The sequence below is a fragment of the Solea solea genome, chromosome 15, assembly GCF_958295425.1.
Source record: "Solea solea chromosome 15, fSolSol10.1, whole genome shotgun sequence".
Lineage (NCBI taxonomy): Eukaryota > Metazoa > Chordata > Actinopteri > Pleuronectiformes > Soleidae > Solea > Solea solea.
In genome coordinates, this window is record NC_081148.1 from 14,488,929 (window position 1) to 14,561,017 (window position 72,089).

The 72,089-nt window shown below is 44.6% G+C and overlaps 1 protein-coding gene and 1 long non-coding RNA gene across 3 annotated transcripts; both read left to right on the forward strand.

Annotated features, from left to right (window-relative positions):
• Nucleotides 1-12,917: 12,917 nt before the first annotated feature.
• On the forward strand, nucleotides 12,918-15,435 carry irf2bp2a (interferon regulatory factor 2 binding protein 2a). Its single transcript, XM_058652076.1, has 2 exons — nucleotides 12,918-14,004; nucleotides 14,313-15,435. The coding sequence occupies exons 1-2, from the start codon at nucleotides 13,188-13,190 to the stop codon at nucleotides 15,029-15,031; spliced, it is 1,536 nt and encodes a 511-aa protein (XP_058508059.1). The 5' UTR covers nucleotides 12,918-13,187; the 3' UTR covers nucleotides 15,032-15,435.
• Nucleotides 15,436-22,312: 6,877 nt separating this feature from the next.
• LOC131473510 (uncharacterized) lies at nucleotides 22,313-36,673 on the forward strand. 2 transcript variants are annotated; one of them, XR_009242181.1, is made up of 7 exons: nucleotides 29,224-29,456; nucleotides 29,635-29,710; nucleotides 30,094-30,175; nucleotides 32,654-32,733; nucleotides 33,861-34,040; nucleotides 35,973-36,076; nucleotides 36,497-36,673. It is a non-coding gene; the product is annotated as an uncharacterized LOC131473510 (long non-coding RNA). The 2 variants fall into 2 exon arrangements; XR_009242180.1 differs by lacking the exon at nucleotides 29,224-29,456 and adding an exon at nucleotides 22,313-23,082 and having other exon boundaries at nucleotides 35,973-36,673.
• Nucleotides 36,674-72,089: the final 35,416 nt, after the last annotated feature.

A 72,089-nucleotide genomic window follows, 5' to 3' on the forward strand; every position in this document is an offset into this window, starting at 1 on the left:
AGACAGCTGTTGCTAAGCTTTGAACTGCAGCTGTTTGCCTGTCGTTGGCATTGTGTGTGTGTACATGTGGTAACTGGTTGTGTTTAAACATGGGGCTGCCATAAAGTATTACAGGAAGATTAGTGTGTATTCAAATGTGGGAGGGTGGAACAAGGTCACGGGTGTTCTAAAGAGAAACACGAGTAGGTGGCGAGTATTTCCAATACTCCTGATTTAGACACCCTCGAGCAAGAAGCAGAGATGAGGAGGGGCGGCAGAGCGGCTGCACGGCTCAGTCTGGAGTGGGCCGTAATGGTTTGGGGTTGAGGGTTAGAGAGGGGGAGGGAGGTGGAGAACAAAGCTGCGAAGGACATCTCACTCTCTAGAAATCTGCATCTGATTGAGGCTTGAGAGGCAAATCTGCAAATGAAATTCGATTGGCTTCCTCGGCCAGATCGTGACTGAAATGGCCGCCGTGTCCCCGTCACACCTGACAAGGTCCTTGGAGTGTGTCATTATCAGTGTCATCTGTGGATCACTGGAGAACATCTCATCCTCATCTCAGCTACTTTTTGATCGTCCTGCAGACAATGCGCCGTCGGCCCGAGCCGATCTCACCGAAACACAATTACTCAAGGGGAGATTCATTAGCATATCAGAAAAGCACAGACGTGACTCTGCAAATAAAGGCACACATTAGAAACCTCCCTCTCCTCACAGTGTGTTTCAGGTATTCATGTAATGTCAGAGGGACCCGTCACACCTGGATTTTCATTCAGCTGAGGAAATTAACAATTTTGAGCCGTGACGTTTGGCATTTTCAGAAGTTTTAATCGCGCCGGTTCTCGTGCACACAGACGACTGAGTAGCCTGACAACATGCCTCAGCATCATTATGCTGTAGATGTCACTTTTAACGCTACACCATTTTGTCACAGTAGTTAAGTGTGCCTCCCCGGGTGCCGAGTCAGTGCCTGCTCAACTGCACAAGGCAGGGCTCCTCAATTATTCATAAGAGGGAAACGCACACATGTGCTCTCACTTTGCATGTGTTCACTGCTCTGTCTGGAAATGGATGATATTGTCCCAGAAATCAGGCCACAATTGAAGCAATGCCATGAAGAGAGTGATCCCAATAAATGAATGCGCCTCAGCCAGTTGGATCAGAGGAACCAGCACTATAGTAGTTTGGAATGTGGATAGCGGAGAGAAAGCCTGAATATGAGTTTTTGTAAATGTTTTGTGGAGGTTAGACGATGAGGAGTAAACTTCAGCTGGACCATGCAGAGACGGGGTTTCCCTGAGCCTCGTGATCCAAACCTCTGTCTTACTACTTCCTTTTTTTTTTTTTTTTGCATGCATGCATGAGTAAATTCCTTTGCATGCTCGTCTGTGCAGAGGCCTGCAGTAGTGAAAGGCTGTGCATTGCTCCTGTACGTGAGGAATGTGTGACGATGTGTTTGTCGGCGTGTGTGTGCGTCAGCCGCTGACTTTGTGTTCACTCCACACTTCATTGATCTGCTCACTAGACTGGATGGAAAAGGGCCCGGGGCAAAGAAGTGCACACTGCATCAGTGGATGGGAGAGCCCACTGTGTTGCCATCACACAGCATTCCTCACTCACTGGGCATGCTCGGTGGGCCACACCCCACACAGCCACCTCCCCTTCCTCCCAGGGCCTGTTTGAACCAGTCAGTCGGAGGTGGCGGTGCACTGATCTCTCTTGTTTTCTCCTCTGACCTTCAAAGCCAGGCATGGGGATAGTAGGTTGACATGAAGGGAAGGGAGGAGTGGTGGTGTTTCCTTTCTTTTTTGGTGTTGCAAGGCTGATTCATCACTCATTTTTTTCCAGTCTGTACATTCACTCAGTGGTGACCTCCATGTGAAGCACGCAACGACGTGTCTCCCACGCGGCGCTGACAGACACGTTGTTGCGTTATTTTACTCGGTGTGTTTATTATCCAAGCTGTGCATCCCATTAAAAAATAAAAATGTAAATTTGTGTAAATCAGGTCGTGGACAGTGCTCGAATAAGAGAGAGATAAAGGATGTAGTCGTCCTCTGGCACTGAGTAACACTGTTTTTTATTAATAATGACCAAATATGCAGTTTGGAAGGGGTGTGGAACATTTGTGTAAAGGTATTATATGTAACATATAATATTTCTAATACTCTCTATATCCAAAGTTACACTTTTTAATCCCAACATCTATTATCTCTACCATTTCTGTACCAGCAATGATTTCTTATTCTCTATTTTGGAAGATCATCATCTTACTTTATATTTATCAAATCTGTTGAGGGACTCCATGTGTTTATTGACCACAGGATTTGTGTTGTTTTATTCACATCTTGTCAGATTGTCTCATTAAACACAGACTGTGGTGCAGCCCTGGTTTCTACAATAAATCGTACCACACCGGTTTAAACGTCACAACAGCAGCAGTCTAATATTATTCTCACTGATCACAGTTTAATAACCTGGATTTTAAAAAAAGAAAGAAAAAAAAGAAAGGTCAACATGTGAAGATAAACAGCAAAACCACTACTACTGACATTAAATGGATATTATGATATGGTTAAAGGTTAGTGACATCATTTTGTGGTCTCCTGCCCCACTGAACACACCACAGTTTATGCTATTATCGTTGCACTCTGCCTGCTGACAATGCAGAGAACTGAATCACAAGCCGAATGCCTCCATGAGTCACATGACGCACTAAAAACAGAGGCACCATTTTTTTTTTCCCTCTCAAATCTAAATCCCTCGGGCTCTTACACGTTCTCTCTTTGTCTTGCCACCACATTCTGCTTGTCTCCAGTCCTTCCGCCTTTGTTCGCTCCCCTCTCTGACTGGCTTCCTGTTTATGTCAGGCGAGCATCAAGCCAATCAGCTGTGAAGGCTGTGATCCTCCTCGCAGCTATTTACTACCCTGTGGTCTGTTTAAAAAAAGACTGAAAACGAGCTAAGCTTGGTGCAGGCTGCTGAGTAAGCAGAAGCTCTCGTCGGTCCACAACTGACCTACATAGTGTGCACCTCTGCCTGTTCTGCATATGAAAGAGTTTGTTTTTACTTTAACTTTGTGCCGCCGCTTGCAGAGTGAAGCGCTCATTTATTTCTCTGCTTATCGCGTTTCTCACAGCGCAGCAGGATCCGCACACTGACATGTTTTTGTGTGGCTGCCGAGGCCTGGAATGTGCTGCTTTTGCAAATTTTGAAGATAACAAAGCAGCATGATGTGGCGGCGTGTAAACTTTGGATGAGGTCACTGTCCGCCAACGCAGCACGCTGTGACATGAGAGGGGATTTTGTTCTGAATTCTCCCTTGGTGGTGTCATACCTTCTCTCTGTTTTCGTGTCGCCTTGTTTGCACTTTGCACATTGCAGATTACAATTGCAGGTTATCAAACCCGCCTTAGCACACATCATTATTACAGGGTTGAACCGGAGTAGAGAGCAAATGGCGTTTTGAAAACAACAGGAAAGGGCCATGTGGAGCATGCAGAGGCCTGTTCATGAGTCCAACCAGTGCCAGCTTCCTCTGGGTTCTCAGAGCAAATCTGTGAGCTGAGGGGGAAAATATAATCATGGCTTGGCTGGGGCATTTGAGTTCACTGCAGGCATTACATGAGTATTAATGCCTGATTCAGCCCTGGCTCTGACAAACATGCCTGACATTCAGTGTTTACACCCCTCAGTGAAAGCTGCTAGTCAGACAGTCTGATAGCTTGGCCAGGAATTACATTCAGGAAGTCATGAGATTTCCAGGTGGCTTGGCTTTCTTAGAATTGTTAAGCGGCGACTTCTGTTGCCAACACACATTAAACTGAACACACTGAAGAACTACATGTTCATGGCAACTGCTATTGTACATCCTATAAACACACGCTGAACAGAGTCAATAAAAAAAAATTACAGCTGAGCGAAAAATAGCTGAAAACACTTTTCATCTTTTGGAACACAGAAGTGCATTAATAATGAATGTGTGCTGAACTCCCGCTGAACCCTCTGCACCAGATACAGAGCCAGCGAGCGGCACCACACGGCATCCGACGCACACACTCGTACCCGGCGACCTCTGCAGTGCTCCAAACATGTGAGGCAATCTGCTGCAAACTATTGTGTCCGCTGTGTGAATCATTGCACTGTCGCGCACCTGGCTGCAGTCAGACAGAGGGCTGTTTCTCTGATAAACTGCTGGGAGGTGGTAGAGGTTGCAGTCGGCCAAAGTGGAAAGATAAATAGAAACTGGTGACCAACTGGTGTAGGGGAGCTGAGGTGTGTGCGTCTGTGTGTGTCTGTGTGTGTGTGCGGTTGGTTCAGTGTTTAACCCTTGTGTCAACAGCTTGCATGTGTCACAACAGCATTCCTGCGAGGCACTTGTCTTATGACAGAGCAGTTTCATAATGGGAGCATTGCTTACATGCATCGTTCAGTGGCAGGAGCTTTGTGCTTTTGTGGGATGACTTGTCGCCCGGCCAGTTTCGTGTTCCTGCATGTTGTGCGTTAATGAGCGGAGAGGTGACATGCTGAATAGCAGGGTTAACTACTTTAAACAGCAAACACAGCACCCTGTTTACTCAGAAATAAGCTGCTCTACTCTTCCTGCCCGCTGTAAATGGTTAACCTAAAAAAGAAATCATGTGAGAGTGGGAGGGAGGCCTTTTTTTTTTTTTTTTTTTTTGCAGGAGGTGAACTTTGTCCCCACTGCCCCCCTGTTGTTAGGCAACAATGTTTTTGATCAGAGCGTCTTTATCATGTGAGCAGAGAGTGCAGAGCGTGTCCCATGGAGCAGGAAGAGAGGACAGAATCACAACTCGGTTCTTTGGCAAAGTAGCTCACGTAGATTTGAAAATAAAAGTGTGGAAATAGGAAATGGGGCAGGGCGGAGTGTACAGGGGGGTAACCCTGTGTCAGTCAGAGTGAAACCATTTCCCCTGTAACACTGTCTGGCTCCTCCCTCCCATTGTGTGGCGACATAGTGTAGGTGAACTTTATCCTGCTTTGATGAGAGGGAGAGCGTTCAAATGTGCACCGGGGAAGGTCAAGTTACACATCTGTGTGGCTGCTGAACAATGTGGGCCCCCGTCACACAGCGGCGGGAGGAGGAGGAGGAGGAGGAAGAGGAGAAGTAATCACACCTTTCAGATGTTAAAACGACGTGAAAACAGCCTCTGCCCAAAGCTGTGTGTGTTGACTGGGTAAAACAATAGCAATATACACCCAGTGTTGAATTACCATCACAAGCTGAGATCAGAGACAGCAGGTAGCGCTCACCACACCTCGCTCAAAGTCGCCCTTTGGTCAAACAGGTTTTTTGCAAACAAGTGACGGCTTTCTATCAGCAGCCTCCCTGTAGTCGTCACAAATGTGCACAATACAAACACAGGTTCATATCACTCTGAGCTTATCGGGCGTCTTCAAGGGCGCTGAACTTTCCCACATCACTCCCTCTGTTGTGTCCTTAACAGTCCCTTTGGGATTTTACCGCCACGTCAAGGCTCCCTGTTAATCTGCCGCACTTTGAGTTACTGTGCGAGCTGTTGTGGTGACTGTGACTAAATGATCCACTACATATGTGCCTGTTAGGCATAATGACTACATGTATAACGGGTTTTTCTTTTCTTTGTTGCCAGACTACCACGAGGAAACATTACGCTCCGTGTCGACTGTCGCCACTTTCATTTCTGTAGCAGAATAAGGCTTATGTTGAGTTTAATGTCTTAGAGGATGATTCAAGATTATTAGCTGTAGTTTCACAGTAATTAAAAAAAACTACATTGTCCATGTTAAACTGTCATTTATTTAAATGTGTTCATCAAGCGTTGTTATTTCAGCTTGCTAGTTTCTACAAAACGACTCAGAAATGCATTTTAATGTTAGTGTTTGTCCGTTTCCTTTGTTTGTCCATGTGCACCTAAAGACACAAACCATTTCTTTATGAAATAATTCGAGCTAAAGCTCACTGGAGCAGATTCCGTTTCCCCCAACGTTTGCCCACAGTCTGTGTAGAGCTTAGTGGGCTAAGTAGTGGTGCAGAATCCAAATGGCTTCCTCTTGGTAACTTCTCAGATGTTTTCATTCAGCACTACTCACTGGTTTTCTCCTGTTACAATAGTAGTCGAACTTCCTAATGAGTCAACGGGGAATGTGACGGGTCGGATGCTCTGTGCTATTTACAAATGTGTGGGCGCAGGTTAGCGTGGGATAGAATATATACACTCCGAATTCTTAGAGACAGTATGTGTGGCATTCAAGTGAGGAGAATTTTAAATGTCAGCATATTCATTCGAGAACAAATCCCACTGAAACCCTGGCTAATGAGAACATTTATTTAGTTCATCTATTCGTACAAATCACACAAGAACCCCTTATAAAATAATACTCATTTAAAGAAAAAGAGCACCTAATTATTGCTTAAATGTTTGCACTCTACACCAGGACATTTCCATTTGTTTTCAACCAGACTGCTCTGCTTTCTTCCATGTTCCACATGTCATGAATTACTATTTTAAGCACACGTTTGTAAGTAATTATTAAAACAGGCAGAAGTAACAAACAACGCAATGAAAACTGGATAAAAGAGTTCACTTATTTCATCTCTCTCTTTTTTTTTTTTTTTTTTCTATTTCAGTCCTATCCCATCGAGCTGTTTTCTGACAGAGGCCTTTGAAGTGGATGTGGGAGGTGAGGCGTCATATGTCCAGATGCCCAGACACTGTGGTTAAAGGGACTTTATCACAGCACAAAAATCTGCCTTCCCAACTTTCAACGTGGCGGGAGGCTGAATGTGACAACCAATGCGCCCCAGCTGCTCAGCGGCCATGTCTGCGAAACCACAGGCAGATAATGAATGCCACACTGCCGTGACAACTTGCACTTTTATGGAAAGAGGAGGAAGGACATCTCTGGCACAGATGCTCACAGTGTACGATGAAACATCCTCCATAAACCAGACAATCAAAGCGAGGTCAGTGAAGCATCTGTGGAATCTCTGACAGGAACACTGACACATTAACCAGCACCATATAACAAAAAATAAAAAAAGGGATGTTTCCAAGCAAATGTTTGAGAGCTAAATTTGCGGGAAAGCTGCAGAAATATCACTTTCCAAATGTGACCACGACATCAGTAAACGATGCTTTACAGTTGTTTCATCTCTGATCCTTCGTCCTTTTCTGATCTTTAAGAAGCCGCATGCTAACGCTGAACAGTTCTCCCCCAAATTAAGTTTTCTAATTAGGTCACTGTTTGGTATTCTGGGTCGTCCTTTCTCTCACAGGCATGTTATTTTGCATTCTATACATCACAGGAAATGCTCTGTGTATCCTTTTTGCTTTCAAGGCACATGTTACTCGAGAAGCCGGGGCTTTGATCTCCTTCCAACAGCCAGCCTGAAATATCTTCTAAATAAAGCAGCAATATATATGCATGTTCACACACAATTTGATGTATTATTTACCAGGGTTTTATGCAACTGTTTGGCTGAAATCCATAATATATGCAAAGGGGGGGAAATACAAATGACTCGGTTGCTGCAACTAATGACAGAAAAGGACGGTGGCAAAGTGAAAATGACGCCCAAACTTCGACGTATGACATGCTCTGCAACTGCAAACTGATCCTGAAGACTGAGCCGAGTGCTGCAACCGGGGGATGTCACAGTCAGTTTTCTAGCAAGGCAGCTCAAAAATAAACAGGAGCTCTGGTAATAAATATGCCAACTTTGGGCAGGTTCTATTTTGGCTCAGAGGAAGATGTTACATAACACATGACTCTTTTTTTTATTATTATTATGTTTTTTTTTTTTTTTTAGCGAGAGAAAAGCATGAAATGTAACCTTTGTTGACTGGACAGGCCGGAGGAAAAATGTCCACACATTCATGAGAGACAAAGGGAACACACGCTAGTACAGTGTGGACAATGCTGTCCATCAGGGGGACATTGCCTGAGGCCAAGCGTTATAAATATGTATGCGAAGGAATGCAGCAGAATGACATTTAGAAAGTTTGATGCGAGTCTGTCACAAGCAGGAATGACTGCACAGTTAATTTCAGCAACAACTGTGAGTCAGGCGTGAAATGCTCTTTTATGGGCAATAAAATCGATGCCATTTATATGCAGGTAACGTTACTCAGTCTAATAATGGCTTATGAACTGGACCGCCCAACACCACACAGACAAATGCTAAAGGTGCATTCAGGGTCAGGTTGCTTAAATGACTTGCGTGGTGACTGATTTTCCTACAGAAAGTTTGTTTAAACATCAATCAGTTAATGCTTCACCCTAATGCTAACCCAAAAACAATTCACATCCTAATCCTAATATTAACCAGAGCACAAAATGAGGTTTGACCCCATTAGAACCAGACTTTGGTCTAATGGTCGTGAAAAAGTCAGTGGTTATACAAGAACAAAAATGATTACACACACACACACACACACACACACACACACACACACATTTATATATATATAGATGGGGGTTTCCACTGGACAGGAAATGATGTCATCAGCTTAGATCACTTAAGCACACGATTATAGAGACATGTTTCAGGTCTTTCTGTTTCTGGTTGCCAAACTTGAACCTGCACTGAAAGTCACTGAAACTACCTCCTGTTTAAAAATAGATGTGAAAACATTTACAATCATTTACATTTTTCTACAGGGAGTTTTTCTCTCTCTCTCTCTCCCCCCATCATCCCTCTGATATTTACGTAAGTCATAAACATGTTACCATTTTGTTTTTTTTCTAAATGGATACACATGTGGCACATCTGGGTCCAAGCCTGACTCATTACTCACTTTTTTATGTTCCATTCTCTGCAGCCATGACAACGGCTGCATGTTTGGCAGAAAGCTTTTGAAGGCAATGGAAAAAGAGAGTGAGAGGGAGAGAGAGAGAGAGAGAGAGAGAGGGGAGGGGACATAAAGCAAGAGCAAGGGAGAGAGGGAGGGAGAGCAAGCTCTCAGTAGTTGGCCTACATCCAGTGTAATCATGCCATGGAGCTGAAATGAGGCCTTTGGCAGCACACCAGGTTTCTGAGAACAAAGATGTGAGCCTCTAATGTTGGCGGTGGGGCCTGCTTGGCATCCTTTGCCATTTCCCAGCAGCCCTTGCCTTGGCCGGCCGCCAACCCCCATCCCACCACCCCCACTGGGACTGCAAAGAGGATCAGAATAAAGAGAGAGACTTGTTTTTCACTCGCCTCTTGCTCGGGCCCAATGACATCACCTCTGCAGCCTCCAGCCCCCGGATTCCAGCCGCCCAGCACATTTTTCCCTTTCACTGCCGACCCTCCATTTTATTTGAATTCCTCCATTTTATACCTTACATCAAAGTTGACTCCTCGCTAACGCTCAGTGAAGTGTTTCTCGTTCGTTTGTGTTTGTGTTTGTGTTTGTGTTGTTGTTGTTGTGTGCGCGTGCTGCACAGAGTCTCTGGTGCACGTACGCATGCAATGAGGAAAACAGAGTGAATCCATTCAGAAAATCAATAAATCACATTTAAGAACTAACATTTCACATTTCACTTTTTGTTTTTTGTTTTTTTTTTTTATAAGTGACTGATGTGACAGATGGACGTGTTGCTCTGCAAATTTAATCCGTGTGTTAAACCTTGCAGTGCAAATCTGTGGCTACAAATAGTATCGCAAACAGGATATGTGTATATATATATATATATCCATATATACACATATCCTGTTTACATGTATCTACAGGGACTGAATGAAGCATGCACATTGATTCTACTCCCCTCTTCAGCTGTTAATCTCCAAAGTAGGTCACTACACTAGATGCTTAACTTCCCTTACAGTGCATGTCCTGTTATCACCTCAACTTATGTTGACACAACATATTGCAGTTTAGTTTGGTGCTTATCTCAGCAGTTGTTATATATATACACATATATATGTGTATATGTGACATACCATAAATGCTGTCGGGTAGAAACAGTAAAAAAAAACATCCACTGCTTAAGCATAAAATGTCCCTCAGATTTTGTAAAAGGTTTTTAACATACATGATGAATAAACTATATCCGATGTAATATTTAGGGTCCGGTAAGCAACAGAACAAAAATAACGTCATCTCATTGGGGCCCGTGAAGCTGTCACATGCTGGGTATTCCCCTGACCGTCACCTTCCTCTCACACTTTATTTAGCTTCTTCGTGTCTCGTTTTACGCGCTGCATGAAAAAAAAAAAAAAAAGAAAGAAAGAAAAAGGAGCTTCAGAGCAGCTTTATGCAGCTACTCCATCTGGTTTATTGGCCAGACAGATGAGATGGCTGTCAGCCGGGTCACACTCTGGTATTTTAATGTATACATGCGTCATATTGCCAATCAGAGCCATCTGTGCATGTCTGGCTTCATCTTAGACCTTTGTCGCCTCTGTTCAGTACAACTCTGCCTCTGCTTTCATGCCACTGCGGCATTTTAAATCAATGGATGTTCCTATTATAGAACCAGGTCATTTGGGATTTAATTGAGCCTCAGCATGCCTCCGTCTTGCATAATAGTGTGCAGCTATTTGCTTGCACAAACAGCGACTGAGTGGAAACCAAAGGATCAAAGCATTAGGCAACTGTTTCCCACCAATCTAAAGGAAAGACTTTATTTTTGCTCCGCACAACAGTCACTTCCTAACTGTGTCATCAAGCCTCACAACACTTCCCAGTGTTGTTCACCCAACACGGACTGAGACTGAGGAAGCTGTGATGGGAATTACTTACAGTGAGCATAACACCGAGGGCACTAAAACCTTGTGACGTCTGTGAATGTTCTACAGGGAATTACATTATTATTGTGCAGCATTGTTAGGTGTGCAGATTCTTGTGTTGGCAACTCTACAACAACAACAGTCGTGTAAAAAAAAAAAGAAGAAGAAAAAGCATATGGTAACTGCACTGCAGTCATGTGTGCTCGGTCGGTGACACATGAGCAACGTTGCGGCTTTATTTTGTTTGTAGAAAATCCTCATGCCACAGTGCAGGATCATGGCTGCAGGCACGGAGCCAAGTGGCCTGATGTCCTTTCGTTGGGTGAGGCGGATGAGGGTACGTGACTAAACATCGCGCTTCCTCTTTCCAACGTCACATGGGCTTGCACAAACATATCCTGCTTTGTGTCTGCAGGTTTCAGACGCATTGCCTCACCCAAAGCCCAAGGCTAAGCTGCACTGAGTTGGAATGAGCCCAGATGACAAACGGAGGAATCTGAACTACTGGGACACTCCTCCAGTTCAGACCTACACTTTAACTTCAGGGGATTTTGGCAGGGTGTTTGGAATATGACCTGTTCCTAATAGCTTTTTTTTTTCCCAGCACGTAAAAAAAAAACAAAAAAAAACACAGCGCGATAATAAAGTCATTAATCTTACTACACTTCTTACAGTACGTTTCTTTTTGTGTGCTGTTTTATTTTTAGTGAAGAAGAAGGAAAAAAAGAGAAAACTGAATGGCCAATTCACTTCAGTGTTATTTATTTTGGTAGTGGCAGGTCTGACTGTGAGGGCAGAGCTATATTCATGCTGTAACCCTGATCGATTCAAGTTTACTACACATTAGCTGGAAATCCCCACCGCATGACTGAACTTCCTGGTTACTGGTTAATGCTGCCGCCTTTTCTCCTCGAGCATGACTGATTTGCTCTATGGTCAATGTTGAACTTTACAAATCAGGACAGACAGCGTGTTTGTTCACTTTCCTTCCATAATAATAACTGATACACACAATTATTTAACTTAAAGCTCCAGTTTGCAACATTTAAACGGATTGGTTGGCAGAAATTGAGTATACTACACGTACGTATAGTTAGCGTAATTGCTTTTAAAAAAGTCATTTGTTTAACCATTGATGTGCACTTTAGGAGGGGGATGTTTTACGGCGGCATCTTGTGCCGCTGTAGTTCCCGCACACATTTGGTGAAGGGAAAGGTGCAATCTGCAGTCTCACCGTTAGAGGTCGCTCATTTTTCACAGTGGCCCTTTTGTTTTGTGGTGACATCGTTGGTAGCAATGCGTCCTATTCCCTGAATCCAGACTTGCACCGCTACCCGATGGTATACCAGGGTCACCTATTTTTCACTTATTCATCATCTCTGGTGCTAATCCCTGCTGATATTAGATTAAAATATTAAATACATAATAAAAAAAAAACCTGAAACCTTCAAATAGAATTTTGAATTGAGCAAATTTACATGAATAAATGCTAATGAATCTATAATGGAATGCCGATTATTACAAAAGTCTACCTCAATTTTCCTGGCTTTCTTTTTAAATAAATAAATAAAAAAAATGTGGACAAATAAATGTCTTTAAAAAAAATATTCCCTCACAGATGATAACAACAGTTGAGACACTGGGATGTGTTTCTACAACATTACCGCAGGATTACAGTGTAGCTTTGCTGGTTGGTTGTTTCTCCCTCCACCTCATTCATTTTCATTGCAGTAACAGCAGTAACAGCAGCTCGTGGCGTCGAGGCGCTGCTGTGCATTGAGAAAAACAAGCTGCAGCAGCAGCAGAGTATTTCCAGCCTGAATGTTCTGAATTTAGGACAAAGGAGCAGTGAAGTGGACAAAACTGTATCTTTCCTATTTGTGTAAACCTTTAACCTACAGCCATTTGCCCTCAATAACAAGACCTCGTGTTAATACCAGGGGAGATATTCTAATAAAGAAGAAGAATAAAATGGGGGGGGGGGTGTGTGTGTGCAGCTTTTTGGCACAGACTCGAGTGATAAAAATAAAAATAGGAATAAATAAATACATGTATATTTGTTTTTTTGGAGGAAGGCAGAGTGTCAGAGGCTGCAGTAAACCGAGAGGGGAGGACAGGGAGAGGGGGGGAGAGAGGGAGGAGGAGGAGGGGAGGGGGGTCTGTCGAAGAAATCAAGTCAATAGAAACTGAAGTGGAAGCAGGCGTTTAGAGCTCCGTGCTGACGTCACTGCTCCACATTGAGCCAGTAGTAGAGAGTGAGTGGAGATAGAGAGAGGAGCGCCGTAGTAAAGTACACACCGAAATGAACTTCTCCCACTGAAACTTCAGCCTTCATCACCGGGAACAGGACGAATACAGTTTGTGCGTGTGTGTTTTTTTTTCTTCCGGACCTCGCTCTTTATTCGCTTTTTACTCCCAGGAGCCCGGAGAGAGAGGAACGCAAAACAACAAGGCACACTTTGGGTTTGTTTTCCGGGGGTAGAGCGCTATGTCGTCCGCGGCGGTCGCTGCCTCTTCCAGGAGGCAGTCGTGTTATTTGTGCGACCTGCCCCGCATGCCGTGGGCCATGATCTGGGATTTTACCGAGCCCGTGTGCAGAGGATGTGTCAACTACGAAGGAGCGGACCGCATCGAGTTCGTCATCGAGACGGCGCGGCAGCTCAAGAGAGCGCACGGCTTTCAGGAGGGCAGGTCTCCCGGGCCGGGGAAGGCGCAGCTCTCTGGGAAGGAGATCCAGACGGGAGACCCCGGCTCTCGCCCGCCGCAGCCGCTGGACCGATACCCGCTTTCCTCCGAGCGGCCGCCCAGGCTGGGTCCCGAGTATCAGTCTAGCAGGCAGGCGAACGGCATCCCCGTCCCCAACGGATTTCCTAAACCTGACGAGCCGCCGGAGCTGAATCGCCAGAGCCCCAACCCGCGCAGGAATAGCACGGTGCCCCCGAATCTAGTGCCTTTGGTGAACGGGAGCATTCCCCCGGGGCACGCGGTCAACGGCAGACCGGTCCAGATGGGGCTTCCCTCCGCGCTGGCCGGCGGCAGCCCCGCCGACATGGGCAAGAGACCCTCGTCTGTGTCCAGTACCGAGCACGAGCGGGAGGTGAAGGAGAAGCACAGACCGGACAGTCTGACGCCGGAGATCCCGGAGAGCCACAAAAACAGGGCAGACCCGGACTGGATAGGGAAAGGCAAAACGGTGAGGGACCTGATGGCTCTGCACACTTTCGACAACAGGTTCAAGAAGGACCATGCGGCCATGCAACAAAGGAGTATGGGCTACGAGGCCAGCGCCACAGCCTCTAAATCAGGTAAATACCCAGTCATGATTCAAAATCCAACAATAAATAGTGCAGTTTTTTTTTATTTCCATGTCACCTTATCCAATGGGTTGATAATGAATAAATGACAAACAAAGCAAAACAATTTGAGCTGCACCATTTTTGTTCACCCTTATTTTTGTGTTGTGTTATCATTGCGTTGTTGCCTGTGATGCAGCAGCAAGAAAGAAAGAGGAAAGGGGGGAAAAAAAAGCCTGCTCCCTTTTCCAGTGTAATTGTTGTCTCCCTGTCTGTGCTATGCAACTCAACTGAGATGTTTAACCCTTTCCCTCCTCCAGACAGAGGAAAACATTCCCGGGGCATGAAGAGAAAAGCATCTCCTGAACCAGAGGGAGAAGGCACGGCTGCCAAGCTCAACGGAGAAGGACAGCAGTGGTTACCGCCGCCTAACGATGGCCTGAAAATGCCTCCAGGTCCCCCGCCAAGCTTCGCCTCCCCTCCCTCCACAATATCCCCCCACTCTCGTACCACCCCACCTGAGGCGGCCCAGAATGGCCAGTCCCCCATGGCGGCACTCATCATGGCAGCAGACAATGCAGGTGGGAACAGCTCTCCCAAGGACTCCAACCAAGTCCACTCCACCACCCGGAGGAACAGCAGCAGCCCCCTCTCACCCTCCTCCATGAACCAGAGGAGGCTGGCGCAGAGAGACGCGTCTGGTGCAGGTACCCCCCACGTGCCAGGCATGGACCAAGTGCACCCCCAAAGCATTCCGGACTCTTCAGTACCCGGCAGCATACCACTGTGCTGCACACTGTGCCACGAGCGTTTGGAGGACACACACTTTGTTCAGTGCCCATCTGTGCCCTCTCACAAGTTCTGCTTCCCATGCTCGAGGGAAAGCATAAAGCAGCAAGGTGCCACGGGTGAAGTGTATTGTCCAAGTGGAGAGAAATGTCCCCTGGTTGGCTCGAACGTACCGTGGGCTTTCATGCAGGGAGAAATCGCCACCATCCTCGCAGGAGATGTCAAAGTAAAAAAGGAGAGGGACCCTTGATTTTGTTTTGAACATTTCTTTGGGGAGGGGGAAGCAAAAATATGAGTATAAATATATAAATATCACATACATACCATTCAAACAAACTAACGGACTTGTACATATTGGACCCAAGGGAAGAGTATACTTCGTAAACATGGTTGTATAATTTTTGATTTTTGAATACATTGTGTTTCTATATTTTTGAAGATAAAGGTATGTACTCATTATAATGGACTACGTTCCTCTTTGTTGATGTTTAACAAAACTCTTGATGTACTTCTAGGTCTGGTGGCAGTTCCTGTTTAACGTAGAATGTGACTAATGCTACTCTACGAGCACTTGGCAAAAACTGAAATGCTTTTAGCTGTACTTGTATGCACTTGTTTAAAAATTGCCAAATACAATTTCTGATCTTGTATGAACTTATTGTCTGAGCTTGCTTCATTTGAGTGATGACAGACGGTGAGGGAGACGGGGCTTTTCTGCTCTGCTACATGGGCTTGTTGTGACGGCTTAGAGGAGACCTGAATTACGCTGCGCACATAAGTAGGCTACTGTCTCACGCTGCAAGGAAGACGAGCTTCTCTGCCTTCACACCCTTCATGAGTTGTGGGGAAAAGCATGGTGAAAACCAAATGCATTGGTCCAAATTTGTTCCTGTCTGTGTATCGCTATGACTGATTGCAGCGTGCAGAAATAGGTGCCAAGTCATGTTTAGTCAGCTGGAATGTGTTGAGTCAGTAATGTGAGAAAGTGTATGACTGTCAACGTGATAACCATGTTAGTGTAACCGTGCTGTGTAACCAGAAATAAGGTTTGTTGCTTAAAGTAACCGTCATTATTTTCTTATTCTGGCACCATATATTTTCACGCTTTCCTGCAGTTTTGTGTAATGATGCCAATAAGGTGAGGAGGTTTTTTATCTTATCTTAGGCAAACCTCTTATTTCTGAGCCATCCACAAATGACAAAGTCATGAATAAACTCTAAGCATGTATCAGGTACATCAGCACTGCAGCAACAACCTTTTTTGTGCAACCCTGCGCCACACACATACACTGCCGCTGACACCACAGCTCTCCTGCCACATTTTGGAGCGTACGACAACACTGTTGCTGCCTCAAACAACCTTGGCCTGCATCTCTTTAGATGCAAATTTGAATTGTTGCAGATTCATGGCAGCGCGGCCGTAAAAAACAGCAATTCTGTCTCCACATAAAGGCCAGTAGGCAGCCAGACTCACCTCTACGAGCAGTGAGTGCCTTATGGTGTCGTTAAGTGACAAACTGCAGTTTCTGGCTCTGCAAAAGAGAAGCAATCCTGAGAGCTCGCTGCCCAGCAGCTGACACTGCACCAAGTCGAGGATAATGTCTAGTAAAGAGGGGGGTCTTGGTGTAGTAGGCGGTTGCGTAATTAATACCGACATTATCTGCTTCCTGCTCATGTTTTATCGTGCTGTCAGTGCAGTCGCGAAGATTCTGCAACAGCTTGCGTCCAAATGTAGATTATTCTTGGTGATTTAAAGAGCCAGCACACAACCCTTGTGTTGTTCTCCTGGTGACTGGGACTGTTTATCACCTGGGGATTTATTGACCTCACTGCACTCACATGTGTTTAGAAATGATCCCTCAAAGACTTCACAGGACTTACACAATCCCTAATAAGCTGTGTGGTGTTCCGAATGATTCATAGTGTTTGAATGAAAACATGGCCTTTGCACCCTCTCAGTTGAAACCCTTGCTCACAGAGGCATGGATAACGACTGGCCCCTAATTGAGGAGACTTAAAGACATGGGCACAAAATTACCTCTCAGCAAAAACCTGCAGAGCAAACAACAGCTTATCCAGTGTGATTGGACACTCTGACCAAAACCTGTTTTTCACGAGTGGACGTTTCTTTAGTGGAAGACGGCTGTTTGTTTATAGTCGTTTCCCATCACCGTGGAAAGTTATCTTATCAGTTGGACTTTAAAACCAGAAACACAGCCCAGGTTGATAAAAGTTAGCTCTTTACTGTGCTCACTTGCAACACACCCTATTCACTCTTACATAGTGTTCTCAGAGATTTCTTCTTCTTTTATTAGTTGGCACTTTGACCTACTTGTACTACATAACAATATGCTGGGGGCCAGCATGAAATTGCCACATCTTAAAATAACAAAGACAAGTGCCAGGTTTCTGTAACCTGCTATTAAGTGTGATTCACCTAGACACAAAAGAACATCTCTCGCTCTCTCTCTCCCTGTCTGTCTCTCCTTCTCCTTGCAACGACGGTATCGCAGCACAGCCAATACCTGTTTGTTCAGTGCCGACGAAAATAGCCCGCACCGTATCTAACATAGTGATAATGTGTCCCTGGAAGTGGCTCTGTCATAACACAATGCTCTGGTGTTGCGTAGTTACCGGGGAAATGGGTGCACGCAGCAGATGCTCTGGTGCAGCCTGTCGATTCATATGCAGGATATGCAAGGGAACATTATGGAGGGATTTTTTTTAGTGAACAGCCAGCGTATGGCGGCGGCGGCGGCGGTGGCGTCAGCTCGGCCTTCATTTCCCTGACTTCATATATTCTTCGGTGATGCTATCAAGTGAAACATCCTCTGTTTTCGGTGTAAAAATGCCAGAGCCATCTGTGGTTAATGACTCACATGCTTTCATTTTGTTTACTCGCACAAACCCTCAGGGATTTTAATGGTTAAGCTCCTGCTTAGAGTGAGAGAAGCATTGGTCGACTTTGATGTGCTCTGACTGTTGAACTATTATATGTATCTTCTGCATATGCTATATATATATATATATATAAAAAAAAACACCCTTGTACGACATGTTGTCTGAAGCTGAGCCAGGTGAAGTCCAGGTGAAACTGATATCACCTCGGGCAAAGATTTAGATTCCTCCCCCCTTCTGCTGTTACTCTACAGTGTAGCTTCCATTCATGGTTGCAGGATTAAATATAAGAATTCGATGCTCCAGATGAAATATTTCCCCCGCCCAGATCTCCTTTATCAGGGCGCTGCATCACATTACTTAATCAATGGTCATAAAATCCCCCATTGACTGTTTGATTGATTTACGTGACCCAGTCCTGTTAATCAAGCTAAGTGAAAGGCAATAACAGACAGGTGAAGAAGGACGTCTGTGGCCTCTCTGTCTCTGCTTTTAATGGTTAACTCGTCTGCACTGCTGGTCGAGCGGCGTGACACAGAGAGGTTGATGTGATAGTAAAGCCACTACACGGTTGGTCAGAGTTCACATTTGTTGTCTTTGGAGCACGAGGTGCATTCTTCTCCAGCACATGTCTGCTCGGCGGGCATGTGTGCGATCTCTCTGTTCTACTGCCTCGGTGTATTTAACAGGACGGAAGGCGTCTGTCTATAAAGGAGATTTACATTGATATATTCTTGTTTGTCTTCCAGCACGAGCACTGCAACACCAGCACTGGTGACACCTCTGCTGAGGAACACTGTCAACTCTTACCCTCAGGCATTTATTTGACATGAAAATCTTGAATATGGTCTATAGTAGGTGGGTGGAGGGAGGGAAGGCCTGTGTGGGAGATAGTGGAGCACTCGCTGTTGCCAGCTGTTTCACTAATGAATCTATGTTTAGCACAATAAATCAAAAGGCATGCTCGTGCTGCTGTAATCCCCTGAAAGCAAGCGGAGACAGGGACGCACCAAAAGGAGAATCTGGTCCACATTTCTCCGCTTCCAGTATAACTGATCCGCTTGGTTAATTTTAGACCTGTCAGGGAAAAACAAGGTCACAGCAAATGTTGTATCGAGGACACGCTCGGATCTGCCTCTTTTCTTTTCATCAATCAAAGTTTCCCTTTGGAGTTGGGCTCCGGCTCCTGTGAGACTAGTAATGATGGTTTCTCTTCTCAGCACTGGGGGAGAAGCTGGAGCTCCAACCAGCAATTAGGAGGAGCACAGCTGAATCCGCAGGATGTGTAAAATTTCCCTTCTGATTCTTGGCGTGGTCCACGGAGGGGGGTTTTGCATCTGACTGGCCTGGTGTGTTTATCATGAAGGCCTGCAAACTTAGGATGATTACAATGCTGCGTGCCAAAATTGCATCCTCTCAAACTGGCATTGGAGTCAAACTGAAACTTTTTTGTTTTCAGTGAAGACACAAACACATGCCTTTAACACAAAGAAAACGATAGATATATTTTTTTACCATGCTTTTTAGATACTTTGACGTTTCTTTTCATTTCAGCATTTGCACATATACCACTGTCATATTTTGTGAGCCTAATTTTCCATTTTTCAGACCTCTGCGTCTGCCTTATCGTCTGCTCTTGATATTCCTGTATTCCTCCTCTCTGCTGTGGTGTTGCTGTGAATCTCGTCTATGAAATGGAAATGAGGGCTCTCTCAATCTCTCACTTGCTGCCTCCCTCTCTTTCCAGACATCAAAACGAGGCTATGCCTCCAATGTTTTCCTCAGATCTTGGAGTGCTGCCAAATCTTATAAGTGGAGCAGAAAAAGAGAGAGAGAGAGAGAGGGGGAAAAAAGAGAGGGAGCAGAATGCAGCGGAAGGAAGGGGGTGGGGGTGGTTCAGGACAAATAGACGGAAGGAGAGGGGATGAAAAATGAACACGAGAAAGAGGCAATGTGAGAGATGAGGACAAAGCATGGGACTGATCCAAGTGCATTTGGGCTGTTTCTCATATTATAGCCGAGACCAGCACAATCCCTCCTTTTTTTTTGCTGAGCCACTACTCCTAGCTCCTGGCTCAGGATCAGCTGATAAGATGGCACGCTGATACTAGACTAAATGAAAAATAGGAGGTGAGAGACGGGAACGCTATCTACTGCAGTCGAGGATATTCGGTTGATAACGATATGGTTGTAGACTGCAGCCCCGAGGGGGGGGCTCTAAATGTGTCCGTTTGTGTGAAATGTGAAGTTTCAAAACACACGGCCTCTTTCTTCCTCCTCTGGCAGAATTGCTTCCAGACATGCTGAATATGCGGGGCCTTTGGGTGGGGCATGCCAGTCACAGTAGTAAGATGCTTGCTGCCACCTCTGACACGCCGCGCTAAAGTTAGATGTAGCTGTCAATAAGCGCTGTGCTAAAAGTGAACATGTGAGCTGCGAGCACAGCTTTGCTGTTGAAGGATCCTCAGCCAGTTGCTCTGCCGCCGTAGACGCTCGGTGCTTTACAGTTCAACGCCGCGCCGCGTGCATTCAGACCTTTTTTCGAAAACACCAGTGCAATCATATAGTGATTGACTGGCTGCCAGTGTGTTGCCCAGGCATGTGTGATCTTGCTCTCTATGGCTGGTGAACGGGCTTTGTGCTGAGCTGCCAGCTTTGTGGTGGCAGGTTGTGGTGTGTGTGTGTTATTGTGCGAGTGTGACTGTCTGCCCCTCCGCACCCCTGAGGTGCTTGTTTAGTCAGCTGAGAGCCCACATTCAAATGGATGTGATGGCTCGTGAAGGCCATCTGTGCACAGCCCTTTAAGCTGGATTATGACACAAAAACTGTGTAAGGGAAAGGAAGAAATTTAAAACAGAAAGTATCTACAGGCCGGTAGAGATTCATGCTAAGATAAAAAAAAAAAAAAAAAAAAGCGAAACAAAAACAGCCACAGTGATATGATGCAGTGAAAAGATCATGTGAATGTCAACTGCCTTTGCTGTACTGGCCTGTGATCTGTGAAGAGCCCTGATGAGGGGATGGGCTGGTGGGCTGATGAATGGCTCGGTTACTGGGGTGTGTCATCAAATCTGCGGTGATGTATTATGGGAGGCTCATTTCCTCCTGTCCCTGTCTGCACTTCACTCACTCCTCCATAGGGCCTCAGCCACGGACAATTATCGTCCAGTTCAAGCTGGGACACGATGCTCACTGTCTGCATGCAACAAAATCAGCTGCCTCCGACCACAGCCGCACAATTAAACTTTCACCATCACACTGCCAAACAACAAAGCCCCAGTGAAAATGTCTCAGACAACTTTTATGCGCGGCATGAATCCAAGATTCCATGGAGATCCTCGTCGTCTTTCATCCCCTTGAAGGCATACAGTTGTCGGAAGATAAGAGCACCCACTCACATATTCTGTCACTTTTGTTTTTACCTGGAAATATGGTCGCGTGTACTCCTGCACTCCCCCCATACACACAAGCCCGTGCACAATAAAACCCATCCACACACTCACTGCAGTTTCTTTGTATGTTACATAACAATGAGTGGGAGCTATTTCACCACAGTGCTAATGTTGTTGTCAATCAAGGCTTTTATAGTAGCAGCCACGGCACAATCTGCAGAATAAAGCTTTTATCGCCTTTGTTCGCGCCGCCTTGCCAGTCAGAAAATGTTCTACTCTCCAGCTTTTACCTCCACCTTCTCTTTGTGTCTTTGTTTTTTTTTTTTGGGAAATAATTTTTCTTGAGAGGTTTTCACGTGATCCTCCGGCCGTGGAACGTTTGAGTCGCGGAGCGTGGGGGGGTCAGGTCCACACAGAGAACAAGCGGGAACTGTGTTTGACAGGTGTGTGCTATTATAAGAGCCGGCGTACTTTGAGTGTGTTACACAACTGCGTTGCTCAGACAGGTTTATTTAGACCACTAGCAGACCGTTTGGAGTATCTGGTAACTCAGGCAGAGCATGTCACAACAGGTGTCAGGAGGGGGTGATAATGGTACAGTAAATAAGAGACTATTTTTCTTTATATATACTGTATATATATATATATATATATATATATATATATATATATATATATATATATATGTATATATAGATATATATATTTATCTATATATATATATACATAACTCGAGGTTGGTCACAAATATGGAGTGTTTGGAGAAAGCATTCCCAAACCTTCTCTCTGCGGTGCTGGCACAAAGGCGATCCAGTTGGTTGGTTCCAACAAAAGCACACTTGTATTTAGCCATCATCAAATAAAGTATGCTAATGACAGGTTGTGCTTGATATACTGTATACATGTCTGCTGCTCTGTAATGATATAATCACAGAGCAGGAACAGCAGCCGCTCCCCTCCCTTGTCCTCCTCTTTGGCTGGAATGTGCAGGGGGAGAAAAATGATCTAGTGTCATCCGGACTGATGGAAGCTTCTCTGTTGAGCCAGAGGGATATGTTCTGCGGAGGGATGGGGGGGAGCATGAGGGAGGGAGGGAGGGAGGGAGGGAGGAAGGGTGGGCGGATATTTCTGGTTGACTGTGAGTTTGAGTAAGTCCGGGCACCAAGCCAAGCATGCCGATGGAAGGGAAGGGAGGGGGCGGGAGGGTTTTTTTGGAGCGAGAGAGAGAGAGAAAGGAAAAAGATAGAAACCCTTTTGGGCTGGCGCTCTGTCAGCTTCGCTAGCACACAGCTGCTTCTGGAAAATTCTGCACCCTGCCCTACTAAACCACCAGGCATGACATGAATAACAAGAATGGCCTTGCCATCACCAGCGGATACTTCTTCTTTTGACATGGGCCTAACAGACTGGTACAAATGCCCTGGTCTTGCACATAGTGGAAAAGTCAACAATGATGGGGACACCGGGGACACAATGTGGAAATGAAATCCCGGGTTTAAAAGGCATTGTCTGCACAAGGATGCAGCAGACGCAGACCCCCGGGGGCTTTGGAAACGGCTGTGTAATAAAATGCCAACTGATGTGTTTTGATGGGGTGACTTGTTCACCAGCCAGTCACTAATTGGAGAGTAATAACCCACTTAATTGCTTTCATTCAGCATGGAGCTTTTGCAAATTTTACTTCCCATGCTGCATGTGTCATCTATGTGGAGACAGCGGCAGCAAGACAAAGCCAGCACTTGAAAAGGCACGTACGAGCTGGTATGTGTTGCTTTGTTTCTAACATGATCCGTCAACACTTGCCTCGGGTCTAAAGACAGCCTTACGGGTAAGTGTGTGAGTGTTGCACTGCAGATGAGATAATGCTCGGCCCGTATCCGTCCATGAGCTTGTTGGCCATGTACAGCCACAGCACTCCATGGTGTGTTGACATTTCCCTGCCCAACCTGTCGGAACACATACGGCCATGGAGGCTCCTCTCAGGCTGTCTGTATCCATGGCAGATAAAGAGGTGAGTCACTCTCTCATCTATCCTCCTCTGCCCGGCAATACTCTTAGCCTTAACCCCGTCATCCTTGTTCACAAAGCCTTATGTGTACATCGAGCACATGGTGGATTGTATAAATAGCAGCGACCGCGTGGCTCGCCGCTGACACCTGACATTTTCATGCCTCAGCATGCTGCTGATACATTTGGTGCTTGGCACGCATTCTTCACCCGGGTTTATCCATCTGTTGATGTCGAGCCCATCCCCCAGCCACTACTATGTTCTTGTAACATAACACGAGGCTTGCCTTTCCCTCTATTCATCTTAACAGGCAAGCACTGCATGGCACAGACTTCGCCCCTCCCATATCCCTGTTTTTCCTCTGACTCTCGCCCGCTCTCCTTCCCCATCTTTCTTTCCCCTCTCTCTCCCTCGCCGCCCCGACACCCACCGACGAACGCACACGTGACACAGTCCACCCAACTCATTAGTCTTTAGATCGGCGTTCAGCTGGTGTCAGAAACCAAAGTGGAGAACAGAAACAGAGAAATGAAAAAACGAGAGGGGGAATAGTGTGAAGCTGGAGTGATAGTGCTGGCAAAAGACAGAATGTGAGACTGAGTGCAGGCGGGGTGCTTCCTGGCTGCCAGCCAACTTCCAGCAGCAGCACTGCAGTATGTCAATATGCCCGTTGCTAGGGAAACAGGGAAAGCACACACTGCAACACAGCCCATAGAGAACCTTATCCTTTATTTCCCTTTTTTTTTTAAATTCAAAATACTCAGTAGCTTGTTATTCCTCTTCTGTCAACACAAGTACAACCACCATCAGCAGCAACAGTAGCAGTGGCTACTGCAGTGACACATGATTCCTCACTGAGTTCCTTCACATAAACAAGCCAACTCCTCATTTAACACATGAACGTGTCTTTATTGCCAGTCTTTGCAGCGATGTACTTTGCGGTTTCCGAGCATAATTTGGATAAAGCATTTGGATAAAACGAACTTTCGGGCATGCAGGAGCTGGTTCTCGTCCATGTCAATTTTGGCTTTTTAAAAACATTTTTTTTTTGTGATTAAAACCCTTCCCTCGTGGGCTTTGCAGGGTGTGAATACCTGTGTCCTCGGTGCACATGGTAGAAGCTTAGTGAGTGTGCCCTGCAGCAAACAGCTTGGCTGTGAGTTATTACTGGCAGGTCTGTACTCCTCCATCAGGCATTGTGAAAGAATGACCTCAGATACGTCAGGTAGCACAGTGGCTTGGTTTCAAAGTCACTGCTTGCAACATCAGTCCCGTTTTTCAATCTGTTGAGACATGAAGTGATATAGAAACCAAATGATTCTGTCTTCAGACGTGACCTTGGCGAAAACTAACTTTTGTCCATGTTATAACGGTCATGTTTTTGCCAGTAAGCAATGATACACTTATCTGTTGTAACTTTTTTTATAACTATAAGGCCATGAAATAAAACCATATAATAGTAATCTTTTGTTCAGACTGCAGCCCAAACTGGATTTCTCAGCATATCCGATCGGAATCTGATCTTCCTGACAAACTGTTCACATTATATATTGTGTTATACATTATAGTATAGGTGATCAGATTTGATCGTTGTCTAGTCTTCCACTTGGATTTCTATAGTTACAGGCCACGCCCTGGAAAAACAAGCAGTCTAAACAAAAGAAACAAAATGGACGACATAAATCTGCACCCCTTTCTGTCCCAAATAGGGAGTTATGTGGAGCCGCGGCAAAGAAGCGACAGAAACGGAGGAGACTGCAGAGTTGTGTTTCCTTTCATGCTGCCATCACTGCTGGAATGGCAGTGGAGCCAGGCGTGTGGTGCAGGCATCTAACGTGGTGAGGACGTTTGATGATGCAAGGCTTTTATCCCGTTTTTAAAATTTTTTTTTTACTGTCTTCCACTGTGTCGATCGTTTAACGCGCCTCCAATTAACTTCCGTCTCTGTGGACCTACATCATTGTTGTCGAGTCGACACTTTGAAATCCTATCTGAGCGACCGAGACGTTCGGGTTGAAGCGGATCTGTAAAAATCCGCATTTCAAAACCACCTTTATTTATGCTGAGACAACAGTGTCCATGAAAAGATTCAGATGTCAATTCTACTGCTTGAAAATAAACCTGGCCGTTCAGAAGTTAGCTATAATACATGCTTCTGCTGTGAGAAGCATTTACTTTGCTGCCAGTATATACAAACGTTTACTGGTCAGTCAGGGCTGATAGTATTGCTTGTCAGAGCCTGTTTTCCAATGAAGGACACGTCATACAAATAATCATAATAATAACATCATCGCCAGCAAAAATAACAAAAACGTGCACACTGTAGCTTTAACTATGCATGTTATGAACATATTCTGCCATCCGAAATACTAAATCCATAATTGTGTATCATCAGCTTATTGACTTACAGTCTAAAAAGCTAATGATAGCAGAAAGCACTCATGTTTCAGCTGCTTTTTTTTATTCTGGTGAGTGTTTCTGTGTTGCAGAAGGACAGCCAAAGGACAACCGTCAGCCACACCTAGCCTGGCACTCTAATCCAAGTCTGGCTCCGTCTGTGCTCATATCACTGAAGGGGAAAAGGGGGCGTGCCAGCTCGAGCACCCTGGTACTTTTCAGAGCTCTATCTGTGCCTGTGAGTGGTCTAACAGCTGCTGCTGCTGCTGCTGCTGCAGTGTCTGAGCTTGCTCAGGATGCAGATGAAAGAGCTGATGTGTCCTGTTATTTTGGGTTGTTTGGTGCCCTAGGGGCCAAGCGGTTTTTGAAGGCGACCGGGCAAGATTGTTGGGGGTAGGGCCGTGCCCGGGGTGGGGGTGGGGGGGGGGAGGGGGCACAGCCTAGAGTTTCTCCCTGAATGCAATATGAACCTTATTGCCACATGGCACTGAGAGAATCCTGAGGGGGTGTTGAATTGCAGACAGTACCAGGCTGACCTATGTGCACAGACACGAGGGCAAAGATTGGACATGCTATCTGTCTCTGATGGTTGGTGATATTTCTGGCTGCATTTACACTGATGGGAAGTTCTGCTGAAGACCTGTCATTCTTGAAGAGCTTGACTCGTCACTTGATTCAAGCAAATCAGAGTCAAATCCAACTGCATTGGATAGATTTTGAATATTACAAAAAGAATGACATTTTAAGTATGTCTTTCTTCAGGTGAGGTACAGTGACCACCTTTCTTCTCTTAGTCAAAGACTGGATTTTCCCCCAAACGGTGAAGGCGCAGTTCAGCTCACAACAGTTTGGGTAAATCTGGATCTAACCTGCATTACCACCATGGAGTGTGTAGCTGTTTCAGTTATGTAAATAGCATTGCATCATCCTAACGCAACACAGTGTAGCCCATTTGTGTATCCATTTACTGGCATTTAAAACACAGTATATTTAAAATGTGTTGTGTTTTTCCCATTCCATGTTCCTGTTGTTACCGGGATGTGATTATTCTCTGTTGACCAATCGGTGGACTGCAGTGTGATGAGTGCTGGACCTCTGTGCTTGCTACTACAGAAGGGTGCCAAAAACAGACAAAACAGTGCAGATTGTGTATTTTTGGACCCTTGAACTTTCAAAAAACACACAATTGCGCAACATGAACTCAGCTTTAACTAGAACTGCACTGCATTTTGACCTGTTGTCCTTTTTTAGTTACAACCTACACTAAAGTATTTTCTTCCTCTGCTGATTCGTCATCGTGTTCCAGTTAGGAAAGTCAAATATAAAAAAAGAACTTGTCACGCACTCTCCTTATATTTCTCTGTGACTGGTGATACATCCATCTGAGAAGCACAGATATGTTTCCCTGCAGGCTGTTGTGCAGGCACCACTGTTATTGTGACAGGCTGTCACACTTCTGCCTCTACTACTTTTGCTCATCCCCGAGTTTTCACTCATTCTGCTCAATCTAACCGCCTCTACATCTGTTAGAAGCAGCTGCCGCATGCCTGAAATGTTAATGTCAAACATCATGCCACCATTAACACTCTCTGCTGGCTGTAAATGTTATCATAGATCTTTGCCCAAACATCACGCCCCCATTTCCCTTCCCCTCACACATGGCAGTAATAATAGTAATAATAGTGTGGTGTGGTGGTGAATGGAAAGATGCCATGTCATTTCACGTCCCCAACCTTGAAAACCACCTGATTTATGTGGCTGCCACTCAGTGGAGAGTGTGAAGGATTCCCAGTTTGCTCTCGTCCTGTACTTCATCAGAAAAACCTCACCATGTTATAATATGACACTGTATTAATTATGAGGGATACTCACAGATTGCTCCATAAATCATTTTCACTCGTATTTTCATGCTTGGTCTAACATCGCAATTTGCATCTTGTTACCCTCATAACGGTGAAAAGACAGTCGATTTGTGAAGGAAACGGCTTCATTGACACGTCACGCTCAGAGGAGTTTGACGAGAGCCTCAGACAGACAGAGAAACTGTGCTGACTCATGGTTGTTCTCACCTTAAAGACGCACTGAAAATGAAAGTCAAGATGCAGATTTCTACCTCCAACTAAATGTAATAATCAGTTGACATTAGTTCCTCAGCGGGCCGGGAGCCTAGAGGCTGTACTGGTTTCCCTTTTTCCCTCCATCTGATGAAATAACAGTTAAATAAGAAATGATGAAATTGATAAACTGAAATAAGTAATACTTTTTAAAAAATATATTTTAAATAAAAATATATTAGATTTATTCTAAAAATAGATAATCAATGTTTTAGTGTACTTAAAGTGTAAATTGGTACGATTAATAATTCGACCTCTACTTATGAACTAATTAATAAATAGCTTTGAGAGGAAGCTGATTTCTCACTTTTTATTCAGCCTCTCTTATCCATATTTAAGGCTCAACATGTGATTCTTTTGAGTAGAATTAAGCCCACAGCACAAACAGTATAAGCATCAGGAACTTAATGCACACACACACTTGTTCTGCTTATTGTCTGTCCATATTGGTTCAGTAATTTGGAGATCTGAATCACCTGACTGTTGTGTCTTTAAACAAAGGCCCAAATCAGACTGCTTTGTTATTTTAGTCACTCATGTGATCAGCACTCAACACCACAGGGACACTTTCAGAGTCACTCCCTGCCCTCCAGTCCCGCGCAGAGCAGAGCAGAGCAGCACAGAGAGAGTCTGTTACCAGTGAAACAAAAGTCAGTGTACTGTGTCGTCACATTCTCGACTCACAGGACGAGCCCTGAATGAGAAGAAAGGCCTGTAAACAAACATCCTTTGTCTCCACCAAAACAAGACAATGTTTGTTGTTGTGCTTTGGACTGTGATGTCATCGTCATGGTTCACCCTCTCTGTGACCTCTGCCCCCCCCCCCACCCTCGCTTCACCAACAGCTTTATCTCAACGCACAAATGCAAACATTCATGTATTCATCCACCGTCACAAAAATAGATCAGTGAGTTTTATCCGCTCTTTTATCTCCAGCGGGAGGCTGTGCTACTTTAAAACTCTGTGTGTGTGTGTGAGCGCCATCGTTATCTGTGGCAGTTGACAGACATTTTATTTCAGGAAGTCGCTGTGACACTTGACACCGAACAGTTTAGAGTTTCATCGTTAGAATCGCTGCATGCCTGCGCACTGTAGCAGCTGCTCCACTCAGGAACCTGTGGACTCCTAATGCAGTCGACCTTTGATGATGTAAGAGATGCAGTCTACGTGATAGATGCATCAGGCTTTGGCCTTGGGCTGCTCTCAATGTTCTACTCCCGTGTGGCCTAGCAGGCTAAACGGGCCAAAGCAGACCCCATCAATACACCACCAAGCAACAGTCTGGATCCCCTCAACCACTGCACTTAATCTTGGCCATGTAACAAGTTGATAGGTCCTTATTCTAAGGACAAACAAAACAAGCAGCTCGGCAGTTATTATTAGTATTATTATCCTGCACACGTGTGGTTACACGCTGCCTTCACCTGAGATTAAAAATGAAAATGCAGCGTGATCAAGATGAGATTACTCGGATGAGTTTATCGCTAAGAGGTGAAGATATGAGAAATATGTACTTCCTTGGCAAAGGCGATGAGTAGAAATACTGACATGGTGTTTGGTAAGAAACAGTCCAACAGTCAAATCCTGCTGACAAGCAAGGGGGTGTCCAAAGATGTAGACGGTGGCAGCTGTTCTTGACATTTCCTAAAATATATGTTTAATTCAGTGTGTCTGGGCAAAGTCAGTTCACAGCCGCCGAAGAATTGCACAACTTTAAAAAGTCCCATTTACTTAAGCGGGCTGTGTCGTGCAGAGTAACCCTTCCAGTTTTATGTAAATCACATTCTTTCAAATGAGCTCCTGTAACGAGCTGCTGTCTGGCTGGAGGACGGTCCGCGACCTGCTCTGAATACAACGCAGAGGCAGGTAAAGGATGACATAACTGTCAACTGTTCCTTACGTTAATGCCGTTTTCCACTCATTAAAGTGTGTCTTGTCGCCTGGTGCACATTCAGCTGAGTGCGCCATGATTCAAGAGATTGCATAAGCTTTATGAGTGTTGTTTGGTGTTGGCTCATTCTTGTGCGTGTGTGTGTGTTTACAGAGGGGAATGCAGCTGTGAGTCAGCACAGAGGAACGGCAGCCTAAGTTATGATGAGACAGAGGTTGGATCACACAAGGTGATGTTTGAAAGAAACAGTTGCTGTCATCAGTCCTGTATGCTGTCATACATTCCCAGCAGTGACTCACATGTTTTCCTGAGCCTGTTCAATTCCACTGGTTTTACACTGACTCCTTAGCTGTGTTGATCATGATCGTGTGTGTGTGTGTGTGAACAGAGCCTGACTGTGACTTTTAAACTTGTTTTAAACTTAAAGTTAAAAAAAATCAAACAAATGCTATTTTAAAAAATGTAATTTGAAATATTTGTTTGTAAACATTTTGAATAGTATATGACATAAACACTGTAAAAAAAAAAAAAAATCCCTTGTAGAATCTTTCTATTCACATGCTGTGTCACTTCCTGTTGGGTCACTTCCTGTATAAATGACTTCCTGTTTAGTTCCTGCTGTTTGTCTGACAAACATTTGAATCAGGGAGGAAATCCATGTGCCTCAACTGTGAAGCTTCAGAGCAGTGATGCTGTAAGTCATCTGTTTTATGATATTACTGTTTAGGATATATTACAAATTATTTGGTCAAGAATTATTCTTTTTAACAGCTTTATACATTAGTTTGCTCAATTGTCATGGAGATGGCCTCACATGTTTTTGTTAATTCACCCACAACTAATGCACTCCTGTATTGTAGACTGTGTCCGTTGGTAGGGTGGCCATACGTCTGGATTTAGGCCGGACAGTCCGGATTTTAAATACCCTGGTGTCCGATAATTTGCTAAAAGTGGTGTCGCTCAAATATTTCTGATTTATTGTTGGTTAAAAAATGTAAACAAGGAAATTTCTGGTTGCTGACAGAAATCTTTTACTTCTGAATGTGCAAAAAAAGTGTGGCTTTATCAGCAAAAAGTAGTAATGGCGACCTTTGCACTGTTTGTCACTGACGTTGATGTAAGTACTCAAGGAAAAGTTGCCAAGGACAGACATGTTTCCACAGATAAACATAAACACAACAGACGTGTCGCTGGGACCTCTTCTATAATGTCTCGTACATGTATCAGAAGTTTATTGGCAACAAAAACCTCCTCGATGCTGCCAGGAAAGAGCAGAAATATTGCAGACATACTGTACCTTCAACTATGCATTTACTTGATATAATGCAGCTGTGTTTATTTGTTACCTTTTATGCACTTTCCTCAGATCTCAGTTGTTTGTTGTGAATAACTACAAATACTGGAATGAAAAATACTTTTTTCTGTTAAGCATACGTCATGATTTTAGTTCTTTTCATGGATGAATATTCTGTTTGATTATTGTTTGGTCCATAACATGTGGAAATGATTGATGATGGTCTCGAATGTCTTGTTCTGTCCATAAACCAAAATGATTCAGTTTGAATGATTTCTTTGTTAAATGGGGCAAAGAAACCAGAAAATGTTCACTTTTAAGAAGCTGAAAAATCGGAGAAACTATCAAACGATAGTTTCTCCGATTTTTCAGCTTCTTAAAAGTTTTTAAATCACATTCAATTTTTTGATATTCTCAGCAATACAGTCCATGATTTAGACAGTAGTTTTCACAGTCTTGTTGAGAGTCGGATCACATTTCTGGTGTTTAGATGCGACTGTTCCTTGTCTTGAAAAGATCCAAACCTGATTGTTTTTTTTGCACTTACTGAATACTATGTGTGTACACTGTGTATGTGTGAAAAGAACTTGTCCTTTTGAGCACAGCCAGTACAGCCACACACAGAAAATACCTCCCATCTCTCTGCTCCAAACAAGGCGAAATAGTGTTATGTCAGCGCACAGTAAAATAGCAATATTTTGGGAAGCAGAGAGGTACAAAGAGGTGTGGAGGGAGATGAGAAAGATGTGGCGGTGGGGGGACTCAGAGAGATTCAGGCTGTACCTGAGGCATGGAGGGGTACATCATTATTCAGAGCAGCGCTTTGATGTTGAGGCTGGGTGGATCTCAGGGAGCAGGCAAGTAGCAGTTCTAATTAAAATAGTAACAATGCAGCCTGGGTTGCCCTGCAGAAACAGGGTCTTTGAAGAGTCACTGAATGCCCCATTTAGTGCTGGCTGCCCACAGATAACAGCCGACATTACGCTGACGGACTCTACAGTCTGCATGTGGCAGAGTGTGTCGTTTTTGGAACAATTCATAAACTATTTCTCGCTCTTTCTCTCGCTCTCTCTCTCTGTGTGTGTGTGTGAGCAATGAGTTCTCGGTGTCCTACTTTCTGGGCTCTTTGGTGGCATTGTGGGTTTGACAGGAGTGACAGATTGAGATGGGCTGCTGGTACTCAGAGGCCATGCGAAGACAGGGAAGCCTGGGGGATCTTGGTATGACAGGTAGACAGGGGGAGAGATAGAACTTAATTATAACAACCATAGAGGTGGAATATCAAGTTAACACCCCCGATCAACACAAGAACAATTTCTTCCACGTTCATATTTTTTACCCTAATACCTAAAGCTGCAACTTTTGGTAATCATTTATATTTTGGGTATGTTGTTGTTGTTATTCTGCCTGTGCTTGGTCTTTGTGAACAGAGATGATGTAACATTATTTGTTGCATCTTTGTCAAACAATACTATCAGACGTGACTGAGGGAGTGTTAGTGTGGATACACTATCAGAGCAGGGGTGGGTTGGGGGCAAGAAGAATTTATCCTATTTTAACTGATGAATGTCTTACAGTTTAATCAAGTAGTAGCCCTAGTCTGACTCAGACAGGCAACCGGGCAACTTATTTGGTTGCCCAATTTGATTTATTGGTTGTGTGACGCCTCCTCTGTAGGTGGCGCTGTATGTTTTTATAAGCTAGTGCATATTGAATCAGTTGAATCCTGTTGACCAACAGCGAACGGCGAGCTGGACGGTGAAATTATTCGTGCTGTGGTCTTTGCTGTACCTTTTTGCTTTTGCCGACGCCATCGGGTTGTTTGTTCTTTTCTGGCAACAGTACTGTAGTTTATACATTATCTCATTCTACTTCCAGGTCAAAGAGCGGGGAGGAAACTTCAGTCTGACTGAGCCTGTCCATGCAGGAGTAGTCTGACTATGAGTTGCATTATCCAGGTATGTTAGTCTGACTAAGACCAGCTCGATTTTAGTCATTCGAACGTGTTTACATGACAAATTATTGTCTGACTAAAATCACTGACTTTTGATACTTTGTGTTTTGAATCATGCTCCAACCGGTTTGCAGCGGTCTTGTTTTACGAGCACACTGTTGCCTGTCTTGACATAAAACAAATTACTTCCTATGTTCAGAGCTGGAATGTTGCCAGGAGACACGGAATCCAAACACAGAGAGAGTCGTATGAACCTGAATCTGATAGGCTTAATCAGGATTGTGTGGAGCAGACGTTGGTTTATATTTAAAAGATGCACATTCTGACAACAACAGAAGTTTTCCTCATCACATTGACGGTGCTGTTCGGTTGCTTGCAGATTTTCTTCCCCTTGTCCGCCGAGCGTGTTTATGTCTCTCCTCGTATCTACTGAGGCATATTGCAGTGAAAGGCACAAGTGGGCTGTGGAGAGAGCTGAGTGATGCTCTGAGACAGCAGCAGTTCAAAGAGACTGTCTGCATAGAGAGAAGGGTCTAATTTTAACTTGGAGACAGAGGAGCTCATGAAACAGCTCTCCGCCTGACTACAGCTCAATTATTCATCAACACAAGTCTCTCAACTTAAAAAACCTGACATGGTATTCATTCCCCCTCGTCTACTATGCTGTTTCATTCAGACACAAAAACAACCGCCCACACTCAGACAGACCCAAACTACCCATCCTAGCCTCATCCTGAACCATAAAATGTCCTTTGCGAGTCAAAAGCACCGTACTGCACGGATGCTTTTCAAATACAAGAGCAGCAGGTTAACTTTTACAATAAAGTAATCTTTTGTAAGCCGTCTGGCGAACAAATAGATAATCTTAATTCGACCGAGTGTTTTTAAATCAGCTTGGTTCGTCGTTTACCGTGGGCCGTTGTGAACCTGTTCTGTTGACTAAACAATGCCAAAGTGTTGATAGTGGCTGTGACCTTCAAAGCATCTTGGGTCTCCAGCATCAACACAAGCCTGTCGTGTTTTTGCAACTGTAAACAAGGATTTGTCATTTTCACACATGGACGTCAGCATTACGGAAGTGTTCTGGCCATGGACGCCTAACCTGATGACTCGTGTTCTGTTTTGTTGCAGTTTGCAGCGTCGCCACCAACCAGCTGACACCGGACTTGTCATGTGACAAGCTCATTCCTCTAACTGGTGACGCAAAAGGAGAACTTGCGTAACGACACAAGATTTCCATCCACTCTCTTTTTCTTGAACCTTGTGTACCGACGCGTGGACTGTCACTGCATGAATCATCTGTTGCTACAGGTGTAATGACGCTCTGGAGGATACCGCTGAGCAGTATTTTCTTATCTCTGCGACAGCAAATCAGAGAGGCCCATAAAACAGTCCACCATTATAATATGTCTTTTAAAAAATATGCCAAGATTCCAAAAAAATCCCACAGCCCGTCAGAGCAGCTTGTTAAGCTTTCCAGACCCTTGTTAAGTTCTAAGTATTCAAACGCAACAACTTTGCCAGACTGCAGCTGCACATGAGCGTCGTAAAAAAACTGGGTTGAGACCATTTTGGAAATGAGTTGTTGAACTTCACTCAAACAGCTACAGATCCCAGGTCAGGACAAACAGCAGCTCTGACGGATGCAGCAGCCTGAACCTGTTCAATGTTCTTTCCGGTCTTGCAAATCACTGGGGGGGGGGGGGCTTAGGTAAGCAGTGCAACCCCAGGCAATCTGGGAGGGGATTTAAGCCTGCTGTGATAATGACACCATTTTAAGACGCATCCAGACAAGCTGACAAATTAATGCTGAGGCTATGTTTTCATGTTGACTAGCGACTGTAAGGCAAACACTGATAAACACATGGCGCTGCCTGTCCGACAGCGACGGCACAGTGATGTGTCTGAATTTATGCTTCATTTTAAGAGCGAATATAAACCCAGAGAGGCTTTTGTGTAACTATCTCACTCGATGTGTGAGGCCTAGTTTATTTGTTTTCACCAACAGACAACAAATCCAAGCGTGGGCGCATAAATCTACAGGATCAGTGGAGTAAAAATAATAACGCATACTCAGTATTAATGCTCTGCAATGAACCTTTCCAAGTCCACATTTCCGTCACTAAAACAGGTTGCTTTCCTTTCGTGGACAGCCTGGTTGAATTCCGTGTTTAATCTGAGTCTATCTTTGACAGGCAGCAGGTGCCATGTACGTGGTGAGGGAGATAGGGCTGGTTAAAGACAGTCAGTAGTTGGGAGATAAGGCCACAGGGGCTAACTTTAGCATCTGACAAGAGGAAGGAAAAACTGTGATTGGTGTTGCCCTGGAACATTGGCTGAGGAGAGTGGGATGATTTCTGACGTAGTATCTTCTCTGCAGTACATGTCAGCTATAGACAGGTGGTCAAAATGTCTTCGAAGCAAGTTTAAGTCGTAGAAATGTGACGTTTTTCCTTCGCTTTCAAACAATGTATCCATCTGCTAATTAACTGCAAATCCAAGATTCAAGCACTTTATTGAAACAGTTTAATACAACACATTTGCTTCTGGGACCATCTCAGAGTTGTATTCAAAATCTCAAGTTATAAAATGTTAAAAATCTGAGTTCAAATAACTCACAGTACAATATTTAATACATATTAAAATGCTATAAGTAATCAGATAATAATTATGTGCCACTATGGCAAGTTGAGAGTAGAAAGGAAAGAATTAACCAGGACTTACTTTCTTACTGCACATCATTGTTGCACGTAACAGCAACATAGATTATTTTTAGTCAAAGTATTTTTTTAAAAGCACCTGTTAGAGGAGCATGACGCCGCAGCATCTGTGTGCACCACCATCTTGCACCAATCAGTGTTAATCAGTGTTGATCAGTGATGATCAGTGATGGCATATCCAGTTTACTGGCTCAGTACCAGCAGTTGTTCTTGTGTTTTTTTCTCTTATACTAATAATAGATATAATACAAGGAGTAAAAACACTGGTTTAGATGCGTTTTGACATCAAGTGCTTCTTTCCAGATAGATTTGTAAAACCATTTTAATGTGTTTCCATGAGCGTTCTTATTTTAAAGCTACAGTAGTAAGGGATTTCTGATCAATAATTCCACAAATGTCAGTGTAATGTGCAGCACTGTGCAAAAATCTGATTAGATGTGTTGTATTAGAAATGCTCTAATGACAGTGTAATTATTTTACATTATTTTTATTTTTATTATTTATTTATGTTGCTACTTTTCAGAGGAGGAGAAATTACCTCAGGTCATTTGTCACGTATGAAACTAGTGCATCTGTCCATGCTCATTTGATGACAGGAGGTCAGGAGGTCAGGAAACCATAACGCAGGTATTTCACAGTTTGACCTGCAGATGTAACTCAACGAGCGACTATTGTTCCAACAATCCTACCCACTGTCGCTTTAAACACTGGATAGAAATGAACGTACGTCTCTCACTCTGCATTCAAAACAATGACCCTACTAATTATTTTGGGAATATCCACTGGTATAAATGTCAACGCCACCAAAACCATATCATAGCAACAGTACTTTGGCTGAGACGACTTAGACAGTCATCATTTCCATGACTGAGAGACTGAGGTCATGTTGCCCGGGCTTATCTGTCTTACTGTAAGATGGTGTGTGTGTGTATGTGTGTGTACTTGTATTTATATCTTTGTGAGGACATTTTGACATTTTGTTGAGGTTCTGAGCCGCTTCTCTGTGTTCTGTCTGTCTGTCTGTCTGTCTGTCTGTCTGTCTGGCAGCCTGGATCAGCGTGTCGTGCCATGGACGACTCTGCCAACTCCCTTCTTCCTTAACAGCCACCTCCACCTATGAAAGCGTGTGTTCTCCTGACAAGAATATGTCAATTGCACATGCCAGTGACATGATTTATCAGCGCAGATATTATTGTTTGCAAGCGTCAATAAAAATGACTTTGATGTTGCCTTCTGTATTTGTTCAGCACAGTAGGCGTTCATCTGGAGTTCTATTCCAGCACCACTTCCTCTGTCAAATCATCTGCGATGGTTTTGCACCAAAAAGCACTCTGAGCCATGCATCATGCCTTTATGCAGTGCCAGGCAAGCGAAGTATTTGGCCACGGGCAATGAAGGCGTAATTTTTGCTTTAGCAAACCCAAAAAAACCCAGCATTAATTATTCAACCCCCTCCCCGTACCAGTCTGACATTCTGATCACGACTGGAGGTGGTTACAGGGTATCAGTAAGGTTGCAGAGTAGTATTATTGTATAAGTTGTTGCTATAATATCTTTGGTGCCAAGAAATAAGTTGCTTTTGTGATGTGCAGACTGTCAGTAAAATAATAACAAAAAATCAATAGCAAAAATTCCTGTGTTGAGAATGTCACCTGTTTTCTGTGCCCACAGCCTTAAAACGAAAGACAAGGTAATTACTATTCCTATTATTTTGTCCAGTACATTGATTGTCATTTTGTTTTCCTACTTGAAATAGTCGGCACACACTATTGGCCTGACATTTGCACTTGCGTAACTCCCAGACAGAGATACAGAGAGACACTGATACTTAAAAGAAGGGTGTTGGCATTTCTGGTTTGATGAAAGGTGAGCAGTTTTGTCAGCGTCTGCCAAAACAAGCTGCCGTACACTCATAAGGGCTGAGCTTGGAGAGCTACCAGTGACAGAACATACAGTACTTCATGGAGCTGCGCTAGTAGGGCGGTTTTAGGCCAACCCGACATTGTTGTCTTTGTTTTCTCGGCATAAAAATACCATTGTGTGCTCGTCACATTACCGCGGCGGTCTTTGTGAAACACCAGAATGCGATCTGGTGCAACAGCTGCTCTGACAAAGTTTGTGGAGGTCAGAGAGTTTGACTCACTGCACACAGACGAGGTGGAACAGATTCAATTATAAGACCTATTTACAGCCAGTAATGACAGTAAACCTCGAGGCAAATAATGAGGTTATCTACCATCCCACTAATCACAGGAGCATTTCGTTTCAAGGCAAATCTCGGTCGAATGTTGCATCAACACCTCCAGCGGCATCAGTGCGAGGCTTTCCTGTGGTGTGGGAGTGTGGGTAATCTTTGGCAGACCTGCACAGAAAACTGTGCGCACTGTGAAAACTGGCATGTTGATGCTTTCATGCCATCGTCACACGGCGTCCCAGAGGAGTGTCACAGTTCGTTCCTCTCATTTAGAGCATGAGCATGTCGCCGTCACACTGTGGCTCTTCATGCGTTGTTGTGTTTCTGCCGCAGAACAGCATTTACTTTGGATTTTTAATAAGTGTTAATGAGGGAAATGCCATCTGCAAGTCGACCTTTTAAATGATCTCCATCCAACCTGTAAGACGGGGAACATTCACAATAACACCGTCATTACTCTTGGTTATTGGTCATGTTCTCCAGTTGAAACACTGGAGGACACAAAGAGGAAGTCCTCACGCCTCACACTCACTGACGCCTGCCTGGCACAGGCTCTCGTGACTGTTATTAGCACCAGTCTCAGAAGCTGAAGGCACCACATTGTATGCTGGACGCAGACACATGGTTTCGGTTACAACCAGGCTGTAGTAGGATAACAAAGATGAATAAACAAAGATGAATAATATTTTAGACCAGTTTTGCATATGGTCACATATTCCCAACGGGTGCATTGTTGTTGTTGTTTTTCCTGTGCTTTGTCTGCTCATGTGACCGTGGTTATGTTAGTCAGAGGAAGTGGGCGAGTGGGAAGGGTGAGATTTTGTGCTGAGAGCTTTAATTATCCCAGAATCGTTATTTCCCAAGTACAGCATGTCGGAATCACAGTAGCTTAATGTAACGGTCTCACCTAAAATGTGTGTTCTTTAATTTAATCTCGCCCACCTCATTACATCACAAATGTATAAATCTTCGTCCACATAAGGCCAGTGAATGTATGCGTGTGTTTTCCTCTCTAATTCAAAGACGAGGAGGCGTTTGTATCGATGCTGAAAATCCATCCGCCATTCAAATGAGTCCCTTGTTTTGTTGGGCTGTCACGTCAGCTGCAGCAGAACGCTGGTGACTGGAGATGAAAGAGCAGCATATACTCAGAGCCTAATTGCAATCACGACTAAAAAGGCTGTAGCTCTGTGGAGATGGTGGAATATATGATGGGATGGATGCATAAATCATAGATAGAGAAAATGCATTATGCACAGTTGAGATAAGATGGACATCATTTGTCCGCTTCCATTTGGAGTCCGGGCACTCAAGGCAATTTGACTGCAGTGTTTCTCTTCAGAGGGCCGGGATTTATTATTGGCAGAATAACTCGGGGCCAATAAAACACATCGACTTCCACCTTTGTATCCTATTTCCTTTCCTGGCCGAGTCCTTTGATGGTCCCATTACATTTCAGGGAATGTTATTTCCGTATTCAGTGCGAAACCTTGAGGGATGTCTCTCATGGAGTTTTTCGTTCAAGCACACAAGAGACACATCTGGGACTGCTGGCGAAATGCTCATGTGTGGCTTTTTGGAAAGAAAGAAAATGATAATTTGATGTGTCACCTTGGAGATGGCAGATGACAGCTGTTCCATGCACGAGTCGGGCTTAATTGGCAAAGAAATTAGCCTGACCTTGACTGTGGCGGCGAGGCCGACGAGCCCGTCTGCCATTCGAAATGACACTGTTGTAATTTTCAACAGAAGCGAGCAAACACTCTGAGAATTAATTATATGGTGGAATGTGTCGTGGTGCAACGGACGCACACAGTGAATACTTATGTAAGCTGTTGCTCCAGTCTCCATGGTAACCCGCAGCATTCTAACACACGCCTCCTCCGATCTGCTTTCCCCTAAAGTGGGCTGTTTCCATGGAAACCAGGCAGCTGCCTTTGATGATGGCTCTCATGAAATGACACTCGCTGATAACACTGGCTCTGAGAGAGAAGTGTGTGTGTGGGGGGGGTGGAGCGATGGATGGATGGAGCGATGGATGGATCGGCAGTGTTTGCTTTGCGGGGTGAAATCATGGAGGAAGAGAAAGCACGAGAAAACGATTTCTTGCTGAAACGGAGATACTGCAAAGAGCTCCATAGATAGAAAGATGAATAATGAATAGGTAGTAGTATGGACTCAACACAACAGATGATGAGGAGAGGTTTAAAAAAAGGAAATGTACAAAAACACCAAAAGGGAAAATGATTATTGAATGTTTTAAAGTGCAGGATAATGAGTCACGTAGCCACAGCACAGCTCCCTTCCTCCTCCCAGCTGGAGTGGTTTACCTGGCACCAAATCAGACAGGGACTCAGGAACACGGAGAAACGGAGGAGGCAAAAGGAGAAAAGACTCACAGCCACATAAGGAGTGGCATGATTTGCTTGCCTCGTGTTGATTCATGTGAGTTTTAGTACCTTGGCTGCAAGTGTAAGAGATAGGTACTTTATACTGATACGTGTCACAAGGTTTTTTTTACATGCTGGCCACCATAGTTTTTGAAATGGCAACAGAACCCGTGGATTTCGTTATAAGCCTCTTTTTTTTTTACCCAGTCCATCAGCCATATCACCTATCGCGTGACACATCCTGTTGCATCAGGAGTAAACTGTTTGTGGTTCCAAGTGACTGTTGTTCATCACTGTTGTGCAACATCCTCCAACAACCACACACTGTTCTTGGCAATCCTAACTGAAATTAGCTTTCAACTGACTCCTCCCCCTGCTCTGAGCTGTAAACCATGGAGCGTGGGTTTAGTAGGTGCAGTCTGGGTGTCAGTGGGCACATGAAATTCTACTCTGAATGCGAGTCTCCTGCCTGTGGGCTGATGCAGCCTGCAACGTCGTTCATTGGGCGGAGAAAATAGCTTTGGCACCGGCAAGCAGATCAAAGTGATCAGACAAGTAATCCCCCATGAGTCAGAAGAGAACCGGTTTGTGTGATGTGTGTGTGTGTGTGTGTTTGTTATTTCATCACTCTCCCTTTACTCACTCAGACAGATAATGCCCTCCCCCACTATTTCAATTTCATCTTCCTGTAAGGTAACTTTGAAGTTAAAGGGCATTTTCACTTTGACTGCATTAGAAAAATCACCCCGTAAAACGCTGTAATTTCCCCTTGTGACGAGAGACAGCTGTGTCTCTGCGCTTCTCGCTCTGACCTAGGGCACATTCAACAACCGCACACCTGCTTCAAACACAAATCCAACGGGTTGATGAGGGTTTCGTTTTTTGAAAGTGAGACGCCTCACCCTCGCAGGCCAACTGATCTAACCGCGGTGACACAGACATCACAACTTATTGGTAATGCATCATGACAGAGATCGAATGTACAACCCCCGGAGAAAGAGGGAAGGGGAAAAAAAGAGAAAAGGCAAGAAACTGAATTCAAAGAATAAGAGTATTAAGTCTTAGTTGGAAGCTGACTTACTGTACGTATCTCGACCACACACTTGGTGTTCAGTCAGCGCAGGCAGCATTGCTCTGCCCTCTTGACTAACATGATATTTAAGATGTCTGGCTTCTCTGTGGTCACAGATGATTGTAATATAAAGTTTTAATTGTAAGGCTGAGACACGCCATAATAATAAAAAAAAGGATTTTGAGAACCCTCTGTTGTGCCTTTGTGTCTGGACTAGCTGGTCATTAGCTGGACGACTCACTGGGAATTTCATTCTGTGTGTGTGTGTGTGTGTGTGTGTGTGAAGGCCAGGTCCTACTTTACGACGTCAGCGTGTGCACAGAGGTCCACTGCAGTCTGTGTGATGTAAATTTTGTCATCCAACCATTTCCTTGCGAGTCCACGCGGATCCCCGGCGGACACATTCGCGCACAACTCCGGGTCTGACTGTACGAGGACTGTATACGCACCAACTGCACATGCATGCTCCCTGCAGCAAAACACTCTGCACACATGTGGATGTGGAACGTATGAATGGAACCACGGGCTAGTATGCAGATGTGGAAATGTAGAAAGGGAGAATGTATGACCTCAGGTCTCAGAGGGAAGTGTTTCTGATGGTCGCTGTGACTCACAAATCCCCTGCCCCCCCCCCCCCCCATACATCACGCTCAGTGGGTGAACTCGCCTTCCCCCGGCAACAACCACTCAGACACTGAAGGCGTTTTGAAGCACAGGTGCAAGTGAAAGTGTCATCCTGGCAGCCGCAGAACCAGTCAGAGTAGGACGATGTTTATTGGGGCTTTGTGCCAAAGAGGAAGTTACTCCGCTTTCGAAGGCACGGTTGTGAAAATACAGTACACTCACACAGATGGCCGCTATGAGTCATGTCACAAGGCTTCCTCCTTTTTCTGCTCGATAATCCACATCAGTTGGATCTATTGTCAGCTGGCTCGGAGTGAAATTGATGCCTGAACTCTTGACGGCAGACATTCTGTGCCTCTTTCTCCTTTGAATAGTGAGTCTTTTATTGTTGGAGCTTTTCACCCCGGTAAGTTCAGATGATTTATTTACAAAGCCGTCTGCATTCTCAGCTGAGAACTTCCCACTCTGCTGTCATGAATAAAGACACCGTTGCATCATAGTGGTTTTCACCAGTTAAACTGAAGGCACACCCAAAGAGGGACAAAAACGGCACTTGTGGGAACGGCGTTGAGCTGCCTCTCGCGTGTTCGTGTACCATTTTTAATGTTTGAATGAGGTTTGGCTTTCATGGTATCAGTGACAGGAAATTGACACAGGTTTTCTGAGGCCTGTGTGCTTCTGGAACTGATATCCCTGTCACCAGCACACACAAAGACACACACACAAACACACAAGGGAGGTCAAAAGAAAAGACTCAACTGTGACAGACTATTTCACTTCCTGTGCTAAACTTGACCTCTGAACCTGATAGCCTGACACGTCTGACCACTGAGGATATTTATCATTATTATGACAAGTGGTTCTGTCAGGGGTTGAGTTCAGAATCTCTCTCATGGCTGTACAACTTTATTAAAGGTCCACTCTGTAACATTGAGTAAGGTGTATTGGCAGAGGGAAAAGTTTAAAATCTAAGTTTGTATAATCACTTCACGATAAAAAAAAAAGGGGGGGTTTTATAGCGTTAGAATAAGCAGAGCAATTATATTCTATATATATTTCTTCCATTCTGCACCGCTTTAATTCTACAGCAGCTTGAACAGACACACCAACTGGAGTATGTGTTTTGAAACCGAAGCCTCATATGCAAATTCAGTAACAAATTATATGTACAATGTGAAATCTGTTGTGTGTATGGATGAAAAGTCCCCTCAGTGTGTGTGTGTCTCCTCAGCTTAACTTTACCTTTTTAGCATTTTCTTTAGCCCATTGTTTTGGTTTTAGTTCCCTTTCCTCTCATCAGCTTTGTGAAAGGGCATCTGTTGTATGAATGTATGTATATGTACAGTATATGTATGTATATATATATATATGTGTATATATATATATATATATATATATATATACATGTATGTGTATATATATATATATATATATACATGTATGTGTATGTGTGTATATATACATGTATGTGTATGTGTGTATATATATATATACGTTTAAAAAAAAAAACCCAAGCACCTCCTTCCCCTTTTTAATCATAATTACAGAGCACACTACATGCAGAAGGAGGTGAGTAATTCAGTGTGACATATTATGAGCGAGTTGTGAGTTGCCATAATGGAATCAGTGAATGGTGCAAATGCATGTGTTGTGCTGTGAACAACACTTACATCATGGCGGAAGTGTGACAGAGGAGCTTTACATACATGAGACGAGGACACCGCATCTGCTCACTGATCAGCATGCCTCAATAAAACATGCATGACATCAGGCCATGCGTTTCTCCTCAGGCGGCGCATAGATTTTTGTTTTTGAGCACAAACCTCTTAATTACTACACTATGTACAGAAGCTGCGGGGCATGATGTTGAATATCTAATGGTTATTTCTGTTGATTCAGGGAAAAATCCATTTCAGTGCTGTAAGACCTCCTTCTTTTTTTTCTCCCCCCCACATTGAAACAGAGCTGGAATTACGTTTTCTGGAGCCGTCTTAGCCAAGGTCTGACAGCGGGGCCTCAACAACTTCACTGAAATATCAAAGTATGTCATAAATTACAGCGTTTCATTTCCCCACAACCTTGATCCACCAGAGTGAGGCAACTTCAACATCTTTGCTGTTGAGGATGAGCCTCGGCATTCAGTTGCACTCGTGCGGATATTCAAATAATTGTCCTTAGCTCCGTGTGTGTGAGAGACAGAATGAACTTGAATAATGTATTGCAACGGGAGTGAGGCCGCAAGGCCTCCGAAGTCGTAAATTCTGCTGCTACATCAGCTCAGCCCACGGGAAGGGAAGGCACACAGGGTTGTTTATAAAAATGCCCTTGGAAAAATGAGTCTAATCCCTAGCCAAACCGTAAACCATGGGGAGAGCATTAGATAACCCACAAGCTGCAGAGTAATGAGAGTAATGAGGGAGATGGGGAAGCAGAGCCAGGACAGAGAGAATGCATCCATTTATTGGCTGCATGCTCTGATTGCCCAGACCATTTGAGACAAACTGGAGCCTGACACAGTGCTGGAGTCCATTTTGTCTGATCAGCAGCAATAAGCGCTTTCCACAGCCAGTGAGTGCTCTCGGCCTGCCTCAGCAATACATCATGCACATTGTCTAACCACTTAAATTATGTTTATGTCATATGCACATCCGTGATTCAGCATGACGGCACGTGTACGGATATTGGAATACAGGAAGGAATATTTAGCATTAATATTTAACTGAAGGATTATTTAACATTGAAGGATATAACAAAGAGAGTGAAAGTTTGCTTTCATCAAGGAGAATGTGCACAAGTTTTGTGCCTTTTTTCTTTTCATTCTCATGGAACCAGCGTTTTGGGAGCCCCGAAAATGCTATTTTTGCACCTTGAGTGAAAAAATCAATATGCAACTTTGGGAAAACAACGATGGGCCACGTGGTTGGTGTAGTGGTCAGCTCTCTTGCCTTTGCAGCGAGAAGACCCAGTTGGAACAATGGGCCTTTCTACATGGAGTTTGCATGTTCTCCACGTGTGTGCGTAGGTTTTCTCCGGGTTCTCCGGTTTCCTCCCACAGTCCAAAAACATGCAGATTTGGGGATAAGGCAAATTGGACACTCTAAATCTGACCGTATGTGTGTCCGCGACTCTCATGTGGAGGACAAAACAATAGAAGATGGATGGATGGAAAACAATGATGTCATTCTTGCACTTATTAGCTGTTGGAGTTTATTTGGTAATTTCACTCTACGTTAATATTTACTTTCTTTCCTTACTTTCTGTCCCTCTGGCTTGGTTCATTCTGTCTCTGTTTCAGTTTCAAATAAAGCTTCATTTAAATAAAACGTCTGCACACAGCACGCAAGCTTTATTGTATACGCATGCTCCACGTCTTCTTCTCTATTTTTGTTGTATTTCTGTAGCAGTGCCACATATAGGCTTGGAATAATATTTTTAGAGTCGTTTTGGGGGATTTCCTGTGCACGAAGACATTTCTTGAAACAATGCCACTTTTTAAGTAGAGGGGGGAAAAAAAGATTGGAGAGGGAAAGTAGTGTTTTTTTTTCTGTGTGGATAAGGCCTTCATCTCCTTTCAGACAAATCATCTCACCTCCGTTTTCACGCTCCTATAACAACTGCTAGGTGAGTGCTCACTGCACTGCAGATGATGCTGCGTGAAAGTTTACACATCTGATAGTGTTAGAACGTGATCACATGTTGAGGCTGATGACGCATGCAAGCTCGACTGCTGCCAACCTTTCTGTTAAAACACATTTTCTGGGTATACGAGCCTCTCGGCATATTATTTATCACTACTGTTGGTGCAAACCATAGTTCAATTCCAGAGCGCAGAGAAGCAAACAAAAGCTTTTTACACTTTCTCTCTGACACACACTCACTTGCCTACCAGACCCGAGGCATATTTCCCAGCTCCCCTTGATGTCTCATTAGCAGTAAAAGCAGACTTCCTCGTATTGTGCCAAAAATGTGAGGGGATGAGTTGTGTGTGTTCTTTGGGAAGACTTTGTCCTAAAGCTTACTTTTGCAGAGTGCAGCTGAACCATGGAGTTGGTTGGCTGCAGTGTTATTGTCTCCAGAAGGGTTCCTGTAAATGAGGGCTGTCTGCCTCTGCCCCCACACCAGCCTTCTTCTGGCAGCTTACCCATAAAGCCTGGGTGACGGAGCAGGTAATAAACAGCCAGAAAGCAATGAGTCAGCACTTTAGCCTCCATTTAATTTGATCTGAATGCAGTGCTAACCCTCCCCCCTCCCCCCTCCCTCCTCTCTCTGCAGTAGACTTAACCCATTCCTGCCTCCGAGACTTAAATGGTGGCAGAGCTGCACTTTCAAACCTGCAGCACAAACATACTCTCATGACCGTGTGTGTGTGTGTGTGTGTGTGTTTTTTTAAAACTGCATCCCTGCCCCCACCAGAAAAGGCCAGTAAATTAGGACCGTGTGCTCTGGGTGTTTCCGTCCTTTGTTGTTTTTGGTATGCAGCCTCTTAAACTTCACCATGCTGACAGCGAGTGTTGGTGTTGGGGAAGCAGAGGCGGGGGCTCCGAAAGGGAATGTAGGCCACACATTCCTTTCCTAGGAGCTGTCTGAGCACAAGCAAACATTGCCGCACAATCAGTCCAGGATTTCCGCCATTCGCCCAGTGTGGGCCAGACTCTTTGAGTTTTCCTCTCACTTCTCACGAACCCTTAGCGCTGAAGCTCGCAGCTCCTAGTCTTGCGTGATGTGGGACTTTCCATCCCTAGAGCAAATCCATCTCCCTCTATTAAAATGATTGCCTGGCTGTTGCTGTTTGTTCTACATCTGAGAGATAAATCTTTCCAGGCTGAATGGTGTTCAAAATGTGAGTCACGCCTGAATATGCACACTTGTTTTTACTTCCAAAAGCCAACACCTACATTCTGTAGATACTCTGTAGAACAATGTGGGTTTGTTCTAGTTCCAGTTGTAACCGTTGCTCGGATCCGCCATCATCCGATGCCTAATTATGGTTTGTCCCTGCTCTGCTCCCTCTTCTGCTCCACTGGGCTCTCTCATTTTTCTTATTGTTTGTGCCGTTTCCTGGGAAGGAAGGATGACATTGTCCAGATCTCCTCTCTCACTTCTCTCTTCCTGCTTCTCCCCCTCCCACGATAACTCTCTCTTTCTCTGTCTGCACTCCTCTCTTCTTCCTCCTCCCTATTTCCAGCGTTCTGCCTTTGTGTCTCATGCAGCTGCGGTACAATAACAGTGTTTGAGTACAAGAATCCAGACAGGTCTTTCATTTAAATAAGCACCCCTGGGGCTATGTAATAACCCAGCAACCCCCTGTCTCAGACTCCTAGTCAGTCCCTCAACACTGGGGCCCAATCCACAATACATTCCTGCTCATGCACTCTGCTCGCCACTCAGCCAGCACAGCCCCACCAGTCAGCCAAACCACCATCGGAAAAATACAGAGCATGGAACTGTGATTCACAGCCCTGATATAGAATATCACCTCCTCCCTTCTCCCCAGTCTAACAGCTGGTTTCCTGGAAGCAGACTTGTGGAGTTAGATTGCAGGTCATGGAGGGAAAATGGTGGAAGTGAGGAAGCCTTGCTTTTGCCCCCCCCCCACATCTGCGTCTCCTTGCCACGGCATTGCAACAGCTCCATGTGCAGCCTGTGTTTATATGAAGGTGCAAACAAGCATTGCAGGAAAAAGTGGTTTGACGTACTGCAGGTTATCTCATAATGACATCAGTTACACTCCTGGTTTTCACATCCCTCTGTGTGTTTGGAGGTGAAAAGGTGAAGCGGAGGTGGGATCTCTTTTTTTTTGTCCATCTGTCACAGATATACAGCTTGTGCCCGGGAGAAGTGCTGGTATTGTGAGTGATCTGGGAATTATTAGCTTATTACTGAGCGAGAACCATCAACACCATGTCTGAATTGTCAGTGTAATTCGTTGCATATGACCTTAACACGATACCTCAACATGACAAACGGTTATCCAAGCCCCTCAGGGATCCATGTCATCCACGGATATAAAAGAACCATTAAGCTCAATTGTTGTTTTTTCCTTTAACACATAGTTTGAATAATATTCCACATGAATTTTTGAATTGGCAAATAGAGAGTGCCCTTAACCTACTTTTAGAGAGCATGTCAAATCATATGTCTATGTGGCCTTTCCTGTCTACACAATGACCCTTGAGTCGAGGAGAAGAATAGGAGCAGGGCTCACTTCCCTCCTGTGCATGAACAGCCTAATTTAGGAAAGCGTGTCAGTGTGAACCTTTGTCACATTGCCGGGCTCAGAATACCCATTGTTCCCTTGATAGAGTCATTCCACTTAGAAAAAGCTTTTTAGAGAATAAGGAATATTGTGCATCCTGCACCCACACAGACACATCTGTTTTTGTTTTTGTTTTATATACAATTTCCTTGACAAGAAATCTCGCAGTACCATCAACACATATCTCAAAAAATATGGTTGTGCATGCATGCAAATGTCCACACATGTAGATGGATAGATACTTTGTTCAACCCCATGGGGAAATAAAGAAAATTGTATTTCCCTATAAAAGTACAATATCCATGTACATATTATTCAGAATTGACCTATTTACTATACATATAATAGTGAAAGACATAGGAAAATGGGCATAAAGGAGAAAAAAGGAAAAAAAAAACCCAAACATTACAAAAAATACATACACCCTTGACCCCATTCGTGTAGTGGAAGGATCAGCTACACATCTACACACGTATGCATGAAACCAGCGAATTAGTGCGCACACATATGGATTAAACCTCTACCTACGCTGCACACGAGCACGACACGGGGAGTTTAAGAATGGATGTAGGTTAGCATGAGATCATGCATGCTCTGGCTCATTAGGTACATTTAATACAGTCTGCCTGGAACGCCATCTGTTCCAGGCGGGCGGTGCCAGTTATGATATTATACCCTGGCAGCCATAGTTTGCCGTTTATGATTATGAAAGGTGGTCCTTGTGTAGCGAGGCTAGAGTCGGAATTCTCCCCTCACAGAAATAATCCAAATCCGAATTAGAGAATATACTAGTCAGCTGTTTCCTGTCTTTATTCTAAAATAAGCAAAGCAAAGCAAAACAACGCTGAGCGAACCAGCCTCTTACTACATGCAGGCCTGCATAGTTTCAATGTAGATGATACTCTTGATGAATGCATGAATAAATGGCACAAATTTGCCAATAACTCTGAGGGGAATTTCAACGCACGTAAGCAAATATATTACAATGACCAAACGTCTAGGTAAGAAAACAGCTCATGCTCATTGTACTTCATAGAAAGAAAAGGAAAACGCCTGTGTCGGCTGCATCCACTGCAAAGAAAGAAAGCTGCCTGGTCTGTGATCGTGTAACTCGTCATCTATCTGCTTCAAGATGGACTTTAGTTTGTCTGTTAGACATTTAGAGGATTTGAGGAAAGCCTTGTTTGTTCCTAAACGGTCCCAGCAGTGTTTGTTTGCTTCAATCATCTGAATATTTAGAGTGTCTTGTTATTCCAAACACACGTTCTCATTGGTTAGATACAGTATGGGCTTGTCTTTGGAAAAAGAAAATCTTCCATTGTCTGAAAAATGAAAAGCAACAATATGGCTCAGCTAAATTCCACTGCTGGACGCTTGCATTGATTGGATATTTATTTATTTATAAAATATTACGATATGAACAATTAATACAATTTTAGCAACGACCTGGGGGCCCATTTTAGCAAGTTAATAAAGCACATTACATTTAGGGAAAACACAAATTAACTGACTGTTCGATGGAGCATCAGTAAGTGTGTCATAGACACACAAGTCAATTGTGTGTATTTTAGCACTCTGCAGTGTGTGTGTGTGTGTCACTGCAGCAGAATTTGTGTGTGTGTGCACATTCGAATCCACAGAGACAGAGAGCTCCCATACCTCTTTGCAGTTGCCAGCACCTCCCGCCTCTCCTCTCTGGCTGGGAGGGTCTTGGGGATTAACTTTCCACTTCTCTGATCCACTTTTCCACGGAGCCGGTTGCTATTCAGGTCTGGAGATGTGTTATGTGACCGGGTGAGACAAAAAAATCAAGGCCAAATTCAACATAATTTATGTTTCCCGTTTCAAGGTTATGTCTTTTCTTTACCTCTGCCGCCTTTTCCTTTTCGATGGCCTCATCTCGGTTATTAATCCTGCTGTAAACAAGGACATCATTTAAATTCAGATGACGTTCAGCATTATACAACGTGACCTTGCATCCAGTACGTTTTTGAGTTTTTCCACTGTGCGCTCATTAAAATTCCTCTCATATCTATTACATGAGCTTGTTTTGCATATATCCATGAGGGTTCTGTATTCGCACTTCGTTTCAGATCCTGATAATGACTTCCGTCTCTTGGTCTCTTTGCAAGACGACGCAGCTGCAAACAATTATGTTTTACAATTGGAATCCAAAATTAGGATGGGCGAATATATAGTTTCACACTACAATTTCATCTCCAGCTACCACAGATCTGCACTTAGGTTTATTAGCACAGTGGATTTCAGGGAGCACTGCAAGATTTTAGGAGGGCATAATTCACACCGCAGGGTACAGATATAAAATGGTGAGTCTTTTAGGAGACAGAATTGAAAGCCTCCATCAAGGCAGTCAGAGAGAAGGGAGCCGTGGTATTCCTTTGAAGTGGGTGGCTTGGATATTAAATAATTGAGGTGCAGGAGATTAAAGTTTCAGGAGCTAATTTGGCCCCCCTCCACAGCTTGTCACTCAGGGGCTTGAAGAGTCTGCAGCCTGCAGACTGGTGAATAAGTATGACTCACTTCCTGTGTGTGGCTAGGGTGAAGAAACCTTATATGTGTGGCAGACAGAAACAGGAAGTTCAGCCAGGGCATGCTCTGTGTCTCTGACTCAGAGCGAAAGTGACGCCATGTTTGCTGTCCGAGTTTTCAGGAATATAATCCTCCACGTGCTCTAGCAACAATGAGGCACAGAGAGGTTTCACTTCCCCCTCGTTTTCTTTTTGTTTTTTTTCTTCTCCCCACCTCACAAACATTCACCATCATTGCTGACAGCTGAACTGTTATGTGGAAAGAAGTTATTTTGCTGATGCAAGAGGAATGCATTGCTTGTGTAAGCCTGGATTTCACTCTTATTTGGATCGGAGGGTTTCAGTTTCAGTCACTGCACGCTGACAGGGAGGCTCAACAGCCTGGAGGTGAAAGCTTCGTTATTTTTGTCTGGAATGTGCCTCTCGTCTGACATTGAAACCTCATTTTCAAGCACCTTGAGGATGACACTGCCCAAGTGGTAAAGTAATTGATATGTATGAGGACACATGAACACAAGCACATTGTCTTTGAGGACAAACAACAGACTCTGTTGAAGGAGGTGTAAGAACAGTGGGGGAATATCTATTCCGCTTTCTGCGTGAGTTGATGCTGGTGCAGTGGCTCCACAGTGGGTCAGGACTTTTCAACAATGATTCAAACCTCTGCGGTGATAATAATTTGAAAAAAAAAAAACCTCTTCCCATGCCCCTAGATTGGCAGGATAATGCCCAGGTGTAAAGGGTCATAGATTTGTTATCCACTGTCTCCATGGTTTCGAAATATGAGACTAAAACGTCTCGCCATGGCCTTGAGCTCACTTGTTTGTCCTCTTCGGAAAATTATTTAACAAAGCAAATACGTGGTATCTACTCACCAAGTATATTTAAATTCCCTCTAGTGACATCATGTTTGTTTAACAGCTGCTCAACATTATAGTGTTTCCCCTGGGGTATTTGTGTTGCTTAGTGTAAAGCTCCTGTCACCTGGGCCAATAATATGTTTTGACTGCCAAGGGTCAGAGTTAGCTCAGGGCGGTGTTGCTATGTTGCAGGAAAAACAGGCCTCCTGTTGTCATGTCAGCCAGAGGGCCACCGAGATGGAGAACCAAAGCCCCGCGGTCACATCAGTTTTTGGGGGACTATGTTTAAGAATTAGCCCCTGTGGGCTGTTTACGCTGTGCTGAAGCAGCATCACTCTCATCTAGCTGGAGGAAAAACAAATAAAGATTCTAAACTCAAACCCACAACACATTATCACAGGTGTCTTGCTTGTTGTAAGGAGTTGCTCTCAGTTGCATCATGTGCTTGAGAACCCACATACTACTTAAAATGTGTGTGTTTGCAAATCAACCGGACAAAATATGTGCTGCTTTGAAAGCAACGGGTGTTGAAATGATAAATTATGTATTGGCATGAATTTGAAAAAAATAATATATATATATATATTTTATATATATATATATATTATATGTATATGTATGTATATATGTATATATGTATATATATATATATATATATATATATATATATATATATATGTATATATATATTGAAAGATTTGTTGAGCACCCTGATTGTACCCTTAGCATGACTGATGATCACAACTTCTGACAGGTCTCCTTTGCCCCCAGAAAGTTTGATACTGATGGTCCCTTCCTCTCCTTAGTCAAGACTATGAACAGTGAGAGTCAGAAGAGCCTCTCATTTAAACACACGGTGTGTGATTTCTGCTGCCAGGGGTCTCTCAGTCAAAACAACGAAAGACCGCTTTGATCCTATCGGGAAGCAGCATGGGATCATGGAATTGCTGTTCTCCGGTGGGAGAACGTGCAGCAAACAGCAATGAGTAGTCGTGATCCATTAGTGACAAACACGACCATCCATGATGTCATTAAAATGCACCCAAAATGACCTGTGATATAAATACTGTATGAATTTCTATGTATTTTAATATAAGTACACTATATTAATGCAGAAATGTCACATTATATCTTTAATACTGAATTTGATTGATTTGTTTTATGCATGAAATCAAACAGACACACACACTGAGTAGACCAAGACATTTATTCATTTTAAAAGTTACATGAGCCACTGATCACACATCAGAGCCATCTCATCACAGAAGTGTCACTATCATCTCCAGATAAATATGCAGTAATATGACCAAAACAACAACACCAACAATAACCATGGGGACAGCCTTCAGGTTGGAGCCACGGCCCCTCATCTGCATTGTCCTTCTATTCATTATGATCCAACCTGTAAACTTTTACGACGCCTCCCACACACAGAAAAAAAGCAGAACCGTTTCTGTTTCCCGCTCTTAAAACAATTAAAAACTACCTCAGTCACTGAACCTCTGGCTTTTTACTCCAATGAGATAATGTTTTCCCTGCCATGAGGGAGGATCTCTAGGATACACCCCACAGATGAAAGAGATCAGTGTGACGACAGGTGAAACAAAAAAGAAGAGCAAACACGACCTGGCGGGTTGTTTTTAGTGGTGGCAGCTAAACAAAAGGCCCACAGTCACGGAGATCCCTCCCTCCTCTGGTATGACGGCCATGCTGGAGCTCTGTCTGCATCTGTGCTCCTGTGCAGACTAGCTCCGCTTTAGCTGCAGGCTACGAGGGAAGAACGGAGGACAGGGTGTGTCTGCTTACCGTGGAAGCAGGTGAAGTAGAGTGCTTTGAGGCGGGGAGGGCAGGAGGGAGGGAGGTGGAGCAGGTGGTATGGAGCCACTGGCTCGCTCCCAACAACCACAAAGCTCCAGGTTGCTGTGACATTTGCTGCTGACGAAATCATGACAATCATTAGTGCAGCCAGTCACCTTTTCAACCGGAGAGACAAAGACATGCCAGGTAAACGGGTATAACCACTTTCTCGGTAATGGCCCGATTCACGTGAACTCGGTCGAGGCGTCAACTTAAAAGTTTCTCATTCACTTCAAATGGAGCAATGTCAAGTTTCCTTGTTTGCTTGCATATGCCTTTAGCTCAAACGGCTAAAAGCTCTGAGCTCTCGGACACAGTTGTTTTCTATTAATGATTTTTTTTGTCCATCACATCACCATCGCCTCAGGGACTCTGTTAGCTACCTCCAGCACCAAGCGTCAGACCCGCCCACTGTGTTGTGTACATATGGATCCAGCTTAACACATACTGCGTGTAACATTTGTTTTGTGCCCTTGGGTTTAATATTGTAGAAGTATTCAGAACCTGTAGCAAATCAAAAAAATCAAATGTTTTATGTTTCAACTTCATGTTAAAAGCAGTATCCAAGTGTGTAATAAGTGTAAAGGTAGTAATCTTTTCCTCACTTCATACATTCTTAAAGATTTAGGAGCACATACTGTGTATTTTTCAAGTTAATGTCTCCCTTTTGGTCAATTTATGAGACATTATGCCTTTTTTTTTTTTTTTCCAGAGGTTGTCCCAGATATCTGGCAATGTTTGATATAGGCCAGCTCCACAGCAGGGTAGCCAAGGGGAAACCAAGGAGCCAAGTTAACTGGTTCATGTCAGTCATCAACTTCTTTTTAACAGATACAGGCTGCACTTTGTGTGAAGGTGAAAAAAAAAACAAGACTGTTACTTTTATGAAGAGTTCCTGGCTAAAAAAACCCCAAAAAACTGTTTACAGTAACACGTTCTCACATGCCAGAATGATTTTCTTGCACTAAGACCGTTACTTTTTATATACTGTATATATTCATTTATTTTTCCATGGCATTTGCCTGGTCAAAAAAAAAAAAAAGGATGGTGAAGTTCAGGCTGGGGCTAAACAAAGCAGCTGCTGTCATAAGCCATCAGATTCTAATAAGCCATAACCTAGTCCTGGGTGGGCGAGGGAAGCTGCTGTTTTTCTGCTATTTCCATTTATAGACTGCACCAACAAGCCCCCTGGGAGTTTGCTTGCCATGACTCATGTCTCCAGTGCTTCTGGTCCAGACTGCTCTCTCTCCCCCATCACCGTCCATGAGCCCCGCTGCCGCTTTCCACTCCGTAAAATGCCGTGTGTTTATCCCATTTTCCTTATTTTCACTCACGGTTTTTCTGCTTTTTCTTTCGCTCTTACGCGATGAGATATTGTGAGTCTGCACGGAGAGAGACACAGAGAGTAGGGAATTCACAATTGGACCAAATCAGATCAAGCTTTATTTGAATAGCGGCAAATTACAGCACACATTATTTCAAGGCAGTTGACATAGTAAGGCATAAACCTGCCGATAAAGTGGGACCATCCGCGGGAGCTGATGATGAAAGCAGTAAGTGGGCTGAATCAGTGCCATGTGAATAGCAGCTATACAGTTCAGACGGCGGCCATTTCCCAGAACTGTTGTTGTGGTGAAACGGCAGCATCAATATGGGGGGATGTCTCTGTCTGCCTTTCCCAGAACAGCAGCCTGCAGGCTTTTCACCATCACGTGGTCTGCCCATTCCACCCTACCCCCCCCCCCCCCCCCTTTGGTTATATTCCAGTCACGGCAACACCACCCCACCACCACCATCACCGCCGCCACCCCTCTCTCCCTCCACTCTGCACCGCCCCTTCTGTGCTCTGTCAGGTCACCCGCCTTGTTTGTTCAGATGGAACAGAGGAGGAAATGAAAGCACTGAGTCCACTGTTAACCCATTCCTGGGACGGTGCTCTGCTATTGTGTGCATTCCTACTAATTTTTTTTTTTTTTTTGCCTTGTTTCCAGGCTTTGATGATGATTTATGTCTATAACAGGGGGCACAGCCATGATTGTTGCTCTCTGTAATGACATGGGGGGAAATACCCTGTGCAGAGGACACTGCTAAAAATACAAGACAATATCTGCTGCTCCAAATACGACAGGGTGGAAAAGCTGCACCACATTTGAAGATAATAACTGTGGTTGAGTTCATGTGCAGCTAGGGATTTTCATGTGAGCACGACTACACTGGAAATGTGCTGTGTCAGTGTCTGGCGGAAGATTAAGTCATATCCCTTCCTTGGTCGGTTTGTTAAGGTTTACACTTCCTCAAATGCATGATGTACTGTGTTTGTGCTCTGAAATAATGCATGCGTGGGGAGGTGCATGTGCGAGCCTCGTGTTTATCCTCCGGTCTGCCATGTTCTTGCTTGGTTACTATGCAACCAGGTCAGAACAACATGGACACACCACAGTAGATGAATGGCCATTTTGGGTAAAAGCTCTCTGCAATAACAAACAGCTTCTGGCACGGAGAAGCTGTTTTCCAGCTGCAGATGAGTGCCAAAATACAGAATTAACTGCAATACCATTTAGCGCTGTGGAAAAACATCAGCCCTCCAAACCCACATACCTTCAGAGGCTTTGAACAGCTTGTGATCCCTCAGCAGCTCGATGACTCTCAGAAACAAGCCAGCTCAGGCTGCTGCCAAAGACATTACTGCATAGTTATAGAGTTACATTCGTATAAGCTAAAGTGTTCTCGTCTCAGTCTTTGGGAGAGTGTTTTTCAGAGGACAGAAAAGTAATTGCGTGCGCTCAAATTTCTGCTTATTATCTCGACTTGGCCACAGCTGGTTATTGTGTTCACTGGAAGCCCGGAGATGTCTTTACATGGCGAAGATAAGCTGAAGAAGCACAAAACAGCTGCCTTGGATTTTTACAGCGCTGGAGCAGGAATGTCTCGTGCTTATTTTGAAGTAGCTCCAGAGACGTTTGAAGAGATATGAGGCAAACTTTACCCTCTCTTGGAGAGAGAGAGAGAGAGAGACACCGAGTCTGTGCGGCTCAAATTCAGTTAGAATAAGACGGAGTAAAGCTATACAGTCAGACACTACCGGTCTGTGGGCCGTTCATGTAATCATGCATGAAACGCATGAATACATGAACGGCCAACTGTTTGGTTCTGCCGATTTATCTTTTCAAGGCTTGAATCAGTGAGAACTCGTGTCAGTACAGCGTGTGCAAACCGTCAAGGCTGCAGTTTGTGCTGAGTTGTGACTATAAGGGCCACGCTATACTGTAGCCTTGCACTGACATGTCATCATCATGGCCTCAGTGGTCACACTGGTTTCCTGGAATCGCTGGGAACATGACTATTTTCCCTGGCAGTGAGCCACGTTAAACAGATCCGTCACAGAGTGTGTTTTGTAATTGAATCAAATAAACAGGATAAGCCGGACAGTAAACAGTGGAAGGAGAGCAGGGTGTCGCAGGAGATCTTCGGCAACGCGGGCGTCGTTCCACCCTGGCTGTCGAGGTAGAAGGTTTGTGCGGGCTAACCACACGTATGCTCCAGTGTGCACATGCTGAACAAGCAGCGTGGTGTTACACTTCTTATAAACAGCTCTGAGATGTAAATACAAACATTACAACATAGTAGACACAGTAAAGGTTCACGACAGAGAACATTATAAGGCTTGGTGCTACTTTGGCTCTAGTTAGCTTTACATTGTTGTGGCATTGTCTGCTGATTCTTGCTCACATTTATTCCCCAGTAAACATATTTCAGAGGGACTCTTGAGGCTGTGTAGCTCTGTTTGTCCCCATTGCAGTATATTTAGTCTTGTCATGCTATGTTGGACCCAAACTGGTAGTTACAGTCAAGTTTAATATTTGATTTAAAAGCTGAAACGGTATGGACAAGGAAGGTGAAATCTTTTGATCCTACTGGACTGAATGAAGGGGTTAGAGGTCATAACCCCGCCTGAGGACATAGGGAAGGTCGTCTTTGTGATTTGTGTATAAAGCCATGATTCCATTGTGCCTTGGACTGCATCCAACCAGCATTTTAATCTGCAGCCGGCCCTCTAACTCTGTGATCAGTGGGCCTGGTTTGTTGTGACTGGGCCGTGTGACAGATAGACCATGATGAGAGTCAAGTCTGAAAGCCAGGCTCTGTGACTGCAGGGCCAGACCCGGGATGATGCAGGCCCAGCTGAAACAGAGAGCACTGTGGCTGGCCCTGGCTCTGGCCCTGGGGCCCCCCCCCTGTCCCTCAAAGGCACTTCCTGCCTCTGTCATTCTACCAGCAAATCCAATCCTTGATCAAAGGCTGGGGAGAAAAAAGGGGAAGAGAAGAGACAGGAGACAGAGGAGTGAAAAGGGCGAGCGAGATTGACGTGCATGTTGGGGGGGGGGGGGGGAGCAAAAAAACAAGTCACTCTTTATCTGGTATGGGAGGCAGCTGCTCAGGCTGGGGCACCTGTGTGCCTGCTGCCTCCCGGGCGGATGCCAAGCTCCGCCCTTGCATCCACCAGTGCCAGACCCATGAAAGGTTGCCATGGCAACACCCTGGGCCCACAGTCTGCAATAAACAACCTTTCAACCTCATCTGAGGAGGGTAACCTTTAGATGATCTGTGGGCAGGCTGAGGTTCCACTGGCACCACTGACATGAATAATTACGTTCACATTGTACCTGTTTTATGTGTAAATAGCCTTGTGGAGAATTGAAATCAAAAGGGCGCAATTTCTGACGGCAAAAGGAGTGAACCCACCTGTTCTTGTGCCTGCATGAGCCGCAATACAGAAATCCTGCTGGACACTGGCAGCACCATTGTTTCAGGGCAATTACCCAGGCCAGATTAAAAATCAGCTATCACTGAGCAGATGTCCTGGTTCTTTCTGTCCATGTGTGTGTGTGTGTGTGTGTGTGTGTGGGGGGGGGGGGGGTGTCTTATTACCTCTCACCACTCAGGATGGGGACAGGCAAACCCTCCTCTAAAGATTGGATATGTCTTTTCTGTTTAGAGTCTACACACACACACACACACACACACACACACACGCCGGTACAGAGGACAAGGCTCGTGGTTCTAAGCAGAAGTTCCCATTCATTTGAGCTGGTCAGGGTCTAATATCCCTCCATCTTATTTTACAAGGCTCAGCACTGAAATGACACTGGCCCGGCTCCAGTCGAGACCAACGCAGTGGCTAGCATTGCAGAAGCTGGCTCACTCTACATTCTCTCTCTCTCTCACACACACATACACACACACACAGTGACTCACGGCTGTCTGTCTGCAGCTTAAACTTGTGTTATGCTTAAATGCTGCCATTCAGTATCATTTCACAGCTGTTGATATTCTGAAGCGGTCACTGTCTGTCATCGCTGAAATATGCCTGACAAGAGCTCCCTAATTGATGTCACATGTGGAGCCAAACTTGTCAAGTCACTGGAGCTGATTGCTTGATAGACCGGTGCTTTCTATTTTATTTTAAATATAGAATCGTTGGGCTCATATGCGTCAACATTATTGAATTTCCCCTGATCACGCTCTCTGTTTTTTTTTTTTTTGTTTTTTGTTTGCCAACAATAGTGCAGCAGGATGAGGAGACAGTTGCCATGGTGAGCACACACACAGGCGTAAGAATCTCTTGTGTGCAGGACTTGTGACATAACTGTCTTGTCATAATTCATTTTTCTTGTTAGGCACAATGAAATACAAATATACAAACAGACAATTTAATTTCCATGGCAGAGCCACGACATGTATGTAGGTCAGAGTATGTACAGTGTGTGTGTTACATATCGTAAATGCGTGGGTCTTGAGGCCCAAACTGAACAAACACAAACAGACAACAGACAGATGCCACTTTTAACAATATGTTGTGTGTTCAGTCATCGCCGTCATCGCACCGCCGTCGTTTGACGGGAGGTAACAAATGAAATCTTGTCAGTGTGGCTTCAGCCTGCTTTCAGTCGTCAGTCGTGTCATTTTTCCAACTTGTCCGCATCTGTTCTTTTGAAGGTTTCGCTCTTTCAACCCCCTTCATTTAATCTTGAGTGTCATTACAAAAGCACTCCTGTCAATGTGTTTCCATGCAGGGTGGTTTCACAGCGATGAGAGGAGTGTTGGAGGGGGGATGATTGATACCGGCGGCCTCAGCAGCTCATACAACGTGTAGCAGTGAACACGCGGCGCCGAGAGATGATAGAGGCGGCATATTATAAACGAACAGTTGATGAAATGATGTCTTTGAAGGGAAACTATTTCTGTTCCCACCTCACTGTTTGATTATTTACTCTTTTTTTTGTGTGTGCGTGTGTGTTTCCACTGCAGCCAAACACAACCTTAAACTGGTTCAGAGCCAGAATTTCTCATTTAGCACTACTGACACATTTTTTTTCAAACTTAAAATAAAAGCTATGAAAGGATTCTCACACATAAAAACACCAAACCCAGTTTTACAAGTCTGAGGTTTGAACTGACAACACAGTTTGAAATTCATTCACACCAACTCTTTGCTTCAGCACATCCACTTGTTTGCCGAAATAAACCCGCCTGTGCGTTGCCTGCGCCGTGAATCTGCGCGGTTCATTAATATTCCAATCATCCTCTATATCAGATAAAGGAGAGAGACAGACTCCTCTTCATCTCTCAAAACACCAGCTGTGCAGAGCCGTGAGACATCCACACATGCACATAGAGCTGTAAACAGAGCACCGCAGACACATTAATAGATTTATACATGCCGGCAAACTTATATAATTGAGGAGTTTGCAGGCGGTGGCATCAATTTTGCATGGTGCTCGTTTGTGCATGAGTCACGACGTGCATAGCCTCTTGTTCTGTCCTTACATGAATTCACAAATATCAACTGGAGGCACCTGCACACTGTTTGAAAAAGAGAACAAGTGGAGAGGAAGTGAGTGCCTACATGGGCAGTATCATCCCATGCAGTCAGATGGGTGTTGATATGCTGCTGGCAACCCCAACAGTCACCCCTTTCATATCCCACTCATCTCCCCCATCCTCCTGCCAGCCATTTCTCAGAGCCTCTCTGTCACTCACGCTCCATGCTATCCTTGTGTTTTCTACCCTTAAACTTGAGAACTGCAGTGAAGCAGTAGTTTTTACCCCATGCCCCTGGGCTTTACTGGTCCTCGCTCCTCTAAAGCGATAAGTCACTCAGGCATCGAGTGTACCAGGAGTCTGGAAGCTTCTGATAGAAGACCGCATGCAGCCCGAGTGACAAACTCAAGGATGTTTTCGTGTCGTTGTGGATGTTTGTTGCAGTTGTTTATGTGGAGGGCTGCGTGAGAGTGTCCAGCTCCTAGGGGCCGAGTCGAGGCAGTGAGCCATGGAAATTACATGCTACTCGTCACATTGCTTTCTCCCTGTGCTCTAACCGTCGACGGCAAAAAAAAAACCTGCATGTGTGTTATCTTGAAAATGATTTACCCATCAGTTCACATGGACACAGGGCTCTCCTGTCCCTCTGCTCACACACACACCCCTTGCTCTTGGCTAAATTTAAATACAAGGATGTGGCCCTGAATATGCAACTCGCACTCACAAATATATGGCTTCAATTTCCCTCGTGCGGATTTTCATTTACTGCACTTACAGCGCCTCGTTTAGGTACACTTACGATCATCTCGACACATCTGAAATGCAAACCCCGTCAGAGTGCACATTCGTAAGGTTACCAAGCAATACAGTGGGTTACCTTGTTTCCCAGGAAACAACAAAATCCAATTAAAGGACCCCGTGAACCATAGCAACATGTGGTAAACACAGCATGGCACTGCCTCAAGGTTGTTTTTCAATCATCAGAAGTAAAACAAACAATTACTGCAGAATGACCCTAATGCAGGGACAAATGAGAACTTATGCATGAGGAACAGTGAATTGGGAATGGAAGTGATTCTTCCCTCATGCATGTCGGCAAAGATGCAGCTCCAGCTACAAACATAATGATAACACTGATGAGACGAGCATTGTGAGGAATTTATTATTTTTGCTGTCTGAAAGAACAAAGCGTTTCCGGTGGTTTTACATTTCAAAGAGAATCCACAGTATTGTTGTTATTAGGATTGATGGACGTGTGTTGCCTGTGCTAATTAACTGTGGCTAATTGTGTGGTTGAATAAATTAGAATTGAAAGGATGGCCACTTAGAGCTCATTCCCATTCCATAATGCCTCATAATATATTTCATTCCTGTGATATTTTAATTTCAAATAAAAATATGAAGATATTTTATTTTAATTTCAAATAAAAAAAAAAATCTGGCTGGCTGTTTGCAGATGTGCCGGGCCGTTATTGAGTCCATTTTAAAGCTGGACCTGGAGAATTAGCTCTAAGTATTCATACACGCTCTCCTCTTAAATGACATCTTGGATATAGATCACCGATACAGACGGAACTGTATTCTCGTCACAAGGCTGCGACTGTGGACGTGATGAGGAATCCATATGATTTGGAGGCTTTGTAATTTTATGGAGGAATTACATTTCAAAGCTGGCTCCCTCCTCCAGTTGCCATGGCAACAGTCTAACAGTGAGGACTGGATGGGTGGATGATCAAACCAATGCAGCAAACATTTACTCATTCTGCAGATGTTCCTGACACTTCATTTCAGTCCCCTGCATTACACATTAAACATGGAGAGTAAACACTGGGACATGCTGTATGTATGTTGTTGCCATGGACACATATAAACACAAGTGCTTTGATGTGATTTATTGCAGCATTTGTTTGGAGATATAAAAATCAAATTAATAGTTGTTAAACGGTTGATAACATGAGGCTCCGTGGTTACGCACACGCTGGGAACACATTGTGGTTCTGCAGTCGGTAGAGTGCTGCTGGTGTCCAGCTCTGCCTTCATCTGACGGCAACAAACCCCCGTTAGCTTAGCAATGGCTAAAATGGGGGCTGTTATGCTCGGCTGTCAACAATCACGTGAAAACTGAATTCATGGCGTCAGTTAGGCAATATCTTGTGAAACTGCTGCACACTAAACAGACCACGATGCCCTTTAAATATTTCCTCTTTTTGGCTGATCGCTTCACCAGTGAGTTAGCAGCCAGATGGTCTGTGTGTGCATCCATAGCTGAGTCACAGTTACTGGTAGTGGAGGTTCTGCTCTCCACTACAGGCTGTTGTTAATCATGCTATTCTGAGCAGCGGTCAGGTGTTTTGTCCCTTCCCACTGATATACGGCGTTGAACAGAGCAGGACGGCGACAGGATGATTAAATCTCATGTTGCAGAAACGGAGTAAGAGATTGCCTGTGCACAACTGAGCCATTGCTGGATGTGACCGAGTCGTCCCTCCCTCACCGTCTGCCCCGTCTCGAGAGTGGATGTGGCATGTAACCATGGCAACAGCTGGTCTTGTTACCTGCTTATAAGGCAAGGCGAGGAGCTTGTGACTTCGAAGCTTGGATTACTAGCCACGTTGGATGGAGGGGGATCAAGTAGGGGGAAGGGGAGGCTTCACACAAAGGCCATACTGTTTTCTGCACATTTATTCGCTGCTCATGCAGCCTGTGAGGGAAATGAGATCAATAGCATGAAGTGGATGATTAGAGTAACTCGATATTACGTTTCCAGAGATGCTTTTAAAGGGAGCTGGGTGCAGCTACAACAGGCCCTCTCAATCTCTCTCTAATGTAAGCAGAAAAAAAAACCTCCACACACCATGAATTAACGACTAAATGTAGGATTGACCTCATCGCTCCCAATGGGAATCCTAGTGACACATACAGTATTTGCCTTAGATCATGCTGCAATCACATAGCTTACACTGAACGTGAACAAACAGCGTTTCATTCATTTTACACATAGACATGACCGTGTGTCACGACCGTCAAACAAGCCATCTTTGAATTGCTATGGTGTTTCCTCTTATTAGGCTCACTAATCTGTCACTAATTCTTGGGGTAAATCTGCAGTATATACCTCGTTGAGACTAGTCTGACTTCAAGGCCTCCCTCGGTCTTTATTTACACACTGGCGCGTTATTGAAAGGCTGCTTTACACAGAGAAGTAATTAATTTTTGACTAATGATGTGCCAGTTGCTTGACAACAGCAATTACATCTTAATGAGTGAAAAGCTTAGTGTCAGATGATTGAGATGCAGCCGGATTGATGCTAAATAGCTTTTAAGCCCTTAGAAAAGTCAACAGTGACAACACGCACCGGCCTGTGCATTTTCATCTTCAAACATTGTCTTTGTAGTCTGTGATTTATGTGTGGACACTGAAGTCTGTGCTCAGTGAGCTATAAAAGACTGCAGAGCGGTATTTACAACATGAAGACTAAAGGACAGTATACAGAGAGACTCAAAATGTCGGGTATGCCAGTAGACCGTAAGCGGTTCACCTTTGCATGTGGTTTATTTTCAGCCGAGTGAGTAGAAGTCCACACTGCAACTGTACATCCACTCAGGGCTGAGCAGCTGCGCAAATGGACTCAGGTTTCCCCTAGAAACAAGCCAACACATTCCAGAAACCCATCAATGGGATCTGTTTTTATGATGGAGCGAGGCTAGCAGTGGCCAGATTTGGAAGGACTGTTGCCATGGAGACCACTCCGTCGGCCAAAAGCAGCTGTAGACAGTCAGCTGATACCCTTTGGGTAAATCCTTTCAAACACGGTTTGCTAACCTCTTTATTTATTCGCCTCGCAGCAAAGGAAAAAAACACAGAAAAACACAGAAATGGACTCTGTATCTATAGTGGGAGGATGTTGTAGGTGGAGGTGGAACGCTGCTGTATGACACACCGTTGGATTTTAACAAACAAAGTATGAAGTATCATCTCAAAATGAATAATGCTGGTGCAAAAAAAGGCAGGATACATGACAATAGAGCTCCATCAATTAACAGTCAAATATTATTTGACGGTCTGTCAAAACAACAATTCTAAAGTTGTCCCTCAGTCTCTTTATAGACATATACTGACTCAATAATGAGAATAACCAGTCGCAGCCCTACAGTATATCACTATTCTCTTCTAGCCTTTGGAAAAAGAGTACTTCTGTTTCCAAGCTCGCTTCCTTGTGTTACACTCAGTTTTAATGTATTCAGCATGTCCCCATGCGAGTCACATGTTGCATGTGTCGTCCGTGCCGTCTCTGTCGAACAGGCCGGTATCTGTGCGAGCGCTGGTGAATTGGACGTGTTTGAACAATACAATGCGGCCCCCGCACGTCAAAGAGGACAATGTGATCTTTTCTGGTCCGGAAGAGAATGTGTAACACTATCTGCAGCTTAAATGGAGCGAGACAAAGAGTCAAGGGATCACCATGTATCACCACTGCCCCGTCCTGCTGCGAGACAACAGTGGGTGTGCGCAGGGGCTCGGGGGTTTTTGGTTGCTGTTTTGTGCAAGTCATGAATAATACGCTTGCATCTTGTCATCTGACCTCACCGTATTATCAGTGAATGTCATGCTACAAGCAAGATAGCGCCAGCGTTGCGCAGACTTACAGTCAGCCTCAGCCGGAGCACATTCCAGCATCCGTGTCATGACTGCCGGTGAAAATGTCACTCAGCATATTTAAACACTGGGGAGTTTATTCAGTTAAACCTCATTTGCGTGTCGCCAGTACAACTCACATCAGACACGACGTCACTGTTTATCCTGTAAACACTAACATGGGTTTTTAGTTTCGACTACATTTTAATAAGTAGAAATGAACGTTATTGTGCTTTCATGAATCTTTTGGAAATGTCCAACGAATAATTTTACCGGCCAATCCCTTAAGGCGACTGCGCGGTCCAGGACAGACATTTTATGACATTTTAACTTCACAGCAGTGAAAGGTGGAGGTGGGTGTGGGTTTGTGTGTGTGTGTGTGTGTGTGTGCACGTTTGTGTTTGCGCTGCAACTAATCCGGCTCACCTTTCCTTGCTCTACCACTAATCGTGGGAAAGAATGCAGCTCCTCTACGCTCCTCTACTGTACTTGTTTTTCTTTGTGTCGGAGGTGTGGTCCGGGTCATTATGTGAAGCACTGCCACTGCTTCTTATGACAGTCATGCCTGCCAGGTGTCACCTTTCCAGATCGTCGTGCTGATACCGTAATGGGGAAAGACTCAAAACAAACGGGAGCAGCAGTGACCTCATTTGCCTCAGGAGTTTCACAGTGTACAGCTGCGGCTTCACTTTACATTCATCATTGTGCTCTGAAACGATAATTAGTGTGAAAGATGATTCAGAGGAAACCGGTCTAGCGTTTCTGTCAGTAACAGAAGTGATTAGGATCTTGTTGCACATCAGCAAATGGCCCCAGAAGGATAAATGTTGACCACTCGGGTGAGGTTTGGGGGGGCTCTGCCACATTTGGGCCCATTTAAAGCAATGTTTCCCAGCCCTCAGCAGCTGCTTTCCATCTAGTGGCATTTTTCTTGTCTACTCCCTGCCCCAACACCACCATCCCCTCTTTCTTCACGTCAAACTTGGCAGGAAAGTTTACATTCTGATTTTCAAAGCCGCCCTGTTCTCTGTCAAATGTTGCGTGGCAACATCAAACGCTCTGCCGGACAGAGCCTTCCTGGGATTCCAGCGTGGTGGGCGGATAATTGGAGGCAGGCCTCAGTGGATCTGGCAGATGTGTGATGAGTTTTTGCTGGAGAGGTATTTTTTTTTTGGAGTGGTGTGTTTGTGTGTATGGGGGGGTGGGGTGGGGAGTTGAGAGAGGGCTTTAGAGAGAAAACATAAGGGCTTTCTTTGTTGTCGTTCCCCGCTCCCTCCCGAACATTGGCTGCAGGGGCGTCTTATTGGCCCAGTGGCCAAGTAAGGGCTGAGTGTGGCAGTAAACATTGCATACAGACACGATATCTGAACCCAGCATGTGGAATTTGATGTCTTAGGTCTGACTCACAAAGGCTTTAAGCCTCCAAACATTTCCACATGTCTCGTCCTTTTCTCTGTATCATTTAGCTGGAAACGGCCTTTTTCTCTGTTACTTCTGCAAGAAACACCCAGATAACTACTGGGCACTCTTGTCGGGGTGGGTGTGTGATGGGGGGGGGTGGTGGTTTAACCACAAGTTTGGATGAAGGTCAGTGCAGTTGCTGTCAAACATATAGTGATTACAAAGACGCATAGGAATTTCACCCCATTTCCCTCCGCCCGCACTGTAAAAGCAGGAATGCTAAAGTTGGATTCTTAGTTTTCCTGTCCATCCATCATTGAGCAAACATAACAGGGACCCAGACCAGCTCCTCCCAAGCCAAGGGTGGGCTTCCACTGAAAGTGCAAGGGGCCAGGGCTCAGTGGAGGGCCACAGAAAGGGAAGAGAGAATGGGGGGGGTTGTTGTTGGGTTCGGGAAATTGTTAGACAGAGAGGGAAATGGACAAAGGGAAAAAAAGACATGCAGACAGAGTTCCAAGAAAAAAAGAATGAAACACAGCCCTCCCATGTTTTTGTTAAGTCCCCCGGGCTCATGCAGACAGTATTAAGTTAATTTTTTTTCTTTTAACACAGGAAGGCGGTGCAGATGTTCCTGAGAGCAGGCCTGCGGTTTCCCTGTTTTCCTTTTGCTGGTCTGTTCTCGGCTCTCCAGTGTTGCCAAGGCGCTCTCATACTCTGTGCTGGGGTTTTTGTTTTTCCTGAGAGTGGGGCTCCAACAGGAGGGTCATCTCCAGGCCAGCTCCAAATGAGAAATAGTTGGCCAGCTGCCCTGGCGGCCGCTCAAATCCGCCCTTTTGAAAAGATTACTGTGCTGCTGCTGCTGCTGCTGCCGCCGCCGCCTCCTGTGGGGCATGCCAGATCTGCTGAGGGGAGAGGAATGTGCAGGAGGGCTGGAGGAGAGAGGACTGGGGGGGCACCAGGGGGCCACATTTCATTCGACCTCTTTCAGAAAGTTTTTCTCATTACTTTTCTTCTCCCTTTTCCTCAAATGTTTCAATTTCTGCTGCATAGAACAGGACGTGAACTGTTCCCAAATAAAACCTGACAGGGTTTTTCCACACAGCCGAGAGCAGTGTGACACAGTCCAGTTCAGCTGCCTCCATCCCCTGGTTGTCTTCTTTTTTTTTTTTGCTGCTGCTTGTTTTTGTTTCTTAGGGACTAGCGATGAATGATCGATTGATAGCGTTAAGGCTCACTGTGGGTCTGCTGCAGGCTATCTCTGCTAAGCTGCTTTGCCTGATAGGCTGCTGACTGCGGAGACTCCAAAGCCAGAGCAATAAACGCTGATTTGTGGGGGCACTGCGAGAAGCCCCAGACACTTAAGAGAGGTGTGCATGTCTCCACTGGCCTGTCACAATCAATACTACCTCACCAGCACTGTGCCTCTCTGTCTCCACTGTGTTTACTCTTAAATAATGCATCACACACTCACACAAATACCTTCCATTCACACTAGGGATGGAGACCATTAGCCGTGGCCATGTGGAACAATGAAATACAGCCTCTGTGTCCTCTTTCCTTTTATAACCAGTAGATGCAGCATTGAGTGCTTCTGCAAGGCATCATTTCAGTGCTGCCTGACCTAATTGAACAACCTCAACATCCAATCTTTGCAGGCTCAGATTACACACCCGCCTCGTTTCAGCTCAGATTAGCCCCTGAAAACAACTCCATTACAATTAGTGCAACATTGAAGATAAAAGGCCTAGCCTGCGCTAGGTTGTGTAAACGTGACATATTTTACCTCTCTTCACAGCATGCCCTGGGGTTACACGTGCTTTCATTTTGTATTTATAGAATGGTTATCACAATATATAAAATAGAATGTTAACAAGCCGTCAGGCAAAAGGACACACTTGTCTGCCGTTATATATTACTGTTTATAGTTTTCAAAGAGATCATGTTCCTACAGACTTTGATAAATGCTGAGTAACTACATCACTGCTCCACTTTAAGAATGTCGGAGCCTCCCTAGGGATCATCAACTGCTGACGGATTTGGAGTGATGAGGCCTCGGTGGGTGGTCCCTTATCTGAAAGTCGGGAAATGGGGCCAGAGCCATAAACACCCTACTCCCCTACTCACCACAGAGGAAGCACCTGTGTATGGAGACCACACCCCAGGTTTCTGGAAACCTCGAAAGTGAAAAATGTAAGAAAGAAACACCTACGGTTTCGTCCAAATCTCTGACTCTCACAGCGTTTGTGGGAACAGGCAAAGCGGAGAAAACAACAACAACAACCCGACTTGGTTTAATTTGAGACACTGCTCTGTTCCAGTAAACAGTAATCGCAGAGAGTCAGAGTTTTGTCATCGGTGTGTCTGGTCCACGCTGACACCGTGAGATGAGCTGTGTGTCTTCCTGAGACACCTCATCTGCTTGGCAACACGCACGCTGGGGAGACAAGGATGGAGCGATGTGATTGGGAGAGACCAGGACCCTCAGGACACACAACATTAATTGCAAGGCTGTTTTTCTCCTCCATTTTGATGCAATACGCCAGCCCCAGCAAATGGGTTGCGTAACAGGATTTTACAGTAGATACCCCTCCTCCTCTGTGGCTCTTCCTCCATTTCTATCCTTTTGTTGCACACCCGCCCTCCCCCTAGCAACTACATCTTTTCCTTTCCCTCCTCTCATAACAGCTGGAGCTGAGCCAGACGGTTCTGGTGCTATTTTAAACAGACATATAGACAAAAGAGGGAAAGGCTCTGTCATTTTTACATGTTATGTGTAAAAAAAAAAAAAGTGTTGTTTGTGTGTGTGTGTGTGTGTGTGTGTGTGTGTGCGCGCATTTGTGACAAACAAAAAATCCTTTGTGAATCGGTTTGGAAGCAGTGTTGTTGACCTGACTGGGCTGTTTGTCAAGAGCTCAGTGTGGCCAGCCTTTGTGTTTCAGAGCTGGAAGTGTGGTTTCCATATTGGGACAATATGCACTGTGACCTCTGACCCTGCTCAGAGGCGCTCGCGCTCCAGAAACACAACACGTTCCACAAATCCACAAATAAGAAAACAGAAAACACGCTGGCACAAGTAGAAAATGCACACATGCACACCAACTGTTACTTTTCGTTCATCAGCCCTGCAGGCCAAAAATTAAACATGCAAGCCTTTTGCTGTCTGACGGGGGCAGGGCAGACTTGGCTGGGGCAGCTGAGAATATTTGCACCACATATACACACACACACACACACACACACACAGAGACTGGTGATCTCACTCTGTAAAGGGAAAGCGAACATGAAGTATTTGTTGCCACAGGGCCAAGAGAATAATGTGTGTGTTAGTGTGTGGGGGGTGGGAGGTATGGTGTTGTGCTTTGTGGGAGATAGGAGTGGGAAATCGACATAGCTGTTGTATGAGTTTTGGTTGAGTACGGTTTCCACATAAGCAAAACATAGAATGACGCAATGCTGTTACTCAATGCTAAATCAAGTCTTTCAGGATGTGTACTACACCGTGTTCCAGGATGTGTGTAGGCTACATGAACGCACACATGATATTGTTTGTTTGCATTAGCGCAAAGAATTTTCTTCCCTCGGTCTGATGGATGTAAAGTGTGCCTCGACGGTGCTGTGTTTTACTTTCACTTTGTGCATGCATGCATGTGTGAGGGTGCATGTTTGAATGGCTACATCTGTCATCCGCCATAATGCTCAGAGTGATGCTCAGTGCTTCATGAGGGTGAGGGGAGGACAGTCCACAAATAGGAATGTTTCATTGAAACATCAGAACGGAGAATCGTCTCACTGTAAAGGCTGGTTTCATAATAGCCCTGGAGGAATCGAGGCTTGTCTGTTCCATTTGGGCTCCCTTTCTTTGTCCTAATTCATTTCTGCAACTTGAATGTCTTTAACCCGATGTCAGCTCTGACTACCCCTGGTCTCTTATCTCAGCCTTTTCTCTTGTCAGGTCTTGTTTGTTACAAAGGAGTTTTTTTTTTTCTTTGTTTTTTTTTCCCCCGCCTGGGAAGTGCAGTTAATCTCAGAGCTGTGATGAGTTACAGTATGTGAGGTAGCAATCATCTTGTCTCAGCAGAGGGGGAGCAAAGCCATGAGTAAACAAGGTGTGGCTTTGTTGAGAGATGATTTTCACAAGAAAGACATTTCCTTGACCGATCATTGTCTCCCAGGACTTGTGTGCAGCTCTGACAGTAGTTCAGTCTGGCAGACATGTCAGGGCTCAGAGCACAAAAGAGCATGTTTATGTAAGTCAACCCATCATGATTTAAATATTCTAGTATTGAGTACACTATCAAGTGACTTTTACTTTTTGTTTTCTGACTGACGGGATTGAACAGCCATGCTTGCTCACATGCAGAAATGAGGTACAGCATCGCCGCTGTCTCCCCTGATCATATCAGCATGCTGCCATATTTTGTTTGTGTCATTAAGCAAAAATATTAAACACATTGGGATTCATCACCACAAATATCTGTAACCTCAAAAAAAGTCAACCTTCCTGGGGAGCTAGATGAGACCTCATGGATTTAATAATGTCGGCAGAGTTCATTCTGTGGGGACCACATTTCACTTCAACCCATCCAGAAGTTGAGATATTTCGAAATTGTGGACAAAGACAAATAAACAAGACTGCCTTCACTGGAGCCACACGCAACCACACTAGCATAGCTAAGCAATTCAGCCAGGGCACATGATGTCCCATATGACTTACTAAACATTATGGTGCATAATGTAGCATGTCAAGTGCAAAATTGAATCACTTTTTTTTTCACAACATGAAAAACAGCGTCTGACAAACACAGCGTCCCACATGCCACATCATTATTGCTGAGCCAGCGCAGAAATTCCACAGGGGTGTCTCTGCTGACCTATCATAACGCAGCGTCCATCATATGCGCGCACAGAATATGTAAACTGTCCCAACAATCATCAGCATCTAATGTGAAAGACATATGCAGCATGCAGTTCATCACTGGGATGCTCTCCGCATCTTGTTCTAAACTAACTCACGTAAAAGGCACACGGGGCTGCATGTCCCCCCCACCCCCACCATTTACCCACACAACCTGCTAACGTAGACCGGCTCCAGCCTGAACACTGGATCAATGGGCTTATTAGAGCTGCAGTTGAGTGGTGAACAAAGCAGATTAGCAGAGTCTCCACAGCTTGTCCCCTCAGGTCTAAGAAAGACACGGAAAGGTCACCAGTCACAAGGTCGTCAGGCCCAGTGGAGCTGCTGCTTATACACCCTCACTCTCTCAACCCATATGATTAATAGAATTAGACTCTGCGAAACATTGATCAGCACTCTCTGTGTTTGCTCTGATCCACCCAAAACTCCCATTGATTTATTTTTGTATTTTTTTTTTTAAATCATGCTGCCTTTTGGAACAATGCTTGTGCTGCTGCCAGTGCTATTTGAAGGAAACCCGTTGAAGCTGTAGAATTGTAGATATGTAAATAAGAAGTGGAAGAGAAACGTTACATACGACGTCTCCAGTCAGTGTTTTAAGGTCAAAGAGTGCAATAAGCCTTCATTTGAGACTATTTCTGTGAACGCCTGAGGCTGAGCAGTGAGGTGCGAACGGATTGGCGAGTCTATGACTGTCAAAGAAAGTAATGTTCTCCACTCAAACGATATGTCATGAATGGAGTCACAGCTAGGTCCTTTTTTTTTTTGTTTTTGTTAACTCTCGACCAAAGAACATGTCTGAAAACCTGCCAGAAGACACGAAGGACTTTGTGAGTTCTGCGTCTATAGGTGGTATAAGACTGCATACATGAGGGAATGAAAGAGATTTATTCATGCCCTCAGGGTAATTCATGATGATGAGAAACAGGGGCCCTGTAACTCTTTTTCAGTCAGCAACCTATGGCCTTTCAGTGACTAGTATGATCATTTATTGGATTACTTTACACAACAGCTTATTTGCTCCCATTCAAGTGTTCTTACTGATACAATTGAGTCTGATTTGG

What these genes read in the sequence shown, in the direction of transcription:
- irf2bp2a (XM_058652076.1), top strand. Translation starts at nt 13,188, where the DNA reads ATGTCGTCCGCGGCGGTCGCTGCCTCTTCCAGGAGGCAGTCGTGTTAT. An exon ending in CGCCACAGCCTCTAAATCAG is followed by an intron (nt 14,005 to 14,312) that starts GTAAATACCCAG and finishes TCCCTCCTCCAG; the next exon opens with ACAGAGGAAAACATTCCCGG.